Here is a 57489-nt window from a genome sequence, read left to right as displayed (position 1 = left end):
AATTACAATATGATAAACACTGATTTCCACCAGAGAGAAAATATATATAGTAATAGTTATTTAGAAGTATGAGAGTTAAGCTTTTCCTGAGAGTTATTAACATTTCTACAGTGAGGAGTTTCCAACATATAGTCTCATCTGTAGGCTTAGTTGTATCATTTATGGTCTGATAATAGAATCTTTCAAAAGTCATATGGATAGCTTGGATTAAAGAAGTCTTTAAAAATTCACCAGATCATTACGTTTAATGTCCTTCTTACCCCCCCCTTTTTTTTAATATAATCTTAGAAGACATATATTTTCTCTAATGTGGATTTCTTTAACCTATGTGACTGCATGTCAGTATTGATTACTGGAAAATTATGTAACTATTAGAAAACATTTTTCTATATTTCCATATGTTAAACAATTTGAGATTTTTAACAAATATTAAAATGAAATCATTTTTATTCCTGAATTTAAATCTCTGTCACCAACCAAACTGGTTCTAAAGCAACCAGGTTTTGCAAAAGTGCCCCTGATGAATAATAATAATAGTGAAACATTCAAATAGAACAAACAGAACAAACAAAATGTAGTAAATCATTATTTTTAGCACCTTCCCAAAAAAGTTATTAATTTGTTTTAGGGTTTTCTATACTCTCTCAAATGACCAAGGAAAAGATATTCTAGTTAATTCAAAATTCTGATTAATTTTGTGCCAGTTTCAGAGAAATCTCATATCATATATCATCCTATCTTATGTCTATTATTTATTGAGTAGTTACTTTGTGTACTGGCTAAGGACTTTAATGCATCATCTCATTTAATTTTCATCACAGCCATGTAAAGTAAGGTGCTATTATTATCCCTATTTTATAGACAAGGAGTCCAAGACTTTAGAGAAGTTATTTAGCTTTCCCAGCGTCTTTTCACCAGAAAGCCACAAAGCCTTTAAAGGTCTCTTGGATTTTAAAGTCCATGCTCTAAACTGCTTACACGTCATTTAACACACAAGCTCTACTAGCCATGATCACCTCCTTCCTTGCTCATTCAGAAGTTACTTCTGGTTATAATTCTACTAAAAATTTATATTAGCGATTTTTAAATGAAGGAAAGACAAATAGTGCAACTCTTTCACATTTTGTTTATAGAACATTTTCTCAGAATAGTATAGAATGCCTATGACTTGTTTTTTATTCTTATCAACATCAATTTTATAAAACTGTATTTTTTAAATTAAAATTTGACCTATAGATAAATTACCTCCTCAAAAAGATCAAGGGTCTGTAATTTCAAATTAACAGCAAATGTGATTTACCCTCATCTGCAGTTTCCCTCAGTTACAGCCCATTTGTAGCCTAAATTAGGAATAAAACAAATGGAAAGTAAATAGTCTGTTTCTAATGAAATCAAATAAATGACAAGAGGGAAGTGAAACTGCAAAATAACCCAAAATCAACTTAAATTAAGCTGCATATGGTTGGAGTGAAGAGGGAATTTTCATATTTTTCTTTTATAACGGTAAAATGGCAGTATTTTAGCGTCTGAGTTAATTTATCACATTATCAGTTGATTTGTGCCCAGAGTCCAAGTATACATGGTATATCAGGTAGATTAAGAAATCAGGTCCTAGAAGCTGTTGGCTCTTTCCTTTGCCTCCCTCAATTTCATTCCTTAACTATTCTTCCATTTGGTAAAATATGTCTTGGGAAAAGGGGAAAACCTAGTTCAACTTTGGGAACACTCGCCCAATATTTTAAGAAGTGAACAGTAAACGGTGGTGACTCATACAAAGGATGAGCAAGGATAGGTGGTTTTATCTCCAAATATGTTTAAGTGATCTCTCTCTCTCTCTTTTTTTCTCTCTCCAGCTTTAATGTTTTCTTTTTTCTTCACTTTTTATCAGTCCCCCAATTTCACTCAAGAGGACTTTTACATAAAAAATGACAAGAAGGCATTCTGTCATCAAGGGAGTTAAAGAGGACCCCTACATAGCTCACTACTTAGTCAACATTGATCACAAAAACACCCTAATTAGTGTTGCTCAAAAGAGTCCTCATTGACTTGAGGCATTTCAGGTATGCAATTTCAGATTATTAGAGTGGTTTTTGTAGAAAAGGGCAGCCAACCATTCCTTGCTGCTGCTTTTTTCATGACTGTGGTCTTGAACATCTCTTCTACTGCAAGTTTCCTGGAAGATGGTGACTTCAGTGCCACAAACCAGATGGGAGGGTGTGGTGACTTGAAAGTCCCAAAAGAAAGCCTGATTCCCTCTAGCTCAGAATGCAACCATCATCATTGAAAGTCATCATTTTTAACTCATAGCCCTGGGGTCACTCAACCCTCTAGCAACTTGTACTGTGAGAGCTGCTGTGGGGGCACCCCGAGACCCTAACAAGCGTCTGGATTGGAGGCTGCTTATCTGATTTTGCATCAAAACCTTGACTGTGCTTGTTAGGTAGAGTCAGTTACAGTTTTTTGGTTTGTTCGTTTGTTTGTTTTGGCTGCATTGGGTCTTTGTTGCTGCGTGCAGGCTTTCTCTAGTTGTGGCGAGTGGGGGCTACTCTTTGTTGTGGTGCACGGGCTTCTCATTGAAGTGGCTTCTCTTGTTGCGGAGCACAGGCTCTAGGCACATGGGCTTCAGTAGTTGCAGCACGTGGGCTCAGTAGTTGTGGCGTATGGGCTTAGTTGCTCCACGGCATGTGGGATCTTCCCAGATTGAACCCGTGTCCCCTGCATTGGCAGGAGGATTCTTAACCACTGCGCCACCAGGGAAGTCCTTCACTAACAGTTTTAAAAATCAATAAATCAAAATTCCCAAAAAAGTTATGAAGATCATAAAAGGATTTGTTGAGAACAGTTGAATGCACTCTGTTAAATGAGGTTAGAGATTTTACAAAACATTAATTTTTACCACAACACATGAAATAACTAAAAATGTATGTAGTAGGAAGCTAATAATTCCAGTCCTGCCTTCCCAAGGAGCTAATTTGATACCAGCCCAAATAACCTTCAAAGTGCTCATTTCACTTCTCTCTTATGCTCCTTTCTGTTCTCCCTTTTTCCTTTATGTGACCCAGTACATGACACTAACAGAAGCTGTCTAGGATCATTAAACCAAGCTGTTGCAGAAGCTGGGCTGTTGATTCAGCATTTGGCTGAAGAATAGAAAGCTGTACAGTGAAAGCTTTGATTCCTTTTCTGTCAAGCCAGCAAACAATAGCAACACACTGGCTTTGCTGATAAAAAGAACAAAGAAAACAAACCAATACCTTTTGCTGACATTTCCATTTCTATTGCAAAAAGGGGAGGTATTTTCTCTCTTTTCCATCCTTTTCTGGCATCAGGAAGTTTTAAGACCAAGAACTTGCTCCATCTCTGAGTAAAGGCTTAAAAACAAAATCCTTAAAAGTAAATAAATCAAATAAATAGTCATCTTTCTCCCAGCTCTTCAGTTCCAACTCTGTTCTGCTCCAGACTCTCTTCTCTTCCCACTGTGTTCCACGTTGTTATCTGCTCAATACAATTACTCTCTTTATAAGCCAGACTATTTAGAGACGAAAGATGTTTACTGCTTTGTAACCTTCCTGCTGCCATAAGCAGTGTTCTGGCTTACAGTTCAGAGCTGCCAGTGCTGAGAAAAGGCTTTCCGTGAATAAGTCACAGTGCCCTCTCATAATACAGTCTACCATTTTCTTGCTTATGTTTTGCTGAAGTATCAATGCTGCATATTTCACAAGCCCAGTTTTCTACAGGAGAGGGAGTTTGAGTCTAAAATCAAAGGACAGAAGTCTCTCTCAGCCTTTGTACCACCTCTGGTAAACCTCCAATACTCTGGGCAAGAGATTTCCTCTAGAGAATAAGGAGGTTGTCAATTTGCTCTTTGGGTAAAATATTTTGATACTCTCCTATAAAAGAAAGACACTATCAGCATTATAATATTTTATAATTTCTGAATTATGCCTGTTCTGAGCCAGTTCTGCCCTTATTAAGAGTAGAGGGCTATTAAACAGTTTAGTTTGCACAGACTTTTTTTCTTATTGCTTGTCAGTGGGAGCTATTATTTTTTGTTTCCTTTACAGTGTTTTTCTTTTTCTTTAGTGGCTCCTTATCATCTGTTGTCCCCACGCCCTCTCTTAAGAATTTCTGCTGCGATTTCCCTTCAATTGCAAGTTTCTTTAGACTTATTTTAAAAGGGAAATATAATAGTTTTCCTAAAATGCATGAGATCCAAAGAGAAAAAGGATTTTTCTTGTTAAAGAAATTACCAGCTAGGTAAATAGTAATATCGCCTGTATTGAGGTTGTAAAACCTTGTCTGTCTCAAGTATTTTAGAATCATACAATCATGGAATGTATTTTTCTTTGTACATTTCTTTAAAATGTTAACATATTTCACATATTTTCACCTCTCAGTGCTCGTTAAATCTGTCTGAGGTAGGGTGAGCCAAGCATTTCAAGTACTATGTTCACAGAGTGATCAAGGAATTCATCCTGGCAGGGGTCCTGCTGAAATCAGATGAGAACTTTGATGATAAAAATGGTACTGGCTGTCTCTTGTCCTTGATGAGTGAAGAACCCAGTCATAGTGTACACTTAAGAGAGGGAAGAGAGAGAGAGGGTTAGGCAAGTTACCCAGTCTCTCTGTGCCTCAGTTTCCTCATCTTAAAATGAATAAAAGGAATACATATTTCATAGAGTTATTGTGAAGGTTTCCATGCACATCTAAAGTGCACGGAGGTGGGTCTGGGCAAGATGGCAGAAGAGTAAGACGTGGAGATCAACATCCTCCCCACAGATACATCAGAAATACATCTACACGTGGAACTGCTCCTACAGAACACCCACTGAACGCTGGCAGAAGACGTCAGACCTCCCAAAAGGCAAGAAACTCCCCACGTACCTGGGTAGTGCAAAAGAAAAAAGAAATAACAGAGACAAAAGAATAGGGACGGGACCTGCACCGGTGGGAGGGAGCTGTGAAGGAGGAAAGGTTTCCACACACTAGGAAGCCCCTTCGCGGGTGGAGACTGCGGGTGGCAGAGGGGGGAAGCTTCAGAGCCACGGAGGAGAGCACAGCAACAGGGGTGTGGAGGGCAAAGCGGAGAGATTCCCGCACAGAGGATCGGTGCCGAGCAGCACTCACCAGCCCGAGAGGCTTGTCTGCTCACCTGCCCGGGTGGGAGGGGGCTGGGAGCTGAGTCTCGGGCTTCGGTCGGATAGCAGGGAGAGGACTGGGGTTGGCGGCGTGAACACAGCCTGAGGGGGTTAGTGCACCCCAGCTAGCCGGGAGGGAGTCCGGGAAAAAGTCTGGAGCTGCCAAACAGGCAAGGGACTTTTTCTTGCCTCTTTGTTTCCTGGTGCGTGAGGAGAGGAGATTAACAGTGCCGCTTAAAGGAGCTGCAGAGACAGGCGCGAGCCACGGCTATCAGCGCGGACCCCAGAGACAGGCATGGGACGCTAAGGCTGATGCTGCAGCCACCAAGAAGCCTGTGTGCAAGCACAGGTCACTGCACCTCCCCTCATGGGAGCCTGTGCAGCCCGCCACTGCCAGAGTCCCTTGATCCAGGGACAACTTCCCCGGGAGAACGCGGGGCATGCCTCTGGCTGCTGCAATGTCACTCCAGCCGCTGCCGCTGCAGGCTCGCCCCGCATCCGTACCCCTTCCTCCCCCCGGCCTCAGTGAGCCAGAGCCCCCGAAGCAGCTGCTCCTTTAACCCCTGGGTGTCTGAGCGAAGAACAGACCCCCTCAGGCAACCTACACGTAGAGGCGGGTCCAAATCCAAAGCTGAACCCCGGGAGCTGTACGAACAAAGAAGAGAAAGGGAAATTTCTCCCAGCAGCCTCAGAAGCAGCGGATTAAAGCTCCACAAACAACTTGATGTATCTGCATCGGTGGAATACCTGAATAGACAACGAATCATCCCAAATTGAGGAGGTGGACTTTGGGAGCAGGACATATTATTTTCTCCCCTTTTCCTCTTTTTGTGAGTATGTATGTATATGCTTCTGTGTGAGATTTTGTCTGTATAGCTTTGTTTTCACCATTTGTCATAGGGTTGGGTCCGTCCGTTTTTGTTTTTTTTTTTTTTACTTAAAAAAATTTTTTCTTAATAAATATTTTCTTAATAATTTATTTATTACTTTTTATTTTTTAAAATTAAAAACTTTATTTTAAAAAATTAAAAAAAATTTTTTCTTAATAAATTTTTTCTTAATAATTTTTTATTTTTTAATTTAATAGCTTTATTTTATTTTATCTTACTTTATTTTATTTTATTTTATCCTCTTTCGTTCTTTCTTTCTTTCTATTTTTTCTCCCTTTTATTCCGAGCCGTGTGGATGAAAGGCTCTTGGTGCTCCAGCCAGGCATCAGGGCTGTGCCTCTGAGGTAGGAGAGCCAACTTCAGGACACTGGTCCACAAGAGACCTCCTAGTGCCACGTAATACCAAACGGTGAAAATCTCTCAGAGATCTCCATCTCAACACCAACACCCAGCTTCACTCAATGACCAGCAAGCTATAGTGTGGGACATCCTATGCCAAACAACTAGCAAGACAGGAGCACAGCCCCATCCATTAGCAGAGAGGCTGCCTAAAATCATTATAAGGCCACAGACACCCCAAAACACACCACCAGATGTGGACGTGCCCACCAGAAAGACAAGATCCAGCCTCATCCACCAGACCACAGGCACTAGTCCCCTCCACCAGGAAGCCTACACAACCCACTGAACCAACCATAGCCACTGGGGACAGATACCAAAACCAACAAGAACTACAAACCTGCAGCCTGCAAAAAGGAGACCCCAAACACAGTAATATAAGGAAAATGAGAAGACAGAAAAACACACAGCAGATGAAGGAGCAAGGTAAAAACACACCAGACCTAACAAATGAAGAGGAAATAGGCAGTCTACCTGAAAAAGAATTCAGAATAATGAGAGCAAAGATGATCCAAAATCTTGGAAACAGCATAGACAAAATGCAAGAAACATTTAACAAGGACATGGAAGAACTAAAGAGGAACCAAGCAATGATGAAAAACACAATAAGTGAAAGTAAAAATACTCTAGAAGGAATCAATAGCAGAATAACTGAGGCAGAACGGGTAAGTGACCAGGAAGATAAAATAGTGGAAATAACTACTGAAGAGCAGAATAAAGAAAAAAGAATGAAAAGAACTAAGGACAGTCTCAGAGACCTCTGGGACAACATTAAACGTACCAACATTCGAATTATAGGGGGCCCAGAAGAAGAAGAGGAAAAGAAAGGGACTGAGAAAATATTTGAAGAGATTATAGTTGAAAACTTCCCTAATATGGGAAAGGAAATAGTTAATCAAGTCCTGGAAGTACAGAGAGTCCCATATAGCATAAATCCAAGGAGAAATACACCAAGACACATATTAATCAAACTATCAAAAATTAAATATAAAGAAAACATATTAAAAGCAGCAAGGGAAAAACAACAAATAACACACAAGGGAATCCCCATAAGGTTAACAGCTGATCTTTCAGCAGAAACTCTGCAAGCCAGAAGGGAGTGGCAGGATATACGTAAAGTGATGAAGGAGAAAAACCTACAACCAAGATTACTCTACCCAGCAAAGACCTCATTCAGATTTGATGGAGAAATTAAAACCTTTACAGACAAGCAAAAGCTGAGAGAGTTCAGCACCACCAAACTAGATTTACAACAAATGCTAAAGGAACTTCTCTAGGCAAGAAACACAAGAGAAGGAAAACACCTACAATAACAAACCCAAAACATTTAAGAAAATGGGAATAGGAACATGCATATCGATAATTACCTTAAATGTAAATGGATTAAATGCTCCCACCAAAAGACAGAGACTGGCTGAATGGATACAAAAACAAGAACTGTATATATGCTGTCTACAAGAGACCCACTTCAGACCTAGGGACACATACAGACTGAAAGTGAGGGGATGGAAAATGTATTCCATGCAAATGGAAATCAAAAGAAAGCTGGAGTAGCAATTCTCATATCAGACAAAATAGACTTTAAAATAAAGACTATTACAAGAGACAAAGAAGGACACTATATAATGATAAAGGGATCGATCCAAGAAGAAGGTATAACAATTGTAAATATGTATGCACCCAACATAGGAGCACCTCAACACATAAGGCAAATACTAACAGCCATAAAAGGGGAAATCAACAGTAACACAATCATAGTAGGGGACTGTAACACCCCACTTTCACCAATGGACAGATCATCCAAAATGAAAATAAATAAGGAAACACAAGCTTTAAATGATACATTAAACAAGATGGACTTAATTCACATTTATAGGACATTCCACCCAAAAACAACAGAATACACATTTTTCTCAAGTGCTCATGGAACATTCTCCAGGATAGATCATATCTTGGGTCACAAATCAAGCCTTGGTAAATTTAAGAAAATTGAAATCGTATCAAGTATCTTTTCCGACCACAACGCTATGAGACTAGATATCAATTACAGGAAAAGATCTGTAAAAAATACAAACACATGGAGGCTACACAATACACTACTTAATAATGAAGTGATCACTAAAGAAATCAAAGGGAAATCAAAAAATACCTAGAAACAAATGACAATGGAGACACGATGACCCAAAACCTATGGGATGCAGCAAAAGCAGTTCTAAGAGGGAAGTTTATAGCAATAAAAGCCTACCTCAAGAAACAGGAAACATCTCGAATAAACAACCTACCCTTGCACCTAAAGCAATTAGAGAAAGAAGAACAAAAAAAACCCAAAGTTAGCAGAAGGAAAGAAATCATAAAGATCAGATCAGAAATAAATGAAAAAGAAATGAAGGAGACAATAACGAAGATCAATAAAACTAAAAGCTGGTCCTTTGAGAAGATAAACAAAATTGATAAACCATTAGCCAGACTCATCAAGAGAAAAAGGGAAAAGACTCAAATCAATAGAATTAAAAATGAAAAAGGAGAAGTAACAACTGACACTGCAGAAATACAAAGGGTCATGAGAGATTACTACAAGCAACTCTATGCCAATAAAATGGACAACCTGGAAGAAATGGACAAATTCTTAGAAATGCACGACCTGCCAAGACTGAACCAGGAAGAAATAGAAAGTATGAACAGACCAATCACAAGCGCTGAAGTTGAAACTGTGATTAATTATCTTCCAACGAACAAAAGCCCAGGAACAGATGGCTTCACAGGTGAATTCTATCAAACATTTACAGAAGAGCTAACACCTCTCCTTCTCAAACTCTTCCAAAATATTGCAGAGGGAGGAACACTCTCCAACTCCTTCTACGAGGCCACCATCACCCTGATACCAAAACCAGACAAAGATGTCACAAAGAAAGAAAACTACAGGCCAATATCACTGATGAACATAGAAGCAAAAATCCTCAACAAAATACTAGCAAACAGAATCCAACAGCACATTAAAAGGATCATACACCATGATCAAGTGGGGTTTATTCCAGGAATGCAAGGATTCTTCAGTATATGCAAATTAATCAACGTGATACACCACATTAACAAGTGGAAGGAGAAAAACCATATGATCATCTCAATAGATGCAGAGAAAGCTTTCGACAAAATTCAACACCCATTTATGATAAAAGCCCTGCAGAAAGTAGGCATAGAGGGAACTTTCCTCAATATAATAAAGGCCATATATGACAAATCCACAGCCAACATTGTCCTCAATGGTGAAAAACTGAAAACATTTCCATTAAGATCAGGAACAAGACAAGGTTACCCACTCTCACCACTATTATTCAACATAGTTTTGGAAGTGTTAGCCACAGAAATCAGAGAAGAAAAAGAAATCAAAGGAATCCAAATCGGAAAAGAAGAAGTAAAGCTGTCACTGTTTGCAGATGACATGATACTATACATAGAGAATCCTAAAGATGCTACCAGAGAAGTACTAGAACTAATCAATGAATTTGGTAAAGTAGCAGGAAACAAAATTAATGCACAGAAATCTCTTGCATTCCTATACACTAATGATGAAAAATCTGAAAGTGAAATTAAGAAAACACTCCCGTTTACCATTGCAACAAAAAGAATAAAATATCTAGGAATAAACCTACCTAAGGAGACAAAAGACCTGTATGCAGAAAATTATAAGACACTGATGAAAGAAATTAAAGATGATACAAATAGATGGAGAGATATACCATGTTCCTGGATTGGAAGAATCAACATTGTGATGTTGCAGGGGGCCTGGGTTCAATCCCTGGTCAGGGAACTAGATCCTGCATGCCTCAACTAAGAGCCTGCATGCTGCAACTAAAAGATCCTGCATGTGGCGATGAAGATCCCATGTGCCACAACTAAGACCCGGCACAGCCAAATAAATAAATAAATTTTTAAAGAAACTAATAGCATTTAAATTTTTCTTTATTTTTTTAAAATCCCAGCCATTCTAGTATTTTATAAGAATCAGAACTAGAAATCATCAACCATTCCATGATTCTCAGTATCTTATATGCATACATAAATATATATACATGAAAAATGGATATATATACGTATATATATAGTGTGTATATACATATGTACATATATACACACACACATATATATATACCCATATACACATATATGTATGTATAGTTGATTTTTACACAAATGGGCAAACCACACCTACAGTTCAGTATCTTATGTTTTTTATTAACAATATATCTTCAAGATTGGTCTATATAATTTGTCTCATTCATTGTAAAGGCTGAAAATTATTCCATTATATAGGTGAATTATAATTTAACTTCTCTCCTATTGATGGAAATGTAGGTTCTTTCCATTTTTTTGCTTTTTTGCAAACAAGGCTGGAATAAACATCCTTGGACATAAGTCATTTAAAATAAATGTGCAAGAATATTTCTTGACTTTTTTATTATTCATTTTGGTACAGTTCTTCCTCATTTTGCAGTAAATTGTAGCCTTCCTTATTGCTTAGAGTATTCCTACAGTTATTTTATTTTGTAATATGCATATGCATATGCAGTATGTTAAATATATGTAATATTTTATTATATATTACATATGCCAAACATGTAGCAAAAATAAAGTACATAAACACATGGGTAACGTCTATAAAGATTTCCTATGAAAAGATTTCCAATTCTGATGTTGATTCTTTTAAGTTTCAACCCTGTAATCCAGGTGTTTTATCCGTTTAATGACTATAGCCTCCAGTCATGTTTTATCCTAGATCTGCAGGCTATCTTGGAGTTGGACTCATTGGCTATATCCCTTGATCATCTCCCAGTAGTATTCCATTGTATGAATGTACCACGATTTATTTGTCCTTTTACTAGTTGATGGACATTTGGATTGTTTCCAGTTTTTTTTTGTTTTTTGTTTTGGCTGCATTGGGTATTTGTTTCTGCGTGCAGGTTTTCTCTCTAGTTGTGGCCAGCAGTGGCTACTCTTCATTGTGGTGCAAGGGCTTCTATTTGCGGTGGCTTCTCTTGTTGCAGAGCACAGGCTCTAGGCACGTGGGCTTCAGTAGTTGTGGCTCACAGGCTCTAGAGTGCAGGCTCAGTAGTTGTGGTGCACGGACCTAGTTGCTCCGTGGCGTGTGGGATCTTCCCAGACCGGGGATCAAATCCATATCCCCTGCATTGACAGGCAGATTCTTAACCACTGTGCCACCAGTGAAGTCTCTTGTTTCCAGTTTTTGGTGATTTTGAATAATGTTGCTATGAACATTGATGTACAAAATTTGGGTTGGGTATCTTTTGATTTTTGGGGGGTAGATACCTAAATGTGGAATTGCTCAGTTGTATGGTAAAGTGCCAAAGATTATTTTTAAAGTCAACTTTATTATTTGCATATAATTTAATGTATTATTACATATAACAGATATAATTTATACATACTACACATAAATTATTTTGTATTTCATTTTTGTAACTTCTCTGTTATTCTGGGCATTTTAAAGGTGTGGAACCCAGGCTTAGAGACAATACTCTAAAAAAGGAAGTGACCTATGATTCTGCATGTCATCATGTTCTTAGCAAAGCACATTTCTTCATGTACATTTAACTCACAGCTCATTACAGCACTTCTGCTTAAGTATCCTATTACACTTACCCACTGAAGTAGCTGTTACATCCATTTTTACACATTACCGAACCCATCACATGATTATGAACTCTAACATTGTTTCTCAGAGATTGTCTGAAAACAGGTTAGGAATTATATAATCCTTATTGTTAATAATAGCTATTAGTTACTATTTACTGAGTGTTTACCAAGTGCCAGGTACTTTGTTAGGTGCTTTGCATGAGTCAACTCATAATAATCTTTAACCAATTCTGTGAAATAAATAATGCTATCATCCCCATTTTACAGATGAGGAAACAGATTAGAGAGATTGTCCAAGTTTCGTTAGCTAGCAAGTAATTTTTTAAAATTAATTAATTAATTTGTTTTTATTTTGGCTGTGTTGGGTCTTTGCTGCTGTGCGTGGGCTTTCTCTAGTTGCAGCAAGCGGGGGCTACTCTGGCATGTGGGCTTCAATAGTTGTGGGTCGTGGGCTCTAGAGCACAGGCTCAGTAGTTGTGGCACATGGGCTTAGTTGCTCCATGGCATGTGGGATCTTCCCGGGCCAAGGATCGAACCCGTGTCCCCTGCATTGGCAGGTGGATTCTTAACCGCTGCACCACCAGGGAAGCCCCAGCTAGCAAGTAATTTTCATTAACTACACCAAGAGCAGTGAAAAAGCTTTGAAGAGCATGACTCTTGACGAGCATGTCAGAAGAAGTCGTATTTTCTACTTGTCACTATGAAATGAAATGGAAATTTCCCCATTAAGTTAATCACTGTAAGTAGCTAAATTAGGTAATACAGGACTACAGTTTGGATGCTTAAAGTAATAAAATACCCAGGTATTAGACACATATGAATAGGAACACTCATGTCTCCATTAAATGTTCCTTGTTTCATTTTTTGATCAGAGTTTAGTGACATAATATGAGCAAAATGGGAGAAACTCTTTGTGGTCGAAAGCATAACTAGATATAATCACCTAATTCTTGTCCTCTTAACAATGAGCAAATACCTAAAGTCACATTAAGGCAGCTTGGGCTTTTGTTGATGAGGGTTAGATCAGTGTCTCTGGGAATGTACTTCTTTGCTCAAATATACCCTGAATGAAGCAATCTGTAAAGAGATCATAGACCAGCATGGGACTGCTCCAGGTTAGCTCACCTGTATCAGGGAGTCTTTTCAAACACTATTTGCTGAGATTCTTTAATAAGATGATCCCAATTCTTGATTAAAAAAAAAAATGAATGGGAAAATGACAAAGTAAATACATCAAAATCAGTTAACATTTGCTGGTGGTACTATAAGAAATGTTTCTTAATTTCATTGTGCTCTTCTATATTTTCAAACATTTTCATCTTGAACAAAGAAAAACAGCAAGGAATATTTTTTCAGAATACTGTCATTTTCTAGCTGCTGCATTCCTTAGGTAAAATTGGAGGGTGTGGGTAATGAGGGAGAAATCAACCCAAAGTCCCAGTGGTCATCAGCCAATGGTATCATTTCATTTGAGTAATTGCTAGAATCTAGGATTGACTTTGTTATCACCACAAAGACGAAAATACTTTTTAAGGTCAAGTAGTAGGGAGAAGGAATACTGAATTATACTTTAGTTTACCCAAATCCACTAGGCTTTCACAGTTGGTATCAAAAGTTTCAGTAATGTTCAGTCAGAATCAGGAACTTCCTCAGCCAGAGTGGATTAAAGAGAGGAAATGTCCACAGGTACAATTTTTTTCCTTCTCAACCAAATCAAGTATCACCTGGGTATGTGTTAGAGCAGCACATTCTAGGCTCTTACCCTAGACCTATTAAATTAGAGTCTCTGTAGGTTGGGCCCAACAATATGTTGTAACAAGCCTTTAAGGTGATTCTGATGTACACTCAACTTTGAGAACTACTGGTCCACCACATGGTAGCAGTTTAGAGCATGAACTTTGGAGTCAGAATACATAGATGTGAATCTCATTTCTATCATTTACTAGCTCATTAAGAAAGCTGAATTTAGGCAAGTTATTAAACCTCTCTATACCTCAGTTTTCTTATCTGAAAAATGGGGCTAATAATATTCTTTTCATGTTTGTTGAGATTACAAAGCAGTTAATATTTATGAAGCCCTTGAAACAGTCTATGGCACATAATAAATACTCTGAAAGTATTTCCTATTGCTATTCTTCTAGGATTGTCAGAATATCCTACTTAATGTTACTGCAATCTACAAATCCCAGTAGGGGAGCAAACATTTATCTCACATCAAACAAGTACCATATTTATTTATGCATTCATTTATCAAACATTATTGAAAATTTACTAAGTTTAAGATATGATTTTATGTTCTGCACTTTTAAGGTACTAACTCATAATCTTAAAAGACACATTTAAGACGCATTATATTAGTCAGTAGACCAGATAATGATACTGGATCAGGATGGGAAGGATAGAAATGGTTAAAAAAAAAAATCCCATGTTAAAGGAAAGAGTATTGGTTTAAAAAAAATAGAAAATATACATAATATCCCCCATCAGTGAGGATTCCCAACTTTGTCTTAACTTCCTAATTGTAATACTATTTTCTAGGCGACAATGGTGGACTAACTAATGTGTATTCTAGTTTAGTTTTGTTTACCATGCTTATTTAAAAGGAAGTGTACAACCCAATAAAGATATATTTGTATCCTTTATTCAACTGATTTTGCCCTTTCCATTTTATTTCCACTTTACTTTGCCTGGTAATCTTGGTTAATGGGTGGAAACTTTGCCTTTATGAATCAAAAGTTATCTCAAGTATTGGGTTGTAGGTTTTTTGTTTATTTGTTTGCCATTTCTACCTATCCCACTCTGATCCAGCTACCATCATCTAGTTTCCTGACCAACATAATTAATTCTTTTTTTTTAGCTTCTCAATTTATTATATACGTTTCTCTATTGAACAAATTGATTTGATCTAATGTAATATTCCTTGTTAGAGCTCCAGAAACACAGTATCAGAGTGTAGTATTTCACATAAAGTAGTCATACATCTATTTTCAAGTAAAATAGTTTAGACAGGCACTGGTGTATACACAACACACACACACAGACACACACAAACCCACATACATGCACATCAGAAAATATCTGGAAAGATATACATAAAATGTCAGGTGGTAGGAATATGGTATATTTTTATTTTATTTTCTTTTTTTTTAAGGATGTGTCTTTTCTTTTAAATTTATTCATTTATTTATGGCTGCGTTGGGTCTTTGTTGCAGTGTGTGGGCTTTCTCTAGTTGTGGTGAGCAGGGGCTACTCTTCAACATAATTAATTCTTAAACATGGCTCCTAAGGTGATGAGTTAGTACCTAGAAGTATGCAGCATAATGTCTTAAGTCTAGGTATTTCCAATAAATATTTGATGACTGAAGGTACAAGTGAATGATATATGCGCTTGATATGATATGATACTCTCCTATTGGGATTATGTACATTGTTTCTGTCCTTTTACTTTAAATGTACATATATCATTATATATGAACTGAGTTTCTTATAGATAGCATAAATTTAGGTCATTTTTTTTTTTTTATCCATTCTGACAATTCCTGTCTTTAAATTAGTATGTTCAGGTCATTCACATTAATGTTATCGTTGATATGTTTGGATTTAGATTGATGGTACTCCAAATCCTGGTGTTCTTCCCCAATCTGCCTGTTGCTATTTACTTTCCAGAGTCTTCAAGTAGTTGTTCTATGCATTCTGTCCAGGTTTGGTAGTTATATTCAGTGAGAGAGGAGATATGAAATGTGCTTACTCCATCTTACCTATAAGTGGAACTCTGGGAATAATTATTTTTAGAGCTTCTCTGAATCTGAGGATCAGATCCCAAGTCTCTGACTATCATGTTAAAGTTCCTATCAGATCACAGAATCTTGAAGTTGCCATTAATCCAATATACTTAAATAAGTATTTTCCTTTAGCAATTAAAAAAAAAATCCTAAGCACTCCCAGAATGTGCTGCTCATAAAGCACTTTCCAGTTTGCTGCTGTAGCCTCAGAAGTTCCCCACAGTTCAGAGATGGTTGGGGTGAGCATCCACAATGATGTAGACTTTTCTAAGACCAAACTAAACAATCTCTAAGCTAGGAGATGGCTGATGTCACAGAATAATTATATCTATTAATTTTTTCAACAAATATTATGGGTCAGGTCCTGTTCTAAGTGTTGGGGATGTAGTAGTGAACAAGAAAATGACCTTTACCTCTAGTGGGAGGTGTGGGGGAGAGGAAGAAAGTCAATAAACACATTGACAAATAAATGCATCAAATGGTGTCAGTTAATGGCAGTTCTCTGAAGAAATAAAAACAGGATAATGGTCTAGAGAGTAATGGGGCTGGGGAGAGGGGCAGAGTGGCTACTTCACCCAGGTGGCTGGGAAAGGCTCTCTAGGAAATGACATTTGAGATCATGTGGGATCTGAATGTTGATAAGGAGGGAACCTGGGAAGATTTGGGGGACAGAAGTTTCCAAGAAAAGAGAAATGCATTGCATAGGCTTGGTCTACCCTTTTCTACATTCTCTTCTTCATTTCTGACCACAGAATTTAAATATAGATGAGGAAAAGTTGTGTTATTTTTTCCTGCAGCAGCTGGAGACCTTATTGAACCTCAAACTATGCATAGGTTATAAAAGCTACCCCGGAATTTGATTGATACAACCCATTCCCTCAATAATATTTTTTGAAAGCCCAAGTTCTGGCCCAATATTAAGGAATTAGGAATGGTAAATTTTAGCTAGATATGATGTTTAGGATGAAGGAGGTAGACCATTGGATTGTGGATAAAAAATCCAGATTTGCAGTCTCATCCATTCATAAGAAACACCAAAACATATAATTTGCATTTTGAGTCATATTTTTAAACTATGAAAGTAAGCATGCAAAGACCACTTATAGACAGTAGATGGCAGACTGTGTCTACAAACTAGTGGATGATTCTGTGCAACCTCACAAATATTTGGAAAAGGAGATGGGCCCCAGCTTCTTGCATACAATGATTAGACCATTCAAAGGGTATATATCAAGGATATATACAAATTTTGAGAGAATTTGGAAGTTTCTGTAGTCTGATACCACTGAAATTACTTCCTCACAGTAAATAGAGGCTCTGGGTCCTGAGAAATAATATTTTTCACTCTCTAGGTTGAAAGACAATAGGTAGTATACTCAAGCACTACAGTGGGAAAAGGCAGTAAAACCGTCAAAAATGGTACTTTCATAAATGGCATGATTTTGTGACATCAGTCATCTGCTAATCTAGAGATTTTGTTTGGTTTGGTCTTAGAAATGTCTGCATCACTGTGGATGCTCACCCCAAGCATCTCTGAACTATGGGGAACTTCTGATGCTGCAGCAGCAAACTGGGAAGAGCTTTATGAGCTGCCCATTCCGGAAGTGCTCGAGAATTTTTTTTTTAATTGCTAAAGGAAAATATTTATTTAAATATGTTGATTTAATGGCAACTTTGAGATATTGTGATCTGATAGGAACTTTTTAAACAAAATTTTATTGGAGTATAGCTGATTTACAATGTTGTGTTACTTTGCTGTGTACAGCAAAGTGAATCAGTTCTACATATACATATATCCACTCTTTTTTAGATTCTTTTCCTACATAGGTCATTACAGAGTATTGAATAGAGTTCCCTGTGCTATCTATTTTATATATAGTAGTGTGTATATGTCAATCCCAATCTCCCAATTTATCCCTCCCTCCCCCCCTTTCCCCCTTGGTAACCACAAGTTTGTTCTCTACTGTGACTCTATTTCTGTTTTGCAAATAAGTTTATTTTTACCATTCCTTTAGATTCCACATGTAAGTGATATCATATGATATTTGTCTTTCTCTGTCTGACTTACTTCACTCAGTATGACAATCTCTAGGTCCATCCATGTTGCTGCAAATGGCATTATTTTGTTCTTTTTTATGACTGAGTAATGTTCCACTGTATGTATGTACCACATCTTCTTTATTCATTCATCCGTCGATGGACATTTAGGTTGCTTCCATGTCCTGGCTATTGTGAATAGTGCTGCAATGAACATTGGGGTGCATGTATCCTTTCGAATTATGGTTTTCTCTGGGTATATGCCCAGAAGTGGGATTGCTGGGTCATATGGTAGCTCTACTTTTAGTTTTTTAAGGAACCCCCATACCGTTCTCCATAGTGGCTGTACCAATTTACATTCCCACCAACAGTGCAAGAGTGTTCCTTTTTCTCTATACCCTCTCCAGCATTTATTGTTTGTAGATATTTTGATGATGGCCATTCTGACTAGCATGAGGTGATACCTCATTGTAGTTTTGATTTGCATTTCTCTAATAATTAGTGATGTTGAGCATTGATAGGAACTTTAGCATGACAGTCAGAAACTTGGAATCTGATCCTCAGATTCAGAGAAGCTCTAAAAATAATTATTCCCAGAATTCCACTTACAGGTAGGATGGAGTAAGCACATTTCATATCTTCTCTCTCACTGAATATAACTACTAAACCTGGACAGAATGCATGGAACAACTACTTGAAGACTCTGGAAAGTAAATAGCAACAGGCAGATTGGGGGAGAACACCAGGATTTGGAGTATCATCAATCTAAATCCAAACATATCAAAAATAACATTAATGTGAATGATCTGAACATACTAATTTAAAAACAGGAATTGTGAAAATGCATTAAAAAAACCATGATCTAAATTTATGCCATCTATAAGAAACTCAGTTCAAATATAGTGATATGCATACATTAAAAGTAAATGGATGGAAACAATATACCATGCAGACACTAGTCAAAAGAGAGCTGAGTGGCTATATTGATATCAGATCTAGCTGACTTGAGAGAAAATAAAGTTACTGAGGATAAATACTGTTAATTCACCAAGAAGTCATAACAATTCTAACTGTGTATACAACAACAGAGCTTCAAAATACAGTAAACAAAAACTGATGGAGCTGAAAGTAGGAGAAATCCGTAATTAGAACTGGAGACATCAATACTCCTTTCTCAGTAGTAGAGATAATAGATAAAAAATCAAGAATATAGAATAACTGAACAATACTATCAACAAACTGAACCTGACGTTTGAAAAACACTCCACCTAACAATAGCAGAAATACATTTTTTTCAGTTCATATGGAACATTTACCAAGATAGACCATACCCAAAGTCATAAAGCAAACCTTAACAAATTTAAAAGAATTCAAAATATACAAAGTGTGTATTTCAGAACATAATGGAATTAAACTAGAAATCAGTAAAAGAAATATAGCAGAAAAATATCCAAGCACTTGAAGTTAATCAACATACTTTTAATTAATCCATGTGTCAAAAACGATGTCTCAGGATAAATTATATAAAATATTTTGAATAAAATGAGAATGAATATAACATCAAAAATTGTGGGGTGCAACTAACATAGTGCTTAGAGGAAATTTTATAGCATTAAAATGCTATGTTAGAAAAGAAGAATGTAATCAAATCAATTGGTTGCTTTTACCTTAGAAAATAGAAAAAGAAGAGCAAACTAAACCAAAAGCAAGGTAGGAAGGAAAAATAAGAATAGAAATCATTAAAATTGAAAAACAGAAAATTAATAAAGAAAATCAAACTTAAAGCTGGTTTTGAGGTCAATAAAATTGATTAACTTCTAGCAAGACTGACAAAGAAAAACAGACAGAAGATGCAAGTTACCAATATTAGATTGAAAGAGGAGAGATCCCTATAGACTCTGTAGATGTTAAAAGGATAATATAAGGAAATACTATGAAAAATTTCACATACAGAAATTCAATACCTTAGAAAAAATGGACCATTTTCTTAAAAATCATAAACTATGCAAACTCAACCATGATGAAATGTGTAACTTGAATTGTTCTATAAATATTAAAGAAATTAAATTTGTAGTTTAAAATCTTCCAAAAAGAAATTTCCTAGTCCAGATGCTTCCACAGGTGAATTCTAGGAATGTTTAAAGGAGAAATAGAGCACAATTCTACACTTCTGTCAAGTAGGAGAGGGAACACATTCAAGTCATTTTATGAGGCCAGAGTTACTCTGATGCCAAAAGCAGGCAAAGGCACTATAAGAAAAGATAACTACAGCTGAATATTTCTCATGAACATGGATGGAAAAATGTTCAACAAAAATTACCAAATTGAATTGAGGAATATATAAAAAGAAAAATACAAGACACTAAGTGGAGTTTATCCCAGGATGAAAGGCTAACTCATTATTCAGAAATCAATCAATATAATCTACCATATTAACTAATGAATTAATTACTAATTAATCTAAAGAAGAAAAACTTTATGAGCATATCAATTAATGCAGGAAATTATTTGACAGAATCAAGCAACTATTCTGTATAAAAACTCCCAGCAAACTAGGAATAGAAGGGAATTTCCTCAACTTGCTAAAGAGTACCTATTTAAAAAAAAAAAATCTACAGGTAGTATCATACTTAATGGTAAAATGCTTTCCCCCTAAGCTCAAGAATAAGTCACAGTTGTCCTCTCACCACTCTTATTCAACATTGTATTGGAAGTTTTAGCCAGTGTTATGAGGCAAGGAAAAGAACACACACAGATTGAAAGGAAGAAACTATTATCCTGTTAGTTATCCTATTCTCAGATAACATAATTTTCTATGTAGAAAATGTCAAGCAATCTACAGAACTCCCAGAACTAATAAATGTGTGGGACAAGGTCACGACCACTCAAAAACCAATCATATTTCTATATACTAACAATGTAAACTAGAAGGCAAAATATTTTTAAAATACAACTTACAGTAGCTCAAAAGATCTAATGCTTTGGTTTCAATCTAACAAAAGATGTATAGGATCTGCCTGCTGAAAACTACAAAATGCTGATAAAACAAATGAAAGAAGGCCTAAGTAATGGAAAAATATACTGTATTCTTGAATTGCAAGACTCAACAAAGGAAAGATATAAATTCCTCCTAAATTGAACTATAGATTTAATGCAATGCCAATACAAACACAAGAAAGATTTTTTTGTAGATATTAGAAAAGCTGATTCTAACATTTATATGAAAAAGCAAAAAAAAAAAAAAAAAAAAAGAAAGCAAGTTTTTAAAGGGAAGAATAAATTTGGAGCAATCCGTAGAAAAAAACATGTACTCCAATGGAAAACCATGCATTTTCTATAACATATCTTTCCACTTTATCAGATTTTGATTCTAAGGGAACTACTTTACTCTGTAAGATAAATAGGCATTCTCTTTCATCTGGTAGAGGTTCAAATGTCTTCTCTCACACCCTGTGGAAAAACCAGTTTTGTTTCCATTTGTGACTCATTTCAATATTCCTTTACTCCAGTGTGCTCTTTTGACCTTCCCTTTGATTGATTTTAACATCTGTTTGGTTCCCTATTAGTAAGTGAATTTCACATGTGTTCATTTTTATATCTGTATGAGAGTCACAATTTTACATTTTTAATGTTTTAACATATACTACCTGATTTAAATACTCACTATAAAGCTACAGTAATTAAGACAGTGTGGTATTGTTGAAGGGATAGACACATAGATCAATTATTCATCCATAGATTAAAAAAAAAACCTTGACCTAAACCTCACGCAATACACAAAAATTAATTCAAAATAGATCATAGAACTAAATGTAAAATGTTAAACTATAAAATTTTTAGGAGGGGCTGCCCTGGTGGGCAGTGGTTGAGAATCTGCCTGCCAATGCAGGGGACACGGGTTTGAACCCTGGTCTGGGAAGATCCCACATGTCGCAGAGCAACTAAACCCGTGTGCCACAACTACTGAGCCTGCGCGTCTGGAGACTGTGCTCTGCAACGAGAGGCCGCGATAGTGAGAGGCCCACACACCGTGGTGAGACCCCAAACACAGTAAGTTAAGCAAAATGAGAAGACAGAGAAATATGAAGCAGATAAAGGAGCGAAGTAAAAACCCACCAGACCAAACAAATGAAGAGGAAATAGGCAGGCTACCTGAAAAAGAATTCAGAGTAATGATAGTAAAGATGATCCAAAATCTTGGAAATAGAATGAAGAAAATACAAGAAACATTTAACAGGGACCTAGAAGAACTAAAGAGCAAACAGACAATGGTGAATAACACAATACATGAAATTAAAAATTCTCTAGAAGGAATCAATAGCAGAATAACTGAGGCAGAAGAACGGATAAGTGACCTGGAAGATAAAATAGTGGAAATAACTACCACAGAGCAGAATAAAGAAAAAAGAATGAAAAGAATTGAGGACAGTCTCAGAGACCACTGGGACAATATTAAATGTACCAACTTTCGAATTATAGGGGTCCCAGAAGACGAAGAGAAAAAGAAAGGGACTGAGAAAATATTTGAAGAGATTATAGTTGAAAACTTCCCTAATGTGGGAAAGGAAATAGTCAATCAAGTCCAGGGAGTGCAGAGAGTCCCATACAGGATAAATCCAAGGAGAAACACGCCAAGACACATATTAATCAAACTATCAAAAATTAAATACAGAGAAAAAGTATTAAAAGCAGCAAGGGAAAAACAACAAATAACATACAAGGGAACTCCCATAAGGTTAAGAGCTGAAGTTTCAGCAGAAACTCTGCAAGCCAGAAAGGAGTGGCAGAACATATTTAAAGTGATGAAAGGGAAAAGCCTACAACCAAGATTACTCTACCCAGCAAGGATCTGATTCAGAATTGACAGAGAAATTAAAACCTTTACAGACAAGCAAAAGCTAAGAGAATTCAGCACCACCAAACCAGCCTTAAAATAAATACTAAAGGAATTCTCTAGGCAGGAAACACAAGAGAAGGAAAAGACCTACTATAACAAAGCCAAAACAATTAAGAAAATGGTAACAGAAACATACACATCAATAATTACCTTAAATGTAAATGGATTAAATGCTCCCACCAAAAGACATAGACTGGCTGAATGGATACAAAAACAAGACCCATATATATGCTGTCTACAAGAGACCCACTTCAGACTTAGGGATACATACAAACTGAAAGTGAGGGGATGGAAAAAGATATTCCATGCAAATGGAAATCAAAAGAAAGCTGGAGTAGCAATTCTCATATCACACAAAATAGACTTTAAAATAAAGACTATTACAAGAGACAAAGAAAGACACTACATAATGATCAAGGGATCAATCCAAGAAGAAGATATAACAATTGTAAATATTTATGCACCCAGCACAAGAGCACGTCCATACATAAGACAAATGCTAACAGCCATAAAAGGGGAAATTGACAGTAACACAATAATAGTAGGGGACTTAAAAACCCCACTTTCACCAAAGGACAGATCATTCAAAATGAAAAAAAAAAGGAAACACAAGCTTTAAATGATACAATAAACAAGATGGACTTAATTGATATTTATAGGACATTCCACCCTAAAACAACAGAATAGAATTTCTTCTCAAGTGCTCATGGAACATTCTCCAGGATACATCATATCTTGAGTCACGAATCAAGCCTTGGTAAATTTAAGAAAACTGAAATCGTATCAAGTATTTTTTCTGACCACAATGCTATGAAACTAGATACCAATTACAGGGAAAAAACTGTAAAGAGTACAGACACATGGAGGCTAAAAAATACACTTCTTGATAACCAAGAGATCACTGAAGAAATCAAAGAGGAAATCAAAAAATACCTAGAAACAAATGATAATGAAAACACGGTGACCCAAAACCTATGGAATGCAGCAAAAGCAGTTCTAAGAGGGAAGTTTATAGCAATACAATCCTACTTCAAGAAACATGAAACATCTCAAATAAACAATGAAACCTTACACCTAAAGCAATTAGAGAAAGAAGAAAAAAGCCCCAAAGTTAGCAGAAAGAAAGAAATCATAAAGATCAGATCAGAAATAAATGAAAATGGAATGAAGGACACAATAGTAAACATCAATAAAACAAAAAGCTGGTTCTATGAGACGATAAACAGTATTGATAAACCATTAGCCAGACTCATCAAGAAAAAAAGGGAGAAGACTCAAATCTATAGAATTAGAAATTAAAAAGAAGTAACAACTGACACTGCAGAAATACAAGGATCATGAGAGATTACTACAAGCAACTCTATGCCAATAAAATGGACAACCTGGAGGAAATGGAAAAATTCTTAGAAAAGCACAACCTTCAAGACTGAACCAGGAAGAAATAGGAAATATAAACAGACCAATCACAAGCACTGAAATTGAAACTGTGATTAAAAATCTTCCAACAAACAAAAGCCCAGGACCAGATGGCTTCACAGGCGAATTCTATCAAACATTTAGAGAAGAGCTAACACCTATCCTTCTCAAACTCTTCCAAAATATAGTAGAGAGAGGAACACTCACAAACTCATTCTAAAAGGCCACCATCACCCTGATACCAAAACCAGACAAAGATGTCACAAAGAAAGAAAACTACAGGCCAATATCACTGTTAAACATAGATGCAAAAATCCTCAACCAAATACTAGCAAAGAGAATCCAGCAGCACATTAAAAGGATCATACACCATGGTCAAATGGGGTTTATCCCAGGAATGCAAGGATTCTTCAATATACACAAATCAATCAATGTGATACACCATATTAACAAATTGAAGGATAAAACCCATATGATCATCTCAATAGATTCAGAGAAAGCTTTAGACAAAATTCAACACTGTTTCTGATAAAAAACCCTCCAGAAAGTAGGCATAGAGGGAACTTACCTCAACATAATAAAAGCCATATATGACAAACCCACAGGCAACATTGTTCTCAATGGTGAAAAACTGAAAGCATTTCCACTAAGATCAGGAACAAGACAAGGTTGCCCATTCTCACCACTATTATTCAACATAGTTTTGGAAGTTTAGAGAGAGCAATCAGAGAAGAAAAGGAAATAAAAGGAATCCAAATTGGAAAAGAAGTAAAACTGTCACGTTTGCAGATGACATGACACTATACATAGAGAATCCTAAAGGTGCTACCAGAAAACTACTAGAGCTAATCAATGAATTTGTTAAAGTACCAGGATACAAAATTAATGCACAGAAATCTCTTGCATTCCTATACACTAATGATGAAAAATCTGAAATAGAAATTAAGGAAACACTCCCATTTACCATTGCAACAAAAAGAATAAAATACCTAGGAATAAACCTACCTAAGGAGACAAAAGACCTGTATGCAGAAAACTATAAGACACTGATGAAAGAAATTAAAGATGATACAAACAGATGGAGAGATATACCATGTTCTTGGATAGGAAGAATCAACATTGTGAAAATGACTATACTACCCAAAGCAATCTACAGATTCAGTGCAATCCTTATCAAAATACCAATGGCATTTTTCACAGAACTAGAACAAAAAATTTCACAATTTGTACGGAAACACAAAAGACCCCGAATAGCCAAAGCAATCTTGAGAAAGAAAACCGGAGCTGAAGCAATCAGACTCCCTGACCTCAGAGTATAATACAAGGCTACAGTAACCAAGACAGTATGGTACTGACACAGAAACAGAAGTATAGATTAGTGGAACAGGATAGGAAGTCAGAGATAAACCCACACACCTATGGTCATGTAATCTATCACAAAGGAGGCTTGAATGTACAACGGAGCAAAAACATTCTCTTCAATAAATGGTGCTGGAAAACTGGACAGCTACATGTAAAAGAATGAAATTAGAACATTCTCTAACATCATACACAAAAGTAAACTCAAAATGGATTAAAGATCTAAATGTAAGACTGGATACTATAAAACTCTTAGAGGAAAACATAGGCAGAACACTCTCTGACATCAATCACAGCAAGATCTTTTTTGATCCACCTCCTAGAGTAATGAAAATGAAAACAAAAATAAACAAATGGGACCTAATGAAAGTTAAAAGCTTTTGCACAGCAAAGGAAACCATAAACTAGATGAAAAGACAACCCTCAGAATGAGAGAAAATATTTGCAAATGAAGCAACTGACAAAGGATTAATCTCCAAAATATACAAGCAGCTCATGCAGCTCAATATCAATAAAACAAACAACCCAATCCAAAAATGGGCAGAAGACCTGAATAGACATTTCTCCAAAGAAGATATACAGATTGCCAACAAACACATGAAAGGATACTCAACATCACTAATTATTAGAGTAATGCAAATCAAAACTACAATGAGGTATCACCTCCCACTGGTCAGAATGGCCATCATCAAAAAATCTAGAAACAATAAATACTGTAGAGGGTGTGGAGAAAAGGGAACCCTATTGCACTGTTGGTGGGAATGTAAATTGATACAGCCACTATGGAGAACAGTATGGAGGTTCCTCAAAAAACTAGAAATAGAACTATCATACGACCCAGCAATCCCACTACTGGGCATATACCCTGAGAAAACCATAATTCAAAAATAGTCATGTACCACAGTGTTCACTGCAGCACTATTTACAATAACCAGGACATGGAAGCAACCTAAATGTCCATCATCGGATGAATGGATAGAGAAGATGTGGCACATATATACAATGGAATATTACTCAGCCATAAAAAGAAACGAAATGGAGGTATTTGTAGTGAGGTGGGTGGACCTAGAGTCTGTCATACAGAGTGAAGTAAGTCAGAAAGAGAAAAACAAATACCGTATGCTAACGCAAATATATGGAATCTAAAAAAAAAAAAGGTTCTGAAGAACCTATGGGCAGGACAGGAATAAAGACGCAGACGTAGAGAATAGACTTGAGGACACAGGGAGGGGGAAGGGTAGCTGGGACGAAGTGAGAGAGTGGTATTGACATATATACACTACCAAATGTAAAATAGATAGTGGGAAGCAGCCGCATAGCACAGGGACATCAGCTCTGTGCTTTGTGTCCACCTAGAGGGGTGGGATAGGGATGGTTGGAGGGAGACGCAAGAGGGAGGGGGTATGGGGATATATGTATACGTATAGCTGATTCACTTTGTTATACAGCAGAAGCTATCACACCATTGAAAAGCAATTATACTCCAATAAAGATGTTAAAAAAAAAAAGAGATAGCTCAAGTGATTTTTTTGGGGTCTGGAACAATTTTGTTTCCTGATTATGGTGGTGGATACATGGATTTGTACATGTGTGAAAATCTATATGACTGTATACCAAAGGAAAAGGGCAATAACATTAAAAATAACATAAATAATATTATGTTATTATAATATATAATTATATATTATAATATTATTCTCAATAATAATGTCCCTTCCCTTCAAAAAGTCCTTAAATAAGAGGAGGAAGTTGGCCAATCAAAAAATGTGCAGAAGACCTAAATAGACGTCTCTCCAAAGAAGACATACAGGTGGCCACTAGGCACATGAAAAGATGCTAAACATTGCTAATTATTAGAGAAATGGAAATCAAAACTACAATGAGGTCTTGCTTGAATTCAGCTCCAATGAGTACTTTCACATCAATTTAATTACCCATTTATTGGGTCATATTTTGTATTTGGGCATTTGATCCAGCTTAAAAATCAAAGTCTAAAATCTCAGTTACTGACTAAATCGATCCTTCTAGCTCTTTCCTGCCCAAACTCCATTTAGCCTCATAAAAACCTCTGGTACCCTTGATCTCCCCATTTCCCTTTTGAGTTGGCTCTACACTCTTCCCACTTCTCTTCTTTGCTTGTCCAGCTTAAAGTTCATGATTAATCATTTGACTTTTTAAAACACCAGCCCCTCTTTTTATTTCTTTCATATTTTAAAATGTTTCTTGGGTGGACTTCTTCTTCCCTTGACCAGTGACCTTCAGTTCTGTCCAGTCCCCTTCCCTTTTCCTTTTTACATTCTTCATTTTTACTTCCTTATGCCCCATTAATTCATCTCCCACTGATTCTTTTTATCCTGCCAAGTCAATGAAATTGCTTTCAGGAGGGTCATTAAGGTTGGTTCAACTCCAAAATTTAATGTACACAAAATTTCTTAATTTCCTAAATAGTTCTGTTGCATTTCAAACTGTAGATCATTCAAAAGGTTTCCATTCAGAAGAGATTTGTATTTTCTTTTTTGTGCATTGTGCTTTGCTAGTTTTTCTTTTGGATGGTTGGCCACCTTCTTCTAATTTCTAAGAGCTACTTAACTGTAAATGGAAGGTAAAAAGTCCACTATCATAAATGTTGCCATTTTCTCTTCAGATTTGTCATTTGTTAACTTCGTTTATGCCATTTTGTTCTGTGCTCTAATTTTTACTACATATGTAGTTTTATTTATTAATCTCATAAATTATCATTTCTAATTTTAAAAAGCTTTTAAAAAGCTTGAAATTCAGCTTTTCCTATTCCAAAATTGTACATACATATGTACACATACATACATTTATCTGTATAATCTTACATGTTTTCTTGGTATACTCTATATGATTTCATTTAGAAATATAAAATATTATTTATCTGAAAATTATTTTCGGTTGAAGTTCAGGTATATTCTTTCTAAATAGCTAGACAGACAGGGAGGCATAACTCTCCCAGACTTCAGACAATACTACAAAGCTACAGTAATCAAAACAGCCTGGTATTGGCACAGAAACAGACATAAGGATCAATGGAACAGAGTAGAGAGCCCAGAAATAAACCCACACACCTACAGTCAGTTAATCTTCAACAAAGGATGCAAGAATATACAATGGAGAAAAAGTCTCTTCAGCAAGTGATATTGGGAAAGCTGGACTACTGCATATAAATCAATGAGGTTAGAATACTCCCTCATGCCATACACAAAAATAATTTCAAAATGGCTTAAAGAGCTAAATATAAGACAGGACACCATGAAATTCCTAGGCAAAACATTCTCTGACATAAATTGTAACAATGTTTTCTTAGGTCAGTCTCCCAAGGCCAAAGAAATAAAAGGAAAAATAAACTAATGGAACCTAATCAAATTTATAAGCTTTGGCACAGCAAAGGAAACCATAAACAAAATGAAATGGCAACCTACAAACTGGGAGAAAATATTTACAAACTATGGGACCGACAAGGGATTAATTTCTAAAATATAGAAACAGCTCACACAACTCAATAACAATAAAAACAAAAAACCCAATCAAAAAATGCACAGAAAACCTAAATAGACATCTCTCCAAAGAAGACATACAGATGGACAACAGGCGTGTGAAAAGATGTTCCACATCACTAATTATTGGAGAAATGCAAATCAATACAGTGAGGTATACCGTCACACCAGTCAAAATGGCCGTCATTAAAAAGTCCACAAACAATAAATGCTGGAGAGGGTGGGTAGAAGAGGGAACACTTCTACACTGTTGGTGGGAATATAAGTTGGTGCAGAGACCATGGAGAACAGTATGGAGGTTCCTTAAAAAACTAAAAATAGAATTACCATATGATCCAGCAACCACACTCCTGGGCATACATCTGGAGAAGACCCTAATTCAAAATAATAATGCACCCCAATGTTCATAGCAGGACTATTTATAATAGCCAAGACACGGAAGCAACCTAAATGTCCAAGGAAAGATGAATGGATAAAGAAGATGTGAGATATATATATATACACATACACACTGGAATACTACTAAGCCATAAAAAAGAATGAAATAATGTCATTTGCAGCAACATGGATGGACCTAGAGATTATCACACTAAATGAAGTAAGTCTGACAGAGAAAAGCAAATATCATATGATATCACTTACATGTGGAATCTAAAATATGACACAAATGAGCTTATTTACAAAACAGAAACAGACTCACAGGCATAGAAAACAAATTGATGATTATCAAAAGGGAAAGGCAGGGGGGATAAATTAGGAGTTTCAAATTAGTAGATACAAACTACTATACATAAAATAGATAAAAAACAAGGTCTTACTATATAGCACAGGGAACTATATTCAATATCTTGTAATATAATAACCTATAATGACAAAGAATATGAAAAAGAATATATATATATATAAACCTATCACTTTGGTGTGCACTGGAAATTAACAAAACATTGTAAATCAACTCTACTTCAGTAAAAGGAAATGTTTGGGCTTCCCTGGTGGCGCAGTGGTTAAGAATCCGCCTGCCAATGCAGGGTACATGGGTTCAATCCCTGGTCCAGGAAGATCCCACATGCCAGGGAGCAACTAAGCCCATGCACCACAATTACTGAGCCCACGTGCCACAACTACTGAAGCCTGCACGCCTAGAGCCTGTCCTCCTCAACAAGAGAAGCCACCACAATGAGAAGCCTGCACACCACAACGAAGAGTAGCCCACACTCGCTGCAGCTAGAGAAAGCCCATGCACAGCAACAAAGACCCAACCCAGACAAAAATAATAAAATAATAATAATAATAATAAAAATTAAAAAAATCATTGCTCTTAAAAAAACCAAAAGGGAATGTTAGTGGTAAATAGCTAGCCATTTACTTTTTTTTCTTCCTACTTTTTTTCTTTTTTCTTTTTAAATTATTTTTTATTGGAGTATAGTTGATTTACAATGTTGTGTTAGTTTCTGCTGTACAGCAAAGTGAATCAGTTATACATACACATATATCCACTCTTTTTTAGATTATTTACCCATATAGGTCACTACAGAGTATTCAGTAGATTTCCCTGTGCTATACACTATGTTCCTATTAGGTATCTATTTTATATATAGTAGTGTGTATATGTCAATCCCAATCTCCCAATTTATCCCCCCTCCCCCCTTTCTCCTTGGTAACCACAAGTTTGTTCTCTACATCTATGACTCTATTTCTGTTGTGCAAATAAGTTCATTTGTACCATTCCTTTAGATTCCACATATAAGTGATATCATATATATGTCTTTCTTTGTCTGACTTACTTCACGCAGTATGACAATCTCTAGGTTCATCCATGTCACTGCAAATGGCATTATTTTGTTCTTTTTTATGACTGAGTAATATTCCATTGTATATATGTACCACATCTTCTTTATCCATTCGTCTGTCAATGGGCATTTAGGTTGGTTCCATGATGTGGCTATTGTAAATAGTGCTGCAATGAATATTGGGGTGCATGTGTCTTTTTGAAATATGGTTTTCTCTGGGTATATGCCCAGTAGTGGGATTGCTGGGTAATATGGTAATTCTATTTTTAGTTTTTTAAGGAACCTCCTTACTGTTCTCCATAGTGGCTATAGCAATTTACATTCTCCCTTTTCTTCAGACCCTCTTCAGCATTTATAGTTTATAGATTTTTTTATGATGGCCATTCTGACTGGTGTGAGTTGATATCTCATTGTAATTTTGATTTGCATTTTTCTAATAATTAGTGATGTTGATCATCTTTTCATGTGCTTTTTGGCCATCTGAATGTCTTCTTTGGAGAAATGTCTATTTTATATCTTCTTTCCATTTTTTGATTGGGTTGTTTGTTTTTTTGATATTGAACTGTGTGAGCCGTTTGTATATTTTGTTTTTGGTTTTTTAAAATTAATTTTTATTGGAGTATAGTTGCTTTACAATGTGGGGTTAGTTTCTGCCGTACAACAAAGTGAATCAGCTATAAGCATTTTGCCTGTTTTGGATTTCCTTCCCATTTAGGTCACCATAGAGCATTAGGTAGAGTTCCCTGTGCTGTACAGTAGGTTCTCATTAGTTATCTCAAACTCTTACAAAAAATTGTAGAGGGAGGAACACTCCCAAGCTCATTCTACGAGGCCACCATCACCCTGATACCAAAACCAGACAAAGGTATCAGGAAAAAAAGAAAATTATAGGCAATATCACTGATGAACATAGAGGCAAAAATGCTTAATAAAATGTTTGTATATTTTGGAGATTAATCCCTTGTGGGTCGCTTCATTTGCAAATATTTTCTCCTAATCTGTGGGTTGTCTTTTTGTTTAGTTTATGGTTTCCTTTGCTATGCAAAAGCTTTTAAGTTTCATTAGGTCCCATTTGTTTATTTTTGTTTTCATTTTCATTACTCTAGGAGGTGGATCAAAAAAGATCTTGCTGTGATTGATGTCAGAGAGTGTTCTGCCTATGTTTTCCTCTAAGAGTTTTATAGTATCCAGTCTTACATTTAGATCACTAATCCATTTTAAGTTTACTTTTGTGTATGGTGTTAGAGAATGTTCTAATTTCATTCTTCTACATGTAGCTGTCCAGTTTTCCCAGCACCACTTATTGAAGAGACTATCTTTGCTCCATTGTATATTCTGACCTCCTTTGTGATAGATTAGGTGGCCATAGGTGTGTGGGTTTATCTCTGGACTTTCTATCCTGTTCCATTGATTTATATTTCTGTTTTTGTGCCAGTACCATAAAGTTTTGATTAGTGTAGCCTTTGTAGTATAGTCTGAGGTCAGGGAGTCTGATTCCTCCAGCTCCAGTTTTCTTTCTCAAGATTGCTTTGGCTATTTGGGGTCTTTAGTGTTTCCATACAAATTGTAAATTTTTTTGTTCTTATTCTATGAAAAATGCTATTGGTAATTTGGTAGGGATTGCATTGAATGTGTAGTATAGTCATTTTTACAATGTTGATTCTTCCAATCCAAGAACATGGTCTATCTCTCCATCTGTTTGTGTCATCTTTGATTTCTTTCATCAGTATCTTACAGTTTTCTGAGTACAGGTCTTTTGCCTCCTTAGGTAGGTTTATTCCTAGGTATTTTATTCATTTTGATGTGATGATAAGTGGGATTGTTTCCTTAACTCCTCTTTGTGATCTTTCGTTGTTAGTGTATAGGAATGCAAGAGATTTTTGTGCATTAATTTTGTATCCTCAACTTTACCAAATTCATTGATGAGCTCTAATAGTTTTCTGGTAGCATCTTTAGGATTTTCTATGTATAGTATCATATCACCTGCAAACAGTGACAGTTTTCGTCTTTTCCAATTTGGATTCCTTTTATTTCTTTTTTGCCATGGCTAGGACTTCCAAAACTATGTTGAACAAAAGTGGCAAGAGTGGACATCCTTGTCTTGTTCCTGATCTTAGAGAAAATGCTTTCAGTTTTTCACCATTGAGAATGATGTTTGCTGTGGGTTTGTCATATATGCCCTTTATCAGGTTCAGGTATGTTACTTCTATGCCCACTTTCTGGAGAGTTTTTATCATAAATGGGTGTTGAATTTTGTCACAAACTTTTTCTGCATCTATTGTGATGATCATATGGTTTTTATTCTTCAGTTTGTTGATGTGGTGTATCACACTGATTTGTTTGCTGATATTGAAAAATCCTTGCATCCCTGGGATAAATCCCACTTGATCATAGTGTATGATCCTTTTAATGTATTGTTGGGTTCAAATTGCTAGTATTTTGTTGAGGATTTTTGCATCTATGTTCATCAGCGATATTGGCCTGTAGTTTCCTTTTTTTGTGATATCTTTGTCTGGTTTTGGTATCAGGGTGATGGTGGCCTTATCGAATGAGCTTGTGAGTGTTCCTTCCTCTGCAACTTTTTGGAAGAGTTTCAGAAGGATAGGCATTAACTCTTCTCTAAATGTTTGATACAATTTGCCTGTGAAGCCATCTGGTCCTGGACTTTTGTTTGTTGGAAGTTTTTAAATCACAGTTTCAGTTTCATTACTTGTGGTTGTTCTGTTCATATTTTCTATTTCTTCCTGGTTCAGTCTTGGAAGGTTGTAGCTTTCTAAGAATTTTTCCTTTCCTTCTAGTTGCCCATTTTATTGGCATATAATTGCTTATAGTAATCTCTTATGATCCTTTGTATTTCTGTGGTGTCCATTGTAACTTCTCCTGTTTTTTCATTTCTAATTTTATTGACTCGGGTCCGCTCCCTTTTTTTCTTGATGAGTCTGGCTAAAGGTTTATCAATTTTGTTTACCTTCTCAAACAACAAGTTTTTAGTTTCATTGATCTTTGCTATTGTTTTTTTCATCTCTATTTCATTTATTGCTGCTCTTTATGATTTCTTTCCTTCTATTAACTTTAGGTTCTGTTTGTTCTTCTTTCTCTAGTTGCTTTACGTGTAAGGTCAGGTTTTTTTATTTGAGAGTTTTCTTGTTTCTTGAGGTAAGATTGTATTGCTACAAGCTTCTATCTTAGAACTACTTTTGCTGCGTCCCATAGGTTTTGGATCATTGTGTTTTCTTTCTTTTTTTTTAAAAATTTTTAAATTTTATTTTATTTATGTTTTTATACAGCAGGTTCTTATTAGTCATCAATTTTATACACATCAGTGTATACATGTCAATCCCAATCGCCCAATTCATCACACCCCCACCCCCACCCCCCGCAGCTTTACCCCATTGGTGTCCATACGACTGTTCTCTACATCTGTGTCTCAATTTCTGCCCTTCACACCAGTTCATCTGTATCATTTTTCTAGGTTCCACATGTATGCATTAATATACGATATTGGTTTTTCTCTTTCTGATTTCCTTCACTTTGTATGACAGTCTCTAGATCCATCCACGTCTCAACAAAATACCCAATTTCATTCCTTTTCATGGCTGAGTAATATTCCATTGTATACATGTACCAGATCTTCTTTATCCATTCATCTGTCGATGGACATTTAGGTTGCTTCCATGACCTGGCTATTGTAAACAATGGTGCAATGAACATTGGGGTGCATGTGTCTTTTTGAATTATGCTTTTCTCTGGGTATATGCCCAGTAGTGGGATTGCTGGATCATACGGTAATTCTATTTTTAGTTTTATAAGGAACCTCCATACTGTTCTCCATAGTGGCTGCATTAATTTACATTCCCACCAACAGGGCCAGAGGGTTCCCTTTTCTCCACAGCCTCTCCAGCATTTGATGTTTGTAGATTTTCTGATGATGCCCATTCTAACTGGTGTGAGGTGATACCGCATTGTAGTTTTGATTTGCATTTCTCTAATAATTAGTGATGTTGAGCAGCTTTTCATGTGTTTCTTGACCATCTGTATGTCTTCTTTGGAGAAATGTCTATTTAGGTCTTCTGCCCATTTTTGGATTGGGTTGTTTGTTTTTTTAATATTGAGCTGCATGAGCTGTTTATATATTTTGGAGATTAATCCTTTGTCCGTTGATTCATTTGCAAATATTTTCTCCCATTCTGAGGGTTGTCTTTTCATCTTTTGTATGGTTTCCTTTGCTGTGCAAAAGCTTTGAAGTTTCATTAAGTCCCATTTGTTTATTTTTGTTTTTATTTCCATTACTCTAGGAGGTGGATCAAAAAAGATCTTGCTGTGATTTATGTCAAAGAGTCTTCTTCCTATGTTTTCCTCTAAGAGTTTTATAGTGTCCGGTCTTACACTGAGGTCTCTAATCCATTTTGAGTTTATTTTTGTGTATGGTGTTAGGGAGTGTTCTATTTTCATTCTCTTATATGTAGCTCTCCAGTTTTCCCAGCACCACTTATTGAAGAGACTGTTTTTCTCCATTGTATATCCTTGCTTCCTTGGTCATAGATTAGTTGACCATAGCTGCGTGCGTTTATCTCTGGGCTTTCTATCTTGTTCCAGTGATCTATGTTTCTGTTTTTGTACCAATACCATATTGTCTTGATTACTATAGCTTTGTGGTATAGTCTGAAGTCAGGGGGTCTGATTCCTCCAGGTCCGTTTTTTTCCCTCAAGACTGCTTTGGCTATTCGGGGTCTTTTGTGTCTCCATACAAATTTTAAGATTTTTTGCTCTAGTTCTGTAAAAAATTCCATTGGTAATTTGATAGGGATTGCATTGAATCTGTAGATTGCTTTGGGTAGTAGAGTCATTTTCACAATATTGATTCTTCCAATCCAAGAACATGGTATATCTCTCCATCTGTTGGTATCAGCTTTAATTCCTTTCATCAGTGCCTTATAGTTTTCTGAGTACAGGTCTTTTGTCTCCCTAGATAGGTTTATTCCTAGGTATTTTATTCTTTTTGTTCCAGTCGTAAACGGGAGTGTTTCCTTAATTTCTGTTTCAGATTTTTCATCATTAGTGTATAGGAATGCAAGAGATTTCTGTACATTAATTTTGTATCCTGCAACTTTACCAAATTCATTGACTAGCTCTAGTAGTTTTCTGGTGGCATCTTCAGGATTCTCTATGTATAGTATCATGTCATCTGCAAACAGTGACAGCTTTACTTCTTCTTTTCCAATTTGTATTCCTTTAATTTCTTTTTCTTTTCTGATTGCTGTGGTAGGCCTTCCAAAACTATGTTGAATAATAGTGGTGAGAGTGGACATCCTTGTCTTGTTCCTGATCTTAGAGGAAATGCTTTCAGTTTCTCACCATTGAGAATGATGTTTGTTATGGGTTTGTCGTATATGGCCTTTATTATGTTGAGGTAGGTTCCCTCTATGCCCACTTTCTGGAGAGTTTTTATCATAAATGCGTGTTGAATCTTGTCAAAGGTTTTTCTGTATCTATTGAGATGATCATATCGTTTTTCTTCTTCAATTTGTTAATATGGTGCATCGCATTGATTGATTTGCGTATATTGAAGAATCCTTGCATCCCTGGGATAAATCCCACTTGATCATGGTGTATGATCCTTTTAATGTGTTGTTGAATTCTGTTTGTTAGTATTTTGTTGAGGATTTTTTCATCTATATTCATCAGTGATATTGGTCTGTATTTTCTTTTTTTGTAGTATCTTTGTCTGATTTTGATATCATGGTGTTGGTGGCCTCATAGAATGAGTTTGTGAGTGTTCCTTCCTCCGCAATTTTTTGCAAGAGTTTGAGAAGGATGGGTGTTAGCTCTTCTCTAAATGTTTGATAGAATTCACCTGTGAAGCCATCTGGTCCTGGACTTTTGTTTGTTGGAAGATTTTTAATCACAGTTTCAATTTCATTACTTGTGATTGGTCTGTTCGTATTTTCTATTTCTTCCTGGTTCAGTCTTGGAAGGTTATACCTTTCAAAAAATTTGTCCATTTCTTCAAAGCTGTCCATTTTATTGGCATAGAGTTGCTTGTAGTAGTCTCTTAGGGTGCTTTGTATTTCTGCCGTGTCTGTTATAACTTTCCCTTTTTCATTTCTAATTTTATTGATTTGAGTCCTCTCCCTCTTTTTCTTGATGAGTCTGGCTAATGGTTTATCAATTTTGTTTATCTTCTCAAAGAACCAGCTTTTAGTTTTATTGATCTTTCCTATTGTTTTCTTTGTTTCTATTTATTTCTGCTCTGATCTTTATGATTTCTTTCCTTCTGCTAACTTTGGGTTTTGTTTGTTCTTCTTTCTCTAGTGCCATTAGGTGTAAGGTTAGATTGTTTATTTGGGATTTTTCTTGTTTCTTCAGGTACGCTTGTATAGCTATACACTTCCCTCTTAAAACTGCTTTTGCTGCATCCCATAGGCTTTGGATCGTCGTGTTTCATTGGCATTTGTCTCTAGGTATTTTTTGATTTCCTCTTTCATATCTTCAGTGATCTCTTGGTTATTTAGTAACATATTGTTTAGCCTCCATGTGTTCATGTTTTTTACGTTTTTTCCCCTGTAATTCATTTCTAATCTCATAGAGTTGTGATCAGAAAAGATGCTTCATAGGATTTCAATTTTCTTAAAATTACTGAGGCTTGATTTGTGACCCAAGATGTGATCTATCCTGGAGAATGTTTTGTGCGCACTTGAGAAGAAAGTGTAATCTGCTGTTTTTGGATGGAATGTCCTATAAATATCAATTAAATCTATCTGGTCTATTGTGTCATTTAAAGATTGTGTTACCTTATTAATTTTTGGTTTGGATGATCTGTCCATTGGTGTAAGTGAGGTGTTAACGTCCCCCACTATTATTGTGTTACTGTCGATTTCTTCTTTTATAGCTGTTAGCAGTTGCCTTATGTACTGAGGTGCTCCTATGTTGGGTGCATATATATTTATAATTGTTATATCTTCTTCTTGGATTGATCCCTTGATCATTATGTAGTGTCCTTCCTTGTCTCTTGTAACATTCTTTATTCTAAAGTCTATTTTATCTGATATTAGTATTGCTACTCCAGCTTTCTTTTGATTTCCATTTGCATAGAATATCTTTTTCCATCCCCTCACTTTCAGTCTGTATGTGTCGCTAGATCTGAAGTGGGTCTCTTGTAGACAGCATATATATGGATCTTGTTTTTGTATCCATTCATCGAGCCTCTGTCTTTTGGTTGGAGCATTTAATCCATTCACTTTTAAGGTAATTATCGATATGTATGTTCCTATGACCATTTTCTTAATTGTTTTGGGTTTGTTTTTGTAGGTCCTTTTCTTCTCTTGTGTCTCCCACTTAGAGAAGTTCCTTTAGCCTTTGTTGTTGAGCTAGTTTCGTGGTGCTGAATTCTCTTAGCTTTTGCTTGTCTGTAAAGCTTTTGATTTCTCCATAGAATCTGAATGAGATCTTATCTGGGTAGAGTAATCTTGGTTGTAGGTTCTTCCCTTTCATCACTTTAAGCATATCATGCCACTCCCTTCTGGCTTGTAGAGTTTCTGTTGAGAAATCAGCTGTTAACCTTATGGGAGTTCCCTTGTATGTTATTTGTCATATTTCCCTTGCTGCTCTCAATAATTTTTCTTTGTCTTTAATTTTTGCCAATTTGATTGTTATGTGTCTCAGTGTGTTTCTCCTTGGGTTTATCCTGTATGGGACTCTCTGTGCTTCCTGGACTTGGGTGGCTATTTCCTTTCCCATGTTTGGGAAGTTTTCAGCTATAGTCTCTTCAAATATTTTCTCTGGTCCTTTCTCTCTCTCTTCTCCTTCTGTGACCTTTATAATGCGAATGTTGTTGCATTTAATGTTGTCCCAGTGGTCTCTTAGGCTATCTCCATTTCTTTTCATTCTTTTTTCTTTATTCTGTTCCACAGCAGTGAATTCCACCATTCTGTTTTTCAGGTCACTTATCCGTTCTTCTGCCTCAGTTTTTCTGCTATTGATTCCTTCTAGTGTAGTTTTCATTTCCATTATTGTATTGTTCATCTCTGTTTGTTTGTTCTTTAATTCTTCTAGGTCTTTTTTAAACATTTCTTACATCTTCTCGATCTTTGCCTCCATTCTTTTTCCGAGGTCCTGGATCGTCTTCACTATCATTTTTCTGAATTCTTTTTCTGGAAGGTTACCTATCTCCACTTCATTTAGTTGTTTTTCTGGGGTTTTACCTTGTTCCTTCATGTGGTACATAGCCCTCTGCCTTTTCATCTTGTCTGTCTTTCTATGAATGTGGTTTTTGTTCCACAGGCTGCAGGATTGTAGTTTTTCTTGCTTCTGTTGTCTGCCCTCTGGTGGTTGAGGCTATCTAAGAGGCTTGATGGGAGTCTCTGGTGGTGGGTAGAGCTGACTGTTGCTGTGGCGGTCAGAGCTCAGTTAAACTTTAATCCACTTGACTGTTGATGGGTGGGGCTGGGTTCCCTCCCTGTTGGTTGTTTTGCCTGAGGCAACCCAACACTGGAGCCTACCTGGGCTCTTTGGTGGGGTTAATGGCAGACTCTGGGAGGGCTCAGGCCAAGGAGCACTTCCCAGAACCTCCGCTGCCAGTGTCCTTGTCCCCACAGTGAAACAGAGCCAGCCCCTGCCTCTGCAGGAGACCCCCCAACACCAGCAGGTAAGTCTGGTTCAGTCTCCCCCAGGGTCACTGCTCCTTCCCCTGGGTCCCGATGCGCACACTACTTTGTGTGTGCCCTCCAAGAGTGGGGTCTCTGTTTCCCCCAGTCCTGTCAAAGTCCTGCAATCAATTCCCACTAGCCTTCAAAGTCTGATTCTCTAGGAATTCCTCCTCCTGTTGCCAGACCCACAGGTTGGGAAGCCTGATGTGGGGCTCAGAACCTTCACTCCAGTGGGTGGATTTCTGTGGTATAAGTGTTCTCCAGTCTATGAGTCACTCATCCAGCAGTTATGAGATTTGATTTTACTGTGATTGCGCCCCTCCTGCCTTCTCACTGTGTCTTCTCCTTTGTCTTTGGATGTGGGGTATGTTTTTTGGTGAGTTCCAGTGTCTTCTTGTTGATGATTGTCCAGCAGCTAGTTGTGATTCTGGTGTTCTCACAAGAGGGAGTGAGATCACGTCCTTCTACTCCACCATCTTGGTTCAGGGCCCCTAGCAATTATTATTATTCCTTTACTCACTTTTTACTGGACTAAACTTCCTTCAGCATTGGTGAGGTCACTATCTTCTGAAGTAGCACATTCTTTCTTTGGGAATGCTCTCACTCTTAGAAGGGTCTTAGTCTTCTGGATTTAAACCTCTCATTGTGTTTTCATTGTCATTTGTCTTTAGGTATTTTTTGATTTCTTCTTTGATTTATTCAGTGATCCATTGGTCGTTTAGTAACATATTGTTTAGCCTCCATGTATTTATAGGTTTTTTTTTTTTACAGTTTTTTCCTGTAATTGTTTTCTAATCTCATAGCATTGTGGTCAGAAAAGATGCTTGATATGATTTCAATTTTCTTAACTTTACCAAGGCTTGATTTGTGGCATAAGATATGATCTATCCTGCAGAATGTTCCATGTGCCCTTGAGAAGGAAGTGTATTCTGCTGCTTTCGGATAGAATGTCCTATAGATATCAAGTAAGTTTATCTGGTCTAATGTGTCATTTAAGGCTTGTGTTTCCTTATTAATTTTCTGTCTGGATGATCTGTCTATTGGTGTAAGTTGGGTGTTAAAGCCCCCCACTATTATTGTGTTACTGTTGATTTCCCCTTTTATGACTGTTAGCATTTGCCTTATATATTGAGGTGCTCCTATGTTGGGTGCATATATATTTACAATTGTTATATCTTCTTCCTGCATTGATCCCTTGATCATTATGTAGTATCCTTCCTTGTCACTTGTAACAGTATTTATTTTAACATCTATTTTGTCTGATATGAGTATTGCTACTCCAGTTTTTTTTGATTTCCATTTGCATGGAATATCTTTTTCTATTCCCTCACTTTCAGTCTGTATGTGTCCCTAGGTCTAAACTGGGTCTCTTGTAGACAGCGTATATATGGGCCTTGTTTTTGTATCCATTCTGCCCATCTGTGTCTTTTGGTTGGAGCATTTAATCCATTCATATTGAAGGTAATTATCGATATGTATGTTCCTATTACCATTTTCTTAATTTCTTTGGGTTTGTTTCTGTAGGCCTTTCTTCTTCCCTTCCTCTTTTTTTCTCTTCTCTTGTGGTTTGATGAACATCTTTTTTTTTTTTTTTTCGATGAACATCTTTAGTGTTGTGTTTGGCTTGCTTTTTCTTTTGTATGTGTGTATCTGTTGTAGTTTTTTGGTTTGCTGTTCCCATGAGTTTTTGATATAGCTGTCTATATATGTACAAGGTTGTTTTAAGTTGCTGGTCTCTTTCCCACGTAGTGAAGTTCCTTTAGCATTTGTTGTAAAGCTGATTTGGTGTTGCTGAATTCTTTTAGCTTTTGCTTGTCTAAAACTTTTGATTTCTCTGTCAAATCTATATGAGAGCCTTACTGGGTAGAGTATTCTTGGTTGTAGGTTTTCCCCTTTCATCACTTGAAATATATCAATCACTCCCTTTTGGCCTGCAGACTTTCTGCTGAAAAATCATCTGATAACCTTATGGGGATTCTGTTGTATGTTATTTGTTGCCTTTCCCTTGTGGCTTTTAATATTTTTTCTTTGTCTTTAATTTTTGTCAGTTTGATTAATATGTGTTTTGGTGTGTTCCTCCTTGGATTCAGCCTGTATGGGACTCTACATTTCCTGGACTTGAGTGAGTGTTTCCTTTCTCATGTTAGGGAAGTTTTTGGCTATAATATCTTCAAATGTTTTCTCAGGCCCTTTCTTTTTCTCTTATCCTCCTGGGACCCCTATAATGCAAATGTTGGTGTGTTTACTGTTGTCCCAGAGTTCTCTGAGGCTGTCTTCATTTCTTTTCATTCTTTTTTGTTTATTCTGTTCTGCAGCAGATTTCCACCATTCTGTCTTCCGGGTCACTTATCCATTCTTCTGCCTCAGATATTCCACTGTTGATTCCTTCTAGTGTATTTTTCATTTCAGCTATTGTATTCTTCATCTCTGTTTTTTTGTTCTTTAAATCTTCTAGCTCCCTGTTAAACATTTCTTGTATCTTCTCAATCTGTGCTCCAATCTTTTTCTGAGATTTTGGATCGTTTTTACTATCATTACTCTGAATTGTTTTTCAGGTACATTGCCTGTCTCCTCTTCATTTAGTGTTCTTATGGGTTTTTATCTTGTTCTTGTGGGGTTTTATCTTGTTCCTTAGTATTTCTCTGTTATCTCATTTTGTCTAACTTTCTGTGCTTCTGATATTCTTTCCACAGGCTGCAGGATCGTAGTTCCTCTTGCTTTGGGTGTCTGCCCCCTCATAGTTGAGGTTGGTCCAGGGGTTTGTGCAGGCTTCCTGGTGGGAGGGACTGGTGCCTGCCATCTGGTGTGTGGACCTGAGCCTTGTCCCTCTGATGGGCAGGGCCCTGTCAAGGAGTGTCTTTTGAGGTGGCTGTGAGCTCAGTATGACTTTAGGCAGCCTGTCTTCTGATTGGTGTGGCTGTGTTCCTATCTCGTTGTTTGGCCTGAGGCTTTCCAGCACTGGGGCCTACAGGTTGTTGGGTGGAGTCAGGTCTTGGTGCTGAAATGGGGACCTCTGGGAGAGCTCATGCTGATCAATATTCCCTGGGGCTTCTGCTACCAGTGTCCTTGAGCCCACAGTGAACTATAGTCCACCTTCTCCTCCCCAGGAGATCCACCAAGACTCCTATGTAGGTGTCGCCCAGGTTCCTATGGAGGTACTTCTTTGTGCTGGGTCCCAGTTCATGTGAGGCCTTGTGTGAGCCCTCCAGAGTGGAGTCTCTGTTTCCCCTAGCCCTGTGGAGCTCCTGCACTCAAGCCCTGCTGGGCTTCAAGGCTAAATTCTCTGGGGGTTCTTCTTCCCAATGCCAGACCCTTAGACTATCTTGGAGGGCTGTTTTTATGTGGGAACATCCCTGTATAGCCTGAGTAGGTTTAATATTTTTTGGTGCAAGGGCTATTTTTAGTACAGATGTCTGCCACCTCTTTCCTCAGTGTGTGCTGGTCATTATCCCCTTGTTAGGAGGTGTAACTGATGTTATGGTGACCAGAGCCTGCACTGGATATTGAACAGGGCCTCCCCTTTGCTCTGTGGTTGTCACTGCCCTGACAGAGGTGGGGTCTGTTCTTTAGTTGTCATAGTAAAAGTCCCAAGATCTGTTTCTTAGCTGTGTTTCTGATCTGTGGTGCAAGGTAGGCAGGATTGGAGCACTCCCACTGGGAGGGAAGCCACTCAGTATTCCTCCTCTGGAGCTGTTCACCTGTGGGTGTGCTCTGTCGTATCACCTTTCACCCATTGTGCGAGCTCTCAGATTACACTACTGTTGGCCCCACTCTCGGCCTCACCTTAACCAGGGGTATGCTGGCAATTGGCCCTGGTGTCTCTCAGACATCGTTTTCACTATGCCACCAGCATAGATCCACTAAAGTCAGGTCCCAGGATTGCAGTAATCATGGATTTGGACCTGTTGTGGGTGCTATGTGGGCAGCTCAGACTCTGGCCTGGCCTAACTCCCATATGTATGTGCCCATGAAGTCTACAGCTGCTAAAGCTAGACCTGTCTTGGCTGGGAGCATTCGTTGTCCATTCAGATGTTCTGTAGGTGCTGAGTTTACAAAGCCAGTCACAGGAGTGTCAATTTGCAGTTTGTGCAGCTGTGAGGAGAGATGTCAGCTTTTCTTCCTTAGCTACATGATCCCTGGGGCTCAGCTGTGGTTTCAGCCCCACCTCTGCATATGGGCCACCAACAGGGGTCTGATCCAGAGGCTGCCCTGTAGCACATGAGTCCACCCAGCGAGGAGGGGGCATGGAGGTGGTGGCAGCCGGGGTCACGAGAGTGCTCCCCATGGTGGGGACTGGGTACAGAGGAGGAGGTGGTGGCCACAGGGGTCACGGGAGCCCTGGTGGGGATGGGTCCCGTGGGAGAGCTGGTGGCTGCAGGAGCGAGAAACTAGCCATTTTCTTAACCATATCTCTTATTCACTGAAACCAACTTTACCATATATTAATTTTCTATATGCATGTGTGCAACTGGAATTTATATTCTTTCCCCTCATTGATCTGTCTATTCATGAACTATACAACACTGATCTAATTCCTGAAGAGCTATAAAAATCACCAAGTTAATATATGTACCTATTTTATGCTGTTAGTAGATATATTATTATTTTTAGAAATAATATAGAAAAATCTTTTATTTTCTTAGTCATTCACAAAATATCTTTTGTATCTCTTTGACTTTCCATGAAGTAAGAAGCAATATATGATAGAAAGCTAGATGCTTCTCTGTGCCTCTCTTTTCCTTATATTGGGAAATTAGATGAATTAATTCATGTTTATCTCTTAGAGTGGGCATATAGTAAGTACCTAGTGTTAGCTATTATTTTTAAAAATGAGTAAATTAGGACTCCTATACTTCTCTCTATCTCTTTTTCCACTCTTCTATCTGCATGCCCCTCTGCCAACTTTTGTGAGGTTTTATCATCTCTTCTGTAACCATAATTAATCCTTTCATGGTGTGTCCATTGGTTGAGTCTAAAATTGAAAATACCAATACACATTGTTTCCATTATTGTGATTGTGTTAATATTGATTTCAAAGTGTCTTTATTTTAATTTAATTTTTAATCATGTGTCTTCATCAAGTCACTAATATTATCTATCTTCCTAAATATATTCTATTCATGGTAAGGGATGCAATGTAATTATTGAAGATACATTTCCCAGAATCCTCTGAATTTTTATTTCAATCTGGACCAGGTGCTCTCTGGGATGGATGCCAACCTGTCATCCTGACTTCCTGTCACCCTAGTCCTGGATTGGAGCCAGTTATCTTGGATCTCCAGTCTTTACCTTTCTTGAATTTTACTCTTGTTTTGGCTAAAGAATATCTTCAAAAGTAATTTTCTTGAAAGGATGCATGAGGAATAAGACTGCTGAATTTTTACAAGTCTGAAAGTGACTTAATTTTCCCTCTCATTTGATAGACATGTTTACTGGATATATAATATTAAGTTCATAATTATTTTTTTCTCAGAATTGAAGCTATAGCATCCAGGGATTCTTTTTTTGTTGTTTATAAGCAATGTGAATTTATTTAAATACTTTGGAAACACCCCCCTGCCCCCGCAAATGATGCCTGCACCTAAAAGTTACATTAAAATAACCCAAAATATTTTAAAATAATAGATTTGAAGGTCATTTGTAGTTTTTCCCTCTGAACAAGAGTTCATTCAGCTGGATAGTAAGTTACAAACCATATCAAATCATGTTAAGGCAGATGATGAATCTGGTTGCATTTGTTATGACTCCCAGGAGCAAGTGATATTGTGGGAGCTGGGCGTTCTTCCTCCCAGCTGTGTGGTCAGTTGGCCCAGGAAAGGGCAGTCCTGGAGGCAGCAGGTAGAGAGCCAGGCCCTGCCTGTCTTGTCACTGCTCATTCTCAGTCACTGCTCTGTGACTGAAGTGGACATGGAACCCTGGCCCTTGTTGGCATCACTGATGCACACCCACTGCCAGTTGACTGACTCCTTCCACAGGGTCACTTTATTGTCTCTACCTGAGACAGCCAGGATGTTGGCTGTGATGGACAAGCTCACATGCCATACAACATCATTGAACTTGTGCAACAGTTTGGGAGACCATGTATTGCCTGTTCATCGTCACAGGTACAAATGAACACTCGACCATCCTGGGAGCAGCTGGCAGTGGTGCTGGTAGGCAGGCCAATGGAGCTGGCCCAGGCCATGTCTCAAACCCAGTCACTGTGTGCTTTCAACTTCTGCTCTTCCTTCCACTGGCCGTTCTCCTCCTCCTTCCACAATTTGATGAGGTTGTCACAGCCGCCTGATGCAAATTTCTTGATGTAGTTGGACTTCTGCCCAGATGGCTGGTCTATGAAGCTTCCAGGCATGACAGCAGGGGCCCAGCTCACTGTTTTGAAGCCAGCAGTGTGAGCATTGTTGATCTTCTTCACTTCCCACTGTCTCAACCTGGTATAGGTCAGTAGGGAGATGGCCCCATCGAAGCTACCACAGGCCAGGATCAGGTCCCTGATACCCAACTGAATGTGCTGTAAAAATATCTGTGATTTCTATTGGTAACAAAATCACAGGTATTGCTATAACTACTGTAGTTTGTGCCTACATTCAGAATGGATAGAAATGCTAAAGTTTAGAGATTAGAGAAAATAAAAATATGATTTATTTCCTTCCAAGTTCACAGACCTCCTAAATTTTATCCATGGACTTTTATTGATGAACCCGTGAGTTACAGTAAAAGCTTTTTGAGGTGTGGAAGACTGTATGTTCCAAAGATGACAGCAATAATATCTCCCACCCCCTCATGCTCTTTCACTATATGACCTTGATACTCTCCCATCAGCAGGTAGAATATTTTTCCACCCCCTTGAATCTGGGTGAGCCCATGACACTTTTGAACAACAGCGTATGTTTTTTTTCTCTCTCTTTTTTTCTTTTTTAACAGCGTATGTTAGAAGTGATGCTATACCAGTCTGAGCATAACTCTTAACTGACCTGTCAACTTCTGCTTCCTTCCTCATAGAAGCAAGACACCATGTAAGACGTGCAGTTATCCTAGATCGCCATGCTGCTAAAAGCCCAAGCTATATAAAGAGGCCCTGGAGGATAAAATACCATGTGGAGGAAAAAGATGACCAAGGAACACAAGTGTCAGACCCCCAAGTGAAGAAGCCATCTTGGAAGTGGATCCTTTAGTTCTTGCCACCCTACTTGCTGCGACATGGATCAGAGGTGAACTGCCCCTCCAGGTTCTTCCAGGATTCCTGACCAATAAAATTGTGGGCAAAATAAATTGCCTGTTTTAAGTCACTGAATTTTGGGGTAGTTAGTTTGGCAGTGATAGGTAATGGGCAATCATGTATCTTTCACATTGATTAGCAAACTGACAGACATAAATGAGGGGCTCAGGAATGGTTAACAAATTGAGACTTGCGTGGCATTTTGGTATCAGTAGGAACCACAGGGAGTAACATAATGTGATGAAAGTATATTGTCTGATAGGTGGCCTATGGCTTGAAGGTACCTCAACCTGCTTTCCAAGACCTCAGATTAGCCAAATCCTTCCCAAATGCTGACTCCTCGATTGGTCTCCAAAGGTTACAGTCTCTTCAGAGAAGAGTATATATAGGATGATTAAAGAGCACATAATGAAAATGCACGTTAGAATGGTGTAGTTGTACTGGAAGCAATCTCTGTGCATCTGATAACTTGGTCTGGGTCTGGAAACAGACCTCAAGGGGCATTATTGTATCATAGCTATGAGCACAGTCTCTGAAGTCAGTGTGTCATGGTGGAAATCTTGGTCAGCCGTAGAGCCTGCTCTGTGACTAGGACATGCAAGTCTTTCTGTGTCTCAGTTTACACATCTGTAAAATGTATATAAAACAGTATCCTCCTCATAGGTGTATAGTGAGATTTAAATGAGTTAATACATTTGGTTGGCACATATAGCTCCCACTGAAGACCAAATGGACCTCTCTTGAATACTTTCAGTGACTCTTGAATTATTTAGGTGGTTCCTAAAATACATATGTGCCACATGTGATTTTTAGATAGTGCACATGTCAACTTTTTATGATAGCAGTAGTCTATATTTAGTTTAATTTATATTAGAAAATTTATAGCCAGCATTTCTGAGTTCATATATAAGATAGGATAACATTATAAAATATATTAAGCCATAAATAGTATAGCTAAGGCCCAAATGGTAAAGATGAAACTGAAATGCTTGAAATTGGCATGTGGGAGCTGCAAATCTGGGAGTCTGCAAAGGAGAGAAGAACAGAGAAATGAAGTCATTTATTCATGTGCAATGAACCAGCATCAAATGCCATCAATTCTTTGCCTCAGTCCATTTTATTTCACATTTGACCACTCTATAATGGGCAACACTATTTAAAATCTAGATCTGCCTTCCAAAAGAGCAATGTATCTTTAATGGGGCAAGCTGTAATATTTTCATTTCATCATGTTTCCCTGGAAAAGATCATTAATTGTGGTCTACAGAACACTGGTCTACAAAATTATTGTGTTAACTTGGTAAAAGTAAGTTTTCATTAGATTGACTAATTTTATTGTCATGAGCTCTGGTGTTTGGAAACTTGTCCCTATCTTTTTTCTGGTTTCAAGGTTGAAACACTGTTTGAGGAGCTTATAGTGGACTTTTAATACTATTCAGTTATGGGACTTACCTGGTGGCCCATTAGTTAAGACTCCGTGCTTCCACTTCAGGGGACATGGGTTTGATCCCTGGTTGGGGAACTAAGATCCCACATGCTGTGTAGCAAAAAAAAAAAAAAAAAAAAAAAATATATATATATATATATATACACACATATAATATATACACATATACTAGTCAGTTATGATCATATGATTTGGCAGTATCTTTTCAACACAAAAATGAGGGGGAGATCTGGCAACTCTGTTGGAGGTTTCAGCACAACTTTTTTTGCTGGGTGGAACTAAGGGAAAGCATGAATCATTAAAATATGTCTGATTACTTTATCAATATGTTAGATTGTTAACCTGGATATCTTAGCTCCAAAATGTCATTCACATAATTATGAGAGTATCAAATCTTATCTTCATATCCTATTGTATTGCATCTACATAAAAGCCACAGTCTTAAGGTCATATCTGTGTAATTGTGGTAGGTTAGATTTAATCAAGATGTTTTAATCAAGATATTTTGTGAGTATAGAGCTACTTTCCAAATCTTTCAGTGACTTTGAAGTGGCAAAATAGGAATGTTATTTGCCTGAATAAAGTATATTAAAAATAGAAAAACCAACTCAGTTTCATTGAGAGGTATCAAGTTTGAAATTATCAAAAAAAATGGCATTCTACTTGGATGGGACTCATATTATCTTAGCAGTCATTTTTCTTCAAAGGCATTAACATCACAAGTGAGACACAGTTTGGATAGAAAAAACAACAACAAAATAAAATAAGAATGAGTTGTGATTTTCTAACAGAGAATCTTACCAAACTACTTTTCCTCAAAGGAAGGCAGTGTGGTGACAGCTTGAGTTCAGAGCCCATTCTTGTCACCTTCCAGCTCTGTGACTGTAGGCAGATTATTTAGCCTCAGTTTCCTCATCTGTAAAATGGGAATGATGTTACCATTAGTACCTTCCTCACAGGACTAGCACATAATAAGTGCCATATAAGTTTTGTTAAATGAACAAAGTATGAAAAATTTGTTGACCATTGGAATGTTTCACCAATTGCTTTAATGAAATTAGGGTGTCCCAAGTTCACAGATTCCCACCCATATGGTAATTTTTCTCATTATAATGAAGAGTAATTTCTTAGAAGTTATCTATTTATATGAAAAATGTTTAAATTATGAAAATAAGTTTCTTAATATGTCATGTTTTCAAACTTCATTGCATTAAAAGCATTATAAACTCTTTTCTCATCTCAATCTGTTCCTATCAATCTTTCAGAAAACCGAGGGAGGTAATTTTGTGCATTATGAATGACCTGAACTGAATGTCACTCTCAAGAGTCCAGGAAGATTACCTGTAGAAAAGAGAAGGAAGATGAACAAAGTGGCTGTTTTAGTAATTTGGATAAGTTAGCCAGGATTCATATGTTTTGAGAAAGAACTGTTCATGATCTTCTGCTGGCTTGTGGGAGAAAGAATGCACGTTTGCCACCTGGAAAAGCTGCTTCCTAGTCTGATCTCATGGGGATGGCCAAACCCTGCTTGAAATCATCCAGTTACTGAAGGGCACCTGTTCACCAGCAGCCTGTTCAATTGGGGACACATTGCCATGTTTGCTTCATTGAGGTCAATGAAACCTGGGCACAAGGGGGGTAATTTACTTCTATAATTATAAGAAAGAAGTTGAGATATAGCAGGAGACTGAAGAAAGTTGGAAAGATATCTATTTGCCATCTACATTCAATATTATTCTACTTGAAATTATTCTACTTTATCATTGACAAGATAACAAATCTTATGAAAACCAATTCTTTGCTTGTTTTTTTCTTTCTGCAATATTTACCTTCCCATTGAATTGATAATAACTTAAGCTGGTTCCACTGTCTTTACATTTTAATGACTTTTATTTCCCTATATTCTATTACAGTTGACCTTGTGCTATAATCTAGTTGTTTTGATTCTTTTGGAGAATACTGAGAATATTGTGGTCTTTCAGAAAGAAATCCTCAGTCAAAGTAACAGTTTTAATAAGATCTCAAGTTTTCTTGCTGTTTCACTAAATGAAATGTTCATCATTTTAATAATAGTTGTCATATCAAGACGTGGTATATACAAAGATTGAAAAAAAACATTTTCAAGAGTATACAGAGAACTAATAAGAAACGACATCTCATTTTTTTCACTTTGTAAAACTCAAAATAATAATGTTTTTAGCTGGGAATGAAAAATTCCTGTCTTTTTCATTCACTATTTTCTTTAACAAATGCTGATATGGTGTTTACTATGTGCCTGGCATGTTCCTGGCACTTTACAAATATTACTCCATTTATTCCTATGATAATGCTCTGAGGTAGGTACTATACTATCATTATTCACATTTTACAAATGAGGAAACTGAGTCATGGAGATGTTAAATAACTTGCCCAGGATCACATGGCTAGTAAGTGGCATAGCTGGGATTTGAACCTATGCAATTTGACTCCATCACCCTATTCTCTTGCGTTCTCCATGTTTGACCCAATGAGGCAAATATAGGGATAATGGCGTTGAATAAAATTCCCCATCAGTCACTTCATTAAGAATAGTAATTTCTAACACATAAGTCCTTGGCAAAAATTTGTTTTAAAAGACTTGGCCTCTCTTCTATAAAATGTTAAAATAATTTAATTATGGGTAGATCAGACATATATGTGAGAAGCCACTGCTAAAAAAAGAGGAAAAAAAAAGAAATAAAAAAATACATTTTCGAAGATTGAAGGAGACGGACTTCCCTAGTAGAGCAGTGGTTAAGAATCTTCCTGCCAATGCAGGGGACACTGGTTTGAGCCCTGGTCCGGGAAGATCCCATATGCCGTGAAGCAACTAAGCCCGTGTGCCAGTTACTGAGCCTGCACTCTAGAGCCTGAGAGCCACAACTAGTGAGACTGTGTGCCACAACTACTGAAGCCCATGCGCCTAGAGCCCGTGCTCCGCAACAAGAGAAGCCACCACAATGAGACACCCGCGCACCGCAATGAAGAGTATCCCCTGCTCACCGCAACTAGAGAAAGCCCGTGCGCAGCAACGAAGACCCAATGCAGCCAAAAATAAATAAATAAATAAATTTATGTTTAAAAAAAAAAGATTGAGGGAGAGATATACAAGTTTTATTTTTCCCCATTCATTTAATTTATTTCAAGTATGATTTACTTTGCATAACATTTGTGAGAGGGATGGAAGATAGGAAGAAGTGGTGACAAGCAGTTTTGGAAGATGTAACAACAAAAAGTTACATATTAAAGCTTTACATTCTCTGTGGTATGCTAAAAGTTACTATTTGTCCCAGATTTTTCAGAGAAGTTATTGTTTCAACTTATTTTATTATGTTGTAAGTTTATTTTTCTTTGGCCCTGGGAAAAAAATGATCATTGTAAGCATGCTTCTATTCACTTAATAATAAAATGAGCTGTTTTGGGAACCACAAATTGTGAATGGTTGATCTCTTTGAGAAACCATCACTCTTTGTTCTCGAAACCACCATTTTAACAGGCCTTAACTATTTTATTGCCTCTGTTCTTTAGGTGAGAATTATTAAAACTGCACAAATGTATGGACACCAAGGGGGGACGGGGGGTGGGATGAACTGGGAGACTGGGGTTGACCTTTGGCATGGTTTAGAGAGTCAAATGTGAATCAGCTGGATGTATATTCTTAAACAAGGCCAGACATGAATCTTAAAATATTGTGCAAAATTAACTGGAAGGAGGTGAGACCATGTGGTTTAGAACCAGAAATGTGGTGCTGAAGGGCACATTTGGTGGGAACTATAGAGAGGAAGGGCCAAATCCTTGAGGCACTCTGAAAGAAAATAATATAAATTAGTGAAAAATGAATAACCCAGTTAAAGAAATTATTTAACTGTGAGCCCTGTAAAGGCAGGGTCTGAAATTCAATACTGCACTCTGCATGTCAAATAATAACCTTTTCTTGAGCTCAGATTCCCTTTGAAAAATATGATGGAAACTAGGGACCCTACTTCAGGCTAAGAGCAAGCAGTTAACACGTTTGTGAGATTAAGTTAAATTGTGAACATAAGTGTTATGTCTGTTTTTGTTTTCTTCCCCTTCACTGAATGGCTTGACTATCTTTCTTAACTTTGACAGACACAATTACAGACCCTTTGCTAGAAAACCAAATGTTGGGTTTTCTGTTTAGGGGGGAAAAAAGACCTATTGTACTTAATTTCCCTTCCTCCCAATATTTTACTGAAATAATAGGAAAGATGTGAAAATAAGAATTGACTCATAATATTCAGACAGCAAATCAGATATTTTGAGAAATTCTTCAATGATAAGCAGATGTGATTGAACTGATAAAGAAGTCAAAACAAGGAAATTGTGGTCAGACCTACCAGAGATGAACGTGGTTCTTTCCAAGGGAGCCACAGAGAAGACTGAAGTTTGGTTCATCACATAGAGCATCAGGGAACTGTGGAGTACTTGTCAGGGTAACTAATTAAAGAACTGCATTCCCTATCAGCTGCTCATCCTACTCCTTCCTCCATATATACAGAGTGGCTGCCTTCAAGATAAAATCTTGGAAGGTACTCTTTGTGGAAAGTGGGCGCTCTTTTGGGAGAACTGTTGTGCTCTGAGGGAGAAATAGAGCAGACATTGAGGTAATTCAGGACTTACATCACAGACATGGAGGGAAAAATTTTAAAAGTTAAGGTCATTCCACCCAAGAGATATATACACAGAAACACTCACCCTAGCCAAGAGTAAAGCCTTTTTATTTTTTGATATGTCCCTAGATGACATACCACTTCCCTGCCCACAAACATTACTGGGCCCCTGATGCTATAACTTACCCTTACGCAGAATCTCAAATAAGCACTTCCCATTCAAGTGAGAACACCCACTTCTGATAATGGTTATGTACCTCCTGTCCACAGAAAACTAAACGTTGGGCAAAATATAAAATACAAATAATTAAAGGTAGTTAGGAGCAATCAAAAGCAGGCAGAACTCTAATAAAGATGTAAAAAAAAAAAAGGTAATCAGAAAAAAAAAAAGCAGGCAGATACTGGAGGGGATCAGCCCTTGGAAAAAGAGCATAGCACTAGAATAGTTTTAGTTTTTATGGCATTTAGCCTGATGGCAGGCTTCAGTCTGTGCCAGGGGCAGAGGGTGGGGATGAATGGTTAAAATGCAGGGGAAAAAATCCATAGTCTTACTGGCTTGAAGTACCAAAGGACAGAATTTGGGGGCATCCATAGTCTCTGAAAAGCGAGAAGAAAACCTCCCAAAAATTGAAAGCCAGAGAGGGAAAACTCCAACCTGTATGTACAAACTCTGCCTCAGCTCTGTAGCTGACTCCACATCTTGAACTAACCATACATAGGAAAGACTCCATGCAGCCTCACTTAGGCTAAAAGAGTTGAGCTGAGATTTTAGTTGCTATCCATTGCAGGGGAGATAGTTTGCAGCTTGAATTCAGCCAATTTAACTGCTTAAAAAATACCCACAACTTTCTAGAGGAACATACTAGAATCCAGATCCTCTATAACATATCATTTGCAATGTTTAAAACACAATCCAAAATTATTCTATATACAAAGAAACAGGAAAATGTAACCTAAAAAGGCAATGAATTAAGACTGGTCATGAGATAACCAAGATGGTGCAATTAGCAAAAGAGAATTTTAAAGCAGTTATTAAAGATGTTTGTTGGGAAAATAGATACACAAAACTAGGAAACCAACACCAGCCATCCCTACTAATCTACAAAGTTCTTCATTTGTGGATTACGATTCACAAGAATTTAAGACAAACCTGGAGCATGAAAGAGAAGGTCCAAGATTAATAAATTCAAACAACTGAGCCCAGAGAAAACAGAGATAATTTAGGGAGCAGAGGAGAACTTGAAAAAATTCTAAGTAGCATTCTTAAAGACATTCAAGAATAGATTGCATTCCTAAAATAAGAAGGGGCCACAATGAAAAATGAACAATCAATGAATAGGGAAGAATTCTTGGAAATAAAAAACAAATAATTGTTGCTGAAGACCAAGTTGGTGTTCTGGAAAATGAAATTTCTCAGAATGTAGAAAAATAAGACAAAAATCTGGAAAAAGTGAGAGAAAATTGAGGCATGGAGAATACCAAGAAATTCAAGTTCTACACAGTTTCCTTGATATCAGACTTCTTGTCCGCAGGCCTATATGCTAGAAGACAACAGAATACTGAATTCAAATTCTGAGGGAAATGATTTTTCAATAGGAAAATTTATACCCAGCTGACTGATAGGTAAGTGGGAGGGCATAATATAGACATATTAGAACCAGAAAACTTAGAGCCCATGCACCCTTAAAAAAAAAAAAAAAAGCAAAACAAACTTCAAGGAAGGGAAAAAAGAATACAAGAAAGGGGACTCCATGGGTTATAAGAGCAGTGAAAGATAGAAAAATTTCATAAAATAAAAGCAATTCATAAAATTCATGCTAATCGCTAGGAGAACTAAAACCAGACATTGTTGACAACATTGCCTCTGATGATTGGAAGTGGATAGGAAGACCTTTTACTTTGTATTTTATACTCTTCTTTATTATCTGCATTTATTTTTGTTTTGGATACAATTACTTGTAATAAAAATTTAATAAAACTTTAAAAAGTCACCCCCTTCCTTTGCAATATAGCAGTACTTATTTTCTACATGTGTTGTCAAATTCCTTCTTAAAACATTTAATGAGAAGAGAAATTAGTGTGCATGTTTGCATTAAACCTACTTAAGAGTTAAAGAAGAGATTTATTTATACCTTCTGATTGAGTCCTATTTCTTAAGAATCATCCTATATCATACTACTTCTAGTCTAATTTTTCCCATTATCCAGTCTTCTTTAATCTATGTCTTTGTCACCCCTTGTAAGTTTTTGCTCTTTGAAGGCAAAAGGCTGATTGGAATTTGACTTCTTATTTTTCTCTGGACATTTGTGCCAGAGAATACGACTATCCTTTGCAGAATAGTTTCCTTCCAGATGCATGAGAAGCCCGCACCAGGATGACCTGGTGTTCATTCATCAGTCAGTCTGGCAGCTGTCCCTGGGTCACTGTGAGTTCATACCCTTCTCTAGGCAGGCTCAAAAGGCGGGGTGATGCCCACAAGGTGAAAACCTGTCCTTTGAATGCTGCATCACTGAGAAATGCTGCATCACAGGGGATTGGCCTGGCATGCCCGCCCTTATTCAGCCATCTGTTCAGATGTTTCCACAGGAGTCTCTCTGTCAGCAGGGCCCATGGTGGATGAGGATAAATAGCAGCACGATTAGGACACCAGACACCAGGCAAAAGACAATGGCAAGCAGGTCATGGAAGCAACCTAAATGCCCATCAACAGACGAATGGATAAAGAAGTTGTGGTACATATATACAATGGAATATTACTCAGCCATAAAAAGGAACGAAATTGAGTCATTTGTTGAGACGTGGATGGATCTAGAGACTGTCATACAGAGTGAAGTAAGTCAGAAAGAGAAAAACAAATATCGTATATTAACGCATGTATGTGGAACCTAGAAAAATGGTACAGATGAGCCGGTTTGCAGGGCAGAAGTTGAGACACAGATGTAGAGAACAGACATACAGACACCAAGGGGGGAAATCTGCGGTGGGGTGGGGATGGTGGTGTGCTGAATTGGGAGATTGGGATTGACATCTATACACGATGTGTATAAAATTGATGACTAGTAAGAACCTGCAGTATAAAAAAAACAAACAAAACAACTCATACTAAACTTTCATTGGGTTATTTGTATGGAAATATGTTAATATAAATGTTTCAGACATTACATTACATTTGTAAAAATCTTATATGTTCTGGTATAATATTATAAGTCATAATTCTAGTTATTACTTTAAAATGTATATCTCAGAAATAACTAAATTTCCTTGTCAATTGCATTATTATGAACTTTCATCAAATCTTTAACTGTGGTCATTTTTAAGTCTTTGTCATTTACAGACAGTTCTGGGTGTACTCTGATGCTTTTGCAAATATGTTCCTATAAAAGGGTTTCATCTTCAAGGAATTCATGGAAAAGACTCTGACAAGTACAGGTTTCTGGTAACTGACTGTACTGCTGAACTGAATGAATAAGCATTTTCAGAACTCTAATGAAAAACTGATGAACTCATAAAAGGGCTAACAAAAGATCAAGATGAAAAAAGAAATTAATTACATGGGACTGAGTGAACTGATGAGGATGATTATAATTTTTGTGACTTTCTGTTTGAATTTAAAAAAAAATCCCACAAGGACTCAGAGGCAAAGAATATATAAATCAATTTTCACTGCAAAGTAAAGGAGCTGTTACAGTGGAGGATTACTGGACTGAATGTCAATATTATGACATAGTATGAGTGTGTTTTGTGTTTGGTAATTGCAATCATTGTTGCTTTTGTTGTGGTCATCCATGTACAATGCTTGGTGTCAGTCTATTTATCTCTTGTAAAAATAAAATACAGTGCGTGTGTGTGAAAAAAAAAACAAGAAAAAAAAGACAATGGCAAGGATGATCCTTCCAACTGTGGGAAAATACGAAGAACATTATTGTAAAATAATGGATTAGGAAAACATGAAGATAATAAAATTAACTGATTAGGAAAATATGAAGATCACATATCAGTGCTGATTTCTGCCTTCATGTAAAATTTCAGTGGCATTTCTGAAACAGCCATGAAATCAGCATAGTGTGGTGAAAAGAGCACTGGACTAAGAAATAGGAAATGACCTAGGTTCCAGTTCCAGCATGACTTTTGACCTTTAGGCCTCAGCTCTTCCGCTATAAAGTAAAGGTAATTGACTGAAGTATTTCTGGGGTCCTCTTTCAGCAATAACTTCATGCATTTTTCTACAGTTAAAATTATCGGGCCTCCCTTGTGGCTCAGTGGTTAGGAATCCGCCTGCCAATGCAGGGGACATGGGTTCGAGCCCTGGTCCGGGAAGATCCCAAATGTCACAGAGCAACAAAGCCCGTGTGCCACAACTACTGAGTCTTCACTCTAGAGCCCGTGAGCCACAACTACTGAGCCTATGTGCCACAACTACTGAAGTCCACGTGCCGAGAGCCCGTGCTCCGCAACAAGAGAAGCCACCGCAATGAGAAACTTCTGCACGGCAATGAAGAGTAGCCCCCGATCACCGCCACTAGAGAAAGCCCACACGCAGCAATGAAGACCTGATGCAAACAAAAATAAATAAGTAAATTTATTTTAAAAATTTATCAATTGTTCATGGTGTCAGGGTCAAAGAGAATTCTGAATACTCTACTGCCATCATTAA

General features: G+C 37.2%; 1 pseudogene; it reads right to left on the bottom strand.

Moving 5' to 3' along the window:
• Window positions 1-45405: 45405 nt before the first annotated feature.
• LOC137765815 (protein SEC13 homolog pseudogene) lies at window positions 45406-48203 on the bottom strand (annotated as a pseudogene).
• Window positions 48204-57489: the final 9286 nt, after the last annotated feature.

The sequence above is a fragment of the Eschrichtius robustus genome, chromosome 6 (genome assembly GCF_028021215.1).
Source record: "Eschrichtius robustus isolate mEscRob2 chromosome 6, mEscRob2.pri, whole genome shotgun sequence".
Classification (NCBI taxonomy): Eukaryota; Metazoa; Chordata; class Mammalia; order Artiodactyla; family Eschrichtiidae; genus Eschrichtius; species Eschrichtius robustus.
This window is presented reverse-complemented; position numbering and strand designations above follow the sequence as displayed.